Genomic DNA, 72,089 nt, shown 5'->3' with positions numbered 1-72,089 from the left:
ACTTTGACTGAACGCCGGATCCGGTCTTTTTCCCATTGACTTGCATTAATGCCGGATCTGGCGCTGTGTGTTCAATCAAACCGGATCCGGCTTTTGCATGTTAAATCCGAAAAATGTGAAAAAAAGTTTAAGTCCATAAATGGCGGATCTGTTTTTTCCAATGCATTTTTTTATTGTGATCAAAATCCTGATCAGGATTCAAATGTAATCCGTTTTCACACGTTTTCTGGATCCGGCGGCCAGTTCCGGTGTCGGAATTGAACGCCGGATTAAAACAACGCTAGTGTGAAAGTAGCCTAATAAATCACTTGCCCGCTCAGGTCACCTACTCTTCGAAAACATTTCTAGAATCTCTCAGGGCTCATGCACATAAACATGTGCCCGCCGGGCCCATGCTGTGTAGGGCTGCCGTATGCACACCTATTCACTTGAATTGGTTCCTCAATCCTCATCCAACGGTCTGCAACGTAAAAAAGTTGTGCATGCACGACTTTTTTGAGGTGCGGAGGCACAGACAGAAAACCCACGGAAGCACTCTGTAGTGCTTCTGTGGGCTTCCGATCTTTTCCTCCATTCCGCATTGCATACCCATTTAAGTGAATGGGTCCACATCCTTGATACGGTAAGTGCCAGTCGTTGCACAGATGCTGCCTCCCTGTACCAGTCGTTGCACAGATGCTGCCTCCCTGTACCAGTCGTTGCACAGATGCTGCCTCCCTGTACCAGTCGTTGCACAGATGCTGCCTCCCTGTACCAGTCGTTGCACAGATGCTGCCTCCCTGTACCAGTCATTGCACAGATGCTGCCTCTCTGTGCCAGTCAAAGCATGGTTGCTGCCGCCCTGTGCCAGTTATTGCACTGGTTGCCCATAAAGTTCAGGATTCAATGTAAACTGCTCATCCTCACCCCAAGTCTATCCACAGTGCTGTGCCCCCCCCCCCCCCCCCCCTACATCTCTAACCTCTTTTCTGTCCACTATCCTACCCATGATTTCCATTCTGACAATGACTTATGACTAATATCCACCGTAATCCAAACCTCTCACTCCTGTCTACAAAACGTCTCCCAAGCTACCCCAGTTCTTTAGAATGCCCTACTCCAAGCAATTCATAAAATTCACAGTTTAGGCCATCCCATAATCTTGGTCTTCATTTCCCTCCTCCATCATTCTTCTGAACCTGTTCATTGTCAAATATATTCTCATCTTCATGTACTTAAAAGCACTTCAGATACCGGCTGGTGACAGCCTTATATCTACTCCCCTATTCTATTAAGATGGCTGGACCATTGCCCAACTCAAGAACTTGTTACGTCCTCCTGTGTCACCCTCATCTCCTCATAGATTGTAAGCTCTTTCAAGCTGGGCCCTTATTCCTCTTGTTTAGCTATATATTGATTGTACATGAACACCCCCTATTGTAAAGTGCTGCAGAATGTTGGCAAAGATACTGTATAGACATACGTATTCGTTGGAACTTCCCTCAAATTTTTTATTTTTTTTTCGTGAAGAATGTGCTAGGAATGGAGCTCAGCAGGTCCTGGTAGAAGCCATCAGCAACATGGTCTCTACCCAAGTTTCGCTGAAGAAATGCAATCAATATCTCTGATCTTTGTGGAGCCTTCTTGTCTGGAGAGATACATTTCTTGAGCTACTCTCATTTTGAGAATACTTGCATTGTAAAAAGGATGTCCACAGGTGAGAGCACAATTTTGGGGCAGATGATAACACCTAGAATGTAGGAGGCCCCTTCTATTATAGCGTGTCTGCTAGATTCAAGCCATGGGGGACAGGCACAGATGGGGTTCCCTCTGTAATGAGTTATCAAAAGAGCTCCTTGGACACCACACCTTGGATCATTTATGGGGGTGGGGTAATTATGAAGACACAGAATTATTTACTAATTGCAATTTTTTTTCCTTTTTTTGCAGATGAGTAAGCTTCTGTTCAAATGTTCTTCATCAGCCATGTTAAATTAAGCTGAAATTGTATTTTGGTACAATAGACTGATTTTGACACCTGCTCCCCCTCGAAAGCTGTGAGCCTAGATGCCCAGTCTAAGAAGATCTTTGCGCTTGAGAAAAGTGGCATTTCCTGGACCAGGCTATGGATGAGCAATGGAGTAATCCCTGGGATTTCTACTTCCTAGGGGTTCCCATCTGCCCTGTTTTTTACAACTACTTGACTTCCAAATTCAGCTGTATTGTTATGGTGGGACTTCTGATGGATGAAAGTTAGCTAGTGAGTTGGGCTATAGGGCAGTCTTAATCAGATGTGATACTTTGTGGCATCTACCTTTATATGGAAATATTACTAGGCATTTCTAGCATTGTGTGGCACTGATGTAAGAAGTAATGTACTGTAGGGCAGTATTTAGTGACCTAAAATACCGTATGGCACAGTTCAGTGGGGCTGTATAAATAAACATAATCATTTGACACGTGAAGGTGAAAAGAATAGCAGCAAGAAACAATGCTTTTCTTTAATTTTGAGGACAGAGACCTTGCCCAATTTCTGGGCACTTGATATGAGGGTCCTCACCTACTACTGGGGCTTTTCACCACTGACAACAGCATGTCTGATACTCTAGCCCTAATGTAATTGACAATATGGCAAAGACTTCTTCTCATTAGTGGTGGTGTCTTCCTATACTACTCAATAAATTTGCTTATGTCAAGCAACTACCTAAACTTCCTAAAGTCAGGCTCCAAACCTTTCCTTGGTGATGATTGCTACCTGTCTTATTGTAATTTTAACAATTGCATAGGTTTTGGTAACACATGGATGCGTTCTTCTACAATCAGCATCTCTCCTGTTCATGGTCATGGGTGGTGGTGTTGTGGCTTCATGGGACTGAGCTTCTTTCCATACCCTTCACAGGCTTGGGGCAGGGGTGGTGTTTTTGGAAGAAAGTATCCATGGATTTTGACTTAACCTGGGCAACTTTCTTCCTCCAGATGATCAGTTATTGCAAAACCATGAGACACTTCAGTTCTATATATCTAATCCTTGCCATCAGCAATCCATCTCTATGGCTTTTACCAGAAGTACAGGTCTAAGTCCTTCCTGATGATTAGAGATGAGCAAATTTATGTGAAGTTCGATTTGGCTGAGTTTTCCAAATTTTACAACAAAAAAAAAATTTGCTTTTTGGTAAATAACTTAATCACAGTGCATATATATTTTTTTAAAGTAGCAGGTGTAATGACAGGAAGCTGCAATAGCCCCACCCTTATCATTGTACCCATCAGATGCTGCATTCATGCATGGTCGTGGCATCTGAGTGTAAAAACAGTGTGAAATTAACATAAACAAACGAAATCAAACTTAATGCCTCAATTTGCTTGGAATGGACCGGCTGCTGCCATCTTACTTGAAGATCTGGAGCGAAATCTCGCGTGGTGCATGATTACATCATCACGCCAGCCGGCATGGTGCTGTCATACGTCACCACGCATGGGATTTCGGACGAGATCTTCAATCAAGATGGAGGCTGGTGGCCCGTCGTGAGCAAATGGAGGAGGTAAGTATGATTTTTTTAAAACACTATTTCAGGTTAAATCGATTCTCTAGCATGAGGAAATTGGGCTTCGAGGTGAATCTAATTCATCCAGAATTTCGAATCGAATTCCACCTCAAGGGATTTGATTCGCTCATCTCTACTGATGATCAGTGAAGGAAGTGTGGTGGAAAGAAACCCACGCTTTGGGTGCTGAACTGCTTTCTTCTGCTATGGACTGCCTTTGTGTCACACATTCTGAAGACTTCTCCGCTTTGCTTTTTTTTTTTTAACTGCTCACATCAGGGTTTGTGCTATCATGGAGAAGGATGGTAGATTGGTGGTGGTGGTAGTAGTATACACAACTGTGGTCCTGGGTTTGAATCCAACCAAAGCTGTTAGCTGCATGTATTGTGTTACTAGGATTTATTAAGGTGCAGCTTGGAGCTGAGTTGATGATGAGCGCCAAATGGGGGGGCAGTGAGGTATGATGCACTCTGTACAGTGCTATAAAAGAAATGGTGGTCTACCTAATATGATACCAATTAATATTACATTAGAAAAACAGTGCCTTGCAGTATATGTTGGCACACTTGGACAGTACTCTATCTTGAGGAATAAGCTGCTCTCCACACTTTTACAGGGGGATGACTATAAATATTCCTATACTTCATGGTGTGGGGATATTTTCCAAATATTTTCCTATTACGTAGTGATTTCTGAAGTATTGTTGCCGACACAGAGAATCTAGAAAAGGGGATACAGCCCAAGGTTCCTCTGGGTGTAGCTACCAGATGATGAATGACTTATCCAAGTGTGGAGAATAATAAACCCTTCCTGGAAAATGCTGCATGTTGTCAGACCATCCAGGTCCTATCTGTTCCCAGTCCCAGAAGAGACTGACTGCTAAATGCTGCCAATAAGACTTGTCACCCTGCTTTCCACAGTCCCTGAAGAGCATGTAAAGTGAAATTGTGGATGAGAGGACATCTTCTCCCTCACTTCTACTACTCTGCTCACCACAGCCGTTACTCCCATCTGTCCTGTACACCTGCAGGCTCAGTTCAGCCCAGCATGCATGTGTTCTCATTTTGTTTGGGGTAATAAGCTGCTGCTCCATCACAGGTTAGGGCTGGTGAGATGATACTTCCAAAGGGTTCACCTACTGTTTATTGCTGCTGGTAATAGACATTGGCCATTTACCTCCTGTGATGAAGCCTGTACTACGTGTGCCCGTAATAGGGACTGTGTGCTCCTGCTGTTCTTCTTATAGGCAGAGCAGTATATGGTCATAGGGTACTTAGGTTATGTATTTGATGAGCAGGTACTAGGCTAATGGGTCTTCTCTGCTTTCTGTTGCTGGTACATGTCATCATTCACCCCCTCGGACTTGCTAGTACTGAGCTGAGTGGTGGCTCAGTGGTCAAGCACAGGTGTCTTTCAGTTGTGAGGCTCCCCGGTTCAAATCCACCCAATGCTGTTATCTGATGGAGGGTCTGTGTTCTCCTGAAAGATGCAGCTTGGTGGTAAGATATGAAGGAAAGGATTCTTTGTGCGATGCAAATACAATTAAAATTGTGGTCTCCTGGAGTGGAGACCACCATATATATTTTTTAAAAACCTAAGTCCAAAAGTTACTTTTTAATCTTACCTCACATCATATTTATTTTCCTCTCACAACCAACCTTCAAACATATTCCCTTTCCCCATCACACACCAAATTACTACATACATTTCCATCTTATCACCAATTATCAGACAGCACTCACATCCAAAGATCTTTATTGTCCTCTGACAACCAACCTTCAAGCATATTCCCTTTCTCCATCACACACCAAATTACTACATACCATTTCACACACTGCAGATCTCACCCTTGGTCAGATTTGAACCAAAGACCTCACTGCTCTGAGAAACCAGCACCAACCACTAGAGCCACCACACCGCTCAACACAAGAGACCACTCGGAGGTGAGCAATGACATGATCGAGCAATGGGAGGAGGCATTTTTTCATTACGCCCACTGTGTTTTCAAAAATGCTTTTGTGTGTTGGGCAACATGGTGGCTTAGTAGATAGCACTGGGATGCTTGGTTCAAATCCAATTTGTTTTGCTCACCCATTTAATCCAGGGAGAGCACACAAACTGCATGCTAGTGCAGCTCTTGATCAGATTTGAACCAAGGGCCTCACTGCTCTGAGACACCAGCTCCAACTACTGGAGCCACCACACTACTCAACACAAGAGACCACTAGGAGGTGGGCAGTGACATGATCGAGCAATGGGAGGAGGCGTCCAGTTTAAGATATTTCCATCACCCCCATTGTGGTTTCAAAAATGTTGGTGGAGGCCAACAAATACTTAGTATTTATTTTTATATCAATAAACTTCCAAAGTGCAAAACTCCTCTCTTTCCCACACCCATCATCACCACTCACATTCAAACTTCATAGAGATATAGCCCTTGCTTTCCCACAACCACTCTTTCTCAGATTTGAACCAATGACTTCACCACTCTAAGATGGCAGTATGGTGGCTCAGTGGTGAGTGCTGCTAACATAAGAAACCACTCTGAGGTAAATGATGACATGACCCAGCAAGGGGAGGAGGACCAGATTCCATTGTTGTGTAAAAATGCTTTTGCGTGTTGGGCAACATGGTGGCTTAATAGATAGCACTGGGATGCTTGGTTCAAATGCTCTTGATCAGATTTGAACCAAGGCCCTCACTGCTCTGAGAAACCAGCACCAACCACTGGAGCCACCACACTAGTCAACACAAGAAGCCACTAGTAGGTGGACAATGACATGATCAAGCAATGGGAGGAGGCATCCAGTTTGTTAAGATATTTCCATCACTTCCCAATTGTGGTTTCAAAAATGTTGGTGGAGGCTTGCAGTGCTAGGATCCTTGGTTCAAATCCAATTTATTTTTGCTCAATATATTATATAACCATTGCTACCTCTTATGGTCAAGTATAAACCAAAACCAAAACCAAAGGAAATCCCACAAACTCCAGGTAGGTATGGTCTCTAATCAGATTTGAACCAAAGAACCCAGCACTAGCAATACACCAGTGCTAACCACTGAGCCACCATGATTTCACTCACACAGCAGCTCTTTTTTGAGAACACGATGAAGTGAGGCAAATTTCATTGCCAAAACTTTAGTTTTTTTTCCTACCTCACATCCAAACATATTACCTTTTTCCATCACACACCAAATTACTACACATATTTCCATCTTATCACCAATTATCAGACAGCACTCATTCTCCATGCATACCTCACCCTTGCTTGGATTTGAACCAAGGGCCTCACTGCTCTAAGACACCTGCACCAACCACTAGAGCCAACACAAAGCCCAACACAAGAAACCACTAGGAGGTGAGCAATGGGAGGAGGCATATTTTCATCACGCCCACTGAGTTTTCAAAAATGCTTTTGTGTGTTGGGCAACATGGTGGCTTAGTAGATAGTACTGGGATGCTTGGTTCAAATCCAATTTATTTTTGCTCAATATATTATATAACCATTGCTACCTCTTACGGTCAAGTATAAACCAAAACCAAAGGAAATCTCATAAACTCCAGGTAGGTATGGTCTCTAATCAGATTTGAACCAAAGATCCCAGCACTAGCAATACACCAGAGCTAACCACTGAGCCCACCATGATTTCACTCACATGGCAGCTCTGTTTTGAGAACACTATGAAGTGAGACAAATTTCACTGCCAAAACTTTAGTTTTTAAAATTAAGTCCAAACTTTGTTTTCACCTCACACCCTTTATCTCCAAAAAACACATTTCGTTTCTCCCTCTTCAGAGCAAAGTACTACACACAATACCACCACTCAGAATCAATTACCAGATGGCACACACTCTCAACCCTTACTCAGATATGAACCAAGGACCTCACTGCTTTAAGACATCAGCAATAACCACCACACCAAACCGCTATGAGATGTGCAATGACATGACCCAGCAATGGGAGGAGGTTCGAATTCGAATTCGAATTATTTTGAGACGAAATTAGTGAGTGAAGGTGATCTTTGAGCTATGAAAGTAGAAGTAACAGAGGTCTCCCTAAGTGGAGACCAACAAATAGTTAGGGTTTTAAAAGGAAAAATGTCAAAACTACCTTGCTCAGATTTGAACCAAGGAACTTAAAGTTTTAACACAGCAGTACTTTCCACTGCACCACCATGCTATCCCAACACAAGCCAATGCTCTGAGGTGAGTGATGATATAATCCTGCAAGGGGAGGAGGCAAAAATTTGTACTTTGTTAGTATATTTCTATTACCCCCATAGTGTTTTCAAAAATGTTCTTGTGTGTTGGGCATCATATAGGCTCAGTAGATAGCAATGGGATCCCAGATTTGAACCAAGGACCCAACTGCTTTAAAATAGCACAACTAACCACTGGAGCCGCCACTATGACCTTGGAAATGACATGACAAAGCAATGGGAGGGGGTTCAAATTCAAATTATTTTGACACCCAAAGATATAGTGGCAGAGTGCAGTACATTGATAGTGGGGAGTTGAGTGAAAGGGATTAATTCTTTAAATAGTCTAGGTCCTTATAAACTCATTAAAATAGGCAAAATAATTAGCATTCCTCAGATGTTGAACATAAAAAAGCACTTAGCAGGATCAACCATATTAAATCAAACATATTGCTTGGCCGGGTTGACCCTGCTGATTAAAATGATACCTGTCTAGTGAATATATTTTTTTACTGTTTTCTATCTTTTCTCCTGTTCCTTTTACCTCTCCTTCCTGACTCTTCCCTCCCACCATTCTTCCAATATGAATGCCTTCCTTTCCAGTCCTCCACAAAATGATTTTTTTATATCTCAAGATTCAGAATTGTTCTTTGATTTGCAAGGTCAAGTTGTGCTCTCCTTCTTCCCTCTCTAACTGTAAAATGGCTGCTAGTATCTCTCTTCTTCCTATCTATGCAGGTGGTAAACTGTGACGTAGCAAGATGGCCACCACACACCTTACTTATTGACTGATGGTCAGCCTGCTGCTTTATACTACTTGTGATGGAGCTGGAGTTCAGGGAAGCTGAATACTGGCCAGAGTAGGTTCCTGCAAAATATTCCACGGGTGGCCTGACAACTTGATGGATCATTCTGCATATTTGATCACATGACTGCAATGCTACTGTCAACAGTTTCATGGTCATGTAATACTGTCTGAGATAGCCCTCAAAAGTGGCTTGTTGTTGCATGAGAATGTCTCTTCCTCTTTCATCCACATCCTTGCTCCACTACACACCTGGATAATAACTTCTTCTTTTAACCTGTACCACCAGGGAATAAAATATTAACCATTTCATTTTACTTCATCCACTAGGTATTAACCACTTTTACAATCTAGACCCCCAGGAACACTTGGACCACCACACACTAACCTCCACGTTTATTCTAGACTACCAGGAGTGAAACTATTATCCTCCTTCTTCTACCCAAGACCACCATAACTAGTGACAATAACCCCTTCACCATTTTAGACCATGAAGGAAATTTTATTGGCATGAAACATTTCTAAACCTGGATGTGTCCTTTAGTCTGGTGTATCTTAGAGTTTGAAGAGTATAGAGAACGTTCTAATGATTTATAGTGCAAATATAGTAGGACAATGAGACCGCATTTAGACCATGACCTACAGTATGGCGTGGTTTTCAGAAAACTCAATTACTTTATTCTAGTTTAATAAAGTTTAGTTATGATAACTCACGTCAGCAGTTTTGCATGTTTTTTTATATTGGTTGTTATACACTTCTTAACATCCTTATTTCTGATGCTGTAGATGATGGGATTTAACATTGGAGTGACCACAGTATAGAGAACGGATATAGTCTTGTTTGCCTCCAGAGATTCAGATGATCGAGGCTGAAGATAGATGGACATGATGGCTCCATAATACAGGGTGACAACAGTGAGGTGGGAGGCGCAGGTAGAAAAAACAGCATGTCTTTTTTGTGAAGAATGGATTTTCAAAATGGTGGAGATGATATAAACATAGGAAATCAAAGTCAACAGACAACAACACAAAGCAATGATTCCGGCTGCTACATACATGGCTATTTCGTTAAGCCAAGGATCTCTGCAGGACAATCGTATGAAAGGAGGCACTTCACAAAAGAAATGGTTGACATGATGAGTCCTACAGAAGGGAAGTCTCCAGGTGATGGACACTTGTATAAAGGAATTTATGAAACCAATCATCCATGGTATTAAGGCTAAGATGATGCAAAACCTAAAGTTCATAATACTGCTGTAATGCAATGGTCTACAAATGGCTACAAACCTATCATAAGCCATGATGGCAAGTAAGACACACTCTGCTGCCCCAAGTACTAATGAGAAGAACATCTGGAAGACACAACCTCCCACTGAAATACTCTTGTCTGTGGATAGAGTATTTATGAGTATTACAGGAACTACAGTGGAGGAGAAAAAGATGTCAATGAAAGAGAGATTACTGAGGAAGAAGTACATAGGGGTGTGTAATGTTGGGCTGATCCTTACAATAATGAGAAGAAGGCAATTCCCCGATAATGTGATCATGTATATCACCACAAATACAAGGAACCCTATAGCCTGGAGGTGAGGGACAGTTGATAATCCGATCAGGGTGAACCATCTTGGAAGTGTTTGGTTGGAGTTCTCCATAGAAATACCCAGAACCTTGAAGTAAAAACAAAGGTAGATAGTTATATAGAATTATATTAATGAGCCTCACCTATAAAAATTGTATAAACAGCCAATAAGACAGACACAAATTTCCTGCTAGCTTAGTTTAATTTCTAGAGCTGGAAAATTACTTGTAAAAAAGAGATCATGTTGAACGGTATGTTCTAGATCAGGATATAGTCACCTGTAACTAGCAAGGGGATCTGGTCAAGCCAATGTATTTAATTTTTATAAAGGAGTAAGTAGGAACCTTGATAAGGGTCTGCCAGTAGATGTAATATGCCTTTTGATACTGTCCCTGATATGTGGATATTGCACAAGTTAAGATCCACTGGTCTAGATAGTAAAGCTTGTAAATTGGCTAAAATGCCATCTACAAAGTAGTCATGAATGGGTCATACTGGTGTCAGTGGTGTAACCCTGGAGCTCGGTACTGGGACAAAGACTGTTCTATCTGTTTACAAGTGATCTAGAAGTTTCACTTTGCAATACTTTTCCTATATTTGCAGATTACACAAAACTCTGTAGTGTTAATAGAGTACCAAAAGCCCAATCAATGTAGAGTTACCTATATATTCTGATCAAATCGGCAGCAAAGTATATAGCCGCTTTTAACATTCTTCTGGTTACCAGTAGAACAAGGCATGGTTTTTAGCCACACTGCCGTCAAACAAGTGACCAACAGCTTTGTTCTAAAACCATGGTCGCACTCCTCATGCCAGTGGTAGAAATAGCCATGTACAGTCAGGTTCATAAATATTGGGACATCGACGCAATTCTAAAATTTTTGGTTCATTTGAAATGAAATGAACAAGATGTGCTTTAACTGCAGACTGTCAGCTTTAATTTGAGGGTATTTACATCCAAATCAGGTGAACAGTGTAGGAATTGCACTTGTGCCTCCCACTTTTTAAGGGACCAAAAGTAATGGGACAATTGGCTTCTCAGCTGTTCCATGGCCAGGTATGTGTTATTCCCTCATTATCCCAATTACAATGAACAGATAAAAGGTCCAGAGTTCATTTTAAGTGTGCTATTTGCATTTGGAATCTGTTGCTGTCAACTCTCAAGATGAGATCCAAAGAGCTGTCAGTGAAGCAAGCCATCATTAGGCTGAAAAAACAAAACAAACCCATCAGAGAGATAGCAAAAACATTAGGCGTGGCCAAAACAACTGTTTGGAACATTCTTAAAAAGAAGGAACGCACCGGTGAGCTCAGCAACACCAAAAGACCCGGAAGACCACGGAAAACAACTTTGGTGGATGACCAAAGAATTCTTTCCCTGGTGAAGAAAACACCCTTGGCCAGATCAAGAACACTCTCCAGGGGGTAGGTGTATGTGTGTCAAAGTCAACAATCAAGAGAAGACTTCACCAGAGTGAATACAGAGGGTTCACCACAAGATGTAAACCATTGGTGAGCCTCAAAAACAGAAAGGCCAGATTAGAGTTTGCCAAACAACATCTAAAAAAGCCTTCACAGTTCTAGAACAACATCCTATGGACAGATGAGACCAAGATCAACTTGTACCAGAGTGATGGGAAGAGAAGAGTATGGAGAAGGAAAGGAATTGCTCATGATCCTAAGCATACCACCTCATCAGTGAAGCATGGTGGTGGAGGTGCCATGGCGTGGGCATGTATGGCTGTCAATGGAACTGGTTCTCTTGTATTTATTGATGATGTGACTGCTGACAAAAGCAGCAGGATGAATTCTGAAGTGTTTCGGGAAATATTATCTGCTCATATTCAGCCAAATGCTACAGAACTCATTGGACAGCGCTTCACATCGCAGATGGACAATGACCCAAAGCATACTGCAAAAGCAACCAAAGAGTTTAAGGGAAAGAAGTGGAATGTTATGCAATGGCCAAGTCAATCACGTGACCTGAATCCGATTGAGCATGCATTTCACTTGCTGAAGACAAAACTGAAGGGAAAATGCCCCAAGAACAAGCAGGAACTGAAGACAGTTGCAGTAGAGGCCTGGCAGAGCATCACCAGGGATGAAACCCAGCGTCTGGTGATGTCTATGCGTTCCAGACTTCAGGCTGTAATTGACTGCAAAGGATTTGCAACCAAGTATTAAAAAGTGAAAGTTTGATTTATGATTATTATTCTGTCCCATTACTTTTGGTCCCTTAACAAGTGGGAGGCACATATGCAAACTGTTGTAATTCCTGCACCGTTCACCTGATTTGGATGTAAATACCCTCAAATAAAGCTGACAGTCTGTAGTTAAAGCACATCTTGTTTGTTTCATTTCAAATCCATTGTGGTGGTGTATAGAGCCAAAAATGTTAGAATTGTGTCGATGTCCCAATATTTATGGACCTGACTGTATATGCACATTACCCATATATGCATGTTACACACATGCACATTACTCATATATATTCTCATTACACATGTATCACACTCTAAGCACACGCAAAAAAATGTATAATGTGGTCATGTTCATGAGTCCTGCATACGAGCACTAAGCGCCATAGAACAGAACGAGTTCCTAGTCAACCCTACCCACCAACTAGAAGATCATCAGCAGTGGCCCCACGTTCTGCTTCCTTTAGTAATCTCTTGTGCCTGGTGTTTTACTGAGCACCCTGTCCTCTTCAATAATTAGCCACACAATCAAGTTTCCTGATGTAGTGTTGGAAGCCAAGACCAGGAGTGAATTCAAGGAAGAGTAGTATCTGTCCTTAATATTTTCTCTACTCTTATGATCCACTCCTTCAAAAACTGCATCAGGAAACCTGAACACGTGGCCATACCGTCAGGCAGTTACGAAGTTCTCAAAATGCATGTTTGGCTTTTGGTGGCAGTTTTTCTTTTGCTAAAACCATCATTTTTATAATGGGAACCCCCAGAAAAAGCGCAGATATTGACAATGAACAAGCAGTACTTTGGAATGCCTTCACTGAATGGGGACTTTATCAAAGTGACTCTGCTCACCATCTGTCCTACCGTTCCTCTATGGCTATAAGAGGCAAATCTCCATGGGTCCTCATGCCCTTCATGTCACTACCTTCCATCAAATCCCAGCTATCCTTAAATGAGAGCGCACAGCTCTTTGTGGCTGTACAGTTAAACAGGTTTTCCATCATTTACATCTTTCTTTTGTATTTTACGTTTTTTAAAAAAAAATTATATACTGTATGAGCAGAGAACTTTTCAATGATGCTGCAGTTAAAATGTTTAGTATATTCCCCTATTACCCCTTGTCAAAATATGAAAAGGACTTACCTGAGCAGAAAGTGGCTTCCAGAAACTTGGTGACTGTACTTAAATATATTGAAGCATTTGCTCATGGTTTGGCCATTTTTTTAAAAATATGTCATTTAAAAAAATAATTATGAAAAAGAAGGGTCGGAATTGGCACTTTGCAGATAGAAAGATTTAAGACAGTGAATTGATATTTATAAAGATTAGGAACTTTATGTTTATGTGTAGATCATCTGAGCCAAAAAGAAATCCCCAGGTTAGTTAGGAGTCTCTAAAGATTACTGTAAAGTCTTCTTGAAACTTAGGTTGGAAATTAAGAAGGAGAAAACTTTTAATAGGTTCTCCGTAAATGTTGAACTTAAGATTTGTACAACTTTTTTTCAAATTATTAGCATCAGGAAGAGAAGAGTTATGAAATCCATGTAGTTGTAAACTTTTGGTTGTAATAAATAGGTTTACTATTTCATTTTTTTCACAGCAAGGTTGCAGACTTTAAGGGTTTAAAGTTAATAGAGGAGGTTTCCCATTCAGGACACTCACCGATGAGCCATACTGGCTACAGGAAATGTGTCTCTCTCTTTGGAGGACATGTGCTACGTAACAGTCCATTGTTTTCAATAAGAACTGTGTAATGCCATATCCCTCCTGTGGGGGCACTGCAGGGGAACTGCAAGATTTACTTGCAGATTGTAGCTGATTATTTTGGTCCATGAATTGCCTTACATTGAGGCACCATGGTGAACTGTAACATCATGGTAAATGCATGGTTACAGCTGGTGTTTCTTGTTCCGCAGAGTTTTTGGTAACATGTAGGGATGAGCGGACCCGTGGATGTTCGGGTTCGGCCGAACTTCGGGTCAAAGCTCGGGTTCGGGACCCGAATTTGACCCAAACTCGAACCCGAACCCCATTGAAGTCAATTGGGACCTGAACTTTGGTGCATTAAAATGGCTGTAAAATAGTCATAGTAAGGCCTCATGCACACGACCGTATTTTTTCACGGTGCGCAAAACGGGGTTCCGTTGGTCCGTGATCAGTGACCGTTTTTTCGTCCGTGGGTTTTCCTTGATTTTTGGAGGATCCACGGACATGAAAAAAAAGTCGTTTTGGTGTCCGCCTGGCCGTGCGGAGCCAAACGGATCCGTCCTGAATTACAATGCAAGTCAATGGGGACGGATCCGTTTGACGTTGACACAATATGGTGCAATTTCAAACGGATCCGTCCCCCATTGACTTTCAATGTAAAGTCTGGAGTCCCTATTATACCATCGGATCGGAGTTTTCTCCAATCCGATGGTATATTTTAACTTGAAGCGTCCCCATCACCATGGGATCGCCTCTATGTTAGAATATACTGTCGGATATGAGTTAGATCGTGAAACTCATATCCGGCAGTATATTCTAACACAGAGGCGTTCCCATAGTGATGGGGACGCTTCTAGTTAGAATATACTACAAACTGTGTACATGACTGCCCCCTGCTGCCTGGCAGCACCCGATCTCTTACAGGGGGCTGTGATCCGCACAATTAACCCCTCAGGTGCTGCACCTGAGGGGTTAATTGTGCATATCATAGCCCCCTGTAAGAGATCAGGGGCTGCCAGGCAGCAGGGGCAGACCCCCCCTCCCTCCCCAGTTTGAATATCATTGGTGGCCAGTGTGCGGCCCCCCCCCCCCCTCCCTCCCTCTATTGTATTATCATTGGTGGCCAGTGTGCGCCCCCCCCCCGGCCCCCCCTCCCTCTATTGTATCATCATTGGTGGCACAGTGTGCGGCCTCCCCCGGCCCCACCTCCCTCCCTCTATTGTAATATTATTGGTGGCCAGTGTGCGGCCTTCCCTGGCCCCCCTCCATCCCTTTATTGTATCATCATTGGTGGCACAGTGTGCGGCCTCCCCCGGCCCCCCCTCCCTCCCTCTATTGTAATATCATTGGTGGCCAGTGTGCGGCCTCCCCCGGCCCCCCTCCCTCCCTTTATTGTATTATCATTGGTGGCCAGTGTGCGGGCGCCCCCTCCCTCCCTCTATTGTAATATCATTGGTGGCCAGTGTTCGGCCTCCCCTCTCCCCCCCCCCCGATCATTGGTGGCAGCGGAGAGTTCCGATCGGAGTCCCAGTTTAATCGCTGGGGCTCCGATCGGTAACCATGGCAACCAGGACGCTACTGCAGGCCTGGTTGCCATGGTTACTTTGCAATATTACAATATTAGAAGCATCATACTTACCTGCTGCGCTGTCTGTGACCGGCCGGGAGCTCCTCCTACTGGTAAGTGACAGGTCTGTGCGGCGCATTGCTTAATGATCTGTCACTTACCAGTAGGAGGAGCTCCCGGCCGGTCACAGACAGCGCAGCAGGTAAGTATGATGCTTCTAATATTGTAATATCGCTAAGTAACCATGGCAACCAGGCCTGCAGTAGCGTCCTGGTTGCCATGGTTACCGATCGGAGCCCCAGCGATTAAACTGGGACTCCGATCGGAACTCTCCGCTGCCACCAATGATCGGGGGGGGAGGGGAGGCTGCACACTGGCCACCAATGATATTAATACAATAGAGGGGGGGCGGGGGGCGCACACTGGCCACCAATGATAATACAATAGAGGGAGGGAGGGGGGCCGGGGGAGGCCGCACACTGGCCACCAATGATAGTACAATAAAGGGAGGGGGGCCGGGGGGGCCGCACACTGGCCACCAATGAAATTAAAACTGGCGAGGGAGGTGGGTCTTCCCCCTGCTACCTGGCAGCCCCTGATCTCTTATAGGGGGCTATGATATGCACAATTAACCCCTCAGGTGCAGCACCTAAGGGGTTAATTGTGCGGATCACGGCCCCCTGTAAGAGATCGGGTGCTGCCAGGCAGCAGGGGGCAGTCATGTACACAGTTCTTAGTATATTCTAACTAGAAGCGTCCCCATCACTATGGGAACGCCTCTGTGTTAGAATATACTGTCGGATATGAGTTTTCACGAAGTGAAAACTCATCTCTGAAAAAGCTTTTATGCAGACGGATCTTCGGATCCGTCTGTATGAAAGTAACCTACAGCCACGGATCACGGACGCGGATGCCAATCTTGTGTGCATCCGTGTTCTTTCACGGACCCATTGACTTGAATGGGTCCGTGAACCGTTGTCCGTCAAAAAAATAGGACAGGTCATATTTTTTTGACGGACAGGAAACACGGATCACGGATGCGGCTGCAAAACGGTGCATTTTCCGATTTTTCAACGGACCCATTGAAAGTCAATGTGTCCGCAAAAAAAAAATGGAAAACAGCACAACGGCCACGGATGCACACAACGGTCGTGTGCATGAGGCCTAAGGGCTAGAGATCTGCAAAGGGAAGCAAACTGGGGGTAAGAGCAGGACAATTGCTCTGAAAACAAATGTGGATAGGGAAATAAAAAAATAAAAAAAAAAATAATCTTGAACTAGGAGGCAGAGGTCAAAGTGGAGTAGCAGGTTGAGGAGGCGGCAGACATGGCGGTGTAGGTGGAAGCGGTGGTGGAGGAGGAGGAGATAGCCATTATTTATTTTTTATAAATTCGGGAAGGACCCAAAACATTGGGAAATGGAAAAGAGAACGCAAAGAGAAAGTGCGCTGGATTATATCAATGGCTGGGTGCAGCCGGTATACTTGTCTACTCAGCACAAGGTACGGACGATCCATGCCTGGTTCATTTTAATGAACGTGAGATATTCCACATTGGCTGTGGACAGGCGGCTGCGCTTGTCTGTGATAACGCCCCCTGCCGTGCTAAACACACATTCAGATAATACACTGGCCGCAGGGCAGGCCAGCACCTCCAAGATGTAAAGGGCAAGCTCAGGCCAGGTTCTCAATTTGGAGACCCAGAAATTGAAGGGGCAGACCCATCATTCAGCATGCGCAGGCGTGTGCACACATACTGCTCCACCATGTTGCTGAAATTCTGCCTCTTGCTAAGACGTTCCATATCAGCTGGTGGTGCTGGTTGTTGTGGCGTGCTGACAAAGCTTTTCCACATTTCGGCCATGCTAACCCTGCCTTCTGAGGTGCTGGCGGTGCCCCAGCTGCGTTGGTAACTTATTCCTCCTCCTCTGCCTTCGCCTTGTGCTTCCACTAAGACCCCGCTGTCAGGTGGGAATGCCATCAGCAGCGCTTCTACCAGCGTGCGCTTGTACTCGCGCATCTTCTGATCACATTCCAGTGACGGAATTAAGGACGGCACATTGTCCCTGTAACGTGGATCCAGAAGGGTGGCCACCACACACCTTACTTATTGACTGATGGTCAACCTGGGAGCCATGTTTTGTGCCTGTAGGGGACATGCTGCTACTTTATACTACTTGTGATGGAGCTGGAGTTCAGGGAAGCTGAATACTGGCCAGAGTAGGTTCCTGCAAAATATTCCACGGGTGGCCTGACAACTTGATGGATCATTCTGCATATTTGATCACATGACTGCAATGCTACTGTCACCAGTTTCATGGTCATGTAATACTGTCTGAGATAGCCCTCAAAAGTGGCTTGTTGTTGCATGAGAATGTCTCTTCCTCTTTCATCCACATCCTTGCTCCACTACACACCTGGATAATAACTTCTTCTTTTACCCTGTACCACCAGGGAATAAAATATTAACCATTTCATTTTACTTCATCCACTAGGTATTAACCACTTTTACAATCTAGACCCCCAGGAACACTTGGACCACCACACACTAACCTCCACGTTTATTCTAGACTACCAGGAGTGAAACTATTATCCTCCTTCTTCTACCCAAGACCACCATAACTAGTGACAATAACCCCTTCACCATTTTAGACCATGAAGGAAATTTAATTGGCATGAAACATTTCTAAACCTGGATGTGTCCTTTATTCTGGTGTATCTTAGAGTTTGAAGAGTATAGAGAACGTTCTAATAATTTATAGTGCAAATATAGTAGGACAATGAGACCGCATTTAGACCATGACCTACAGTATGGTGTGGTTTTCAGAAAACTCAATTACTTTATTCTAGTTTAATCAAGTTTAGTTATGATAACTCACGTCAGCAGTTTTGCAAGTTTTTTTATATTGGTTGTTATACACTTCTTAACATCCTTATTTCTGATGCTGTAGATGATGGGATTTAACATTGGAGTGACCACAGTATAGAGAACGGATATAGTCTTGTTTGCCTCCAGAGATTGAGATGATCGAGGCTGAAGATAGATGGACATGATGGCTCCATAATACAGGGTGACAACAGTGAGGTGGGAGGCGCAGGTAGAAAAAACAGCATGTCTTTTTTGTGAGGAATGGATTTTCAAAATGGTGGAGATGATATATACATAGGAAATCAAAGTCAACAGACAACAACACAAAACAATGATCCCGGCTGCTACATACATGGCTATTTCGTTAAGCCAAGGATCTCTGCAGGACAATCGTATGAAAGGAGGCACTTCACAAAAGAAATGGTTGACATGATGAGTCCTACAGAAGGGAAGTCTCCAGGTGATGGACACTTGTATAAAGGAATTTATGAAACCAATCATCCATGGTATTAAGGCTAAGATGATGCAAAACCTCATGTTCATAATACTGCTGTAATGCAATGGTCTACAAATGGCTACAAACCTATCATAAGCCATGACGGCAAGTAAGACACACTCTGCTGCCCCAAGTACTAATGAGAAGAACATCTGAAAGACACAACCTCCTACTGAAATACTCTTGTCTGTGGATAGAGTATTTATGAGTATTACAGGAACTACAGTGGAGGAGAAAAAGATGTCAATGAAAGAGAGATTACTGAGGAAGAAGTACATAGGGGTGTGTAACATTGGGCTGATCCTTACAGTAATGAGAAGAAGGCAATTCCCCGATATTGTGATCATGTATATCACCACAAATACAAGGAACCCTATAGCCTGGAGGTGAGGGACAGTTGATAATCCTATCAGGGTGAACCATCTTGGAAGTGTTTGGTTGGAGTTCTCCATAGAAATACCCAGAACCTTGAAGTAAAAACAAAGGTAGATAGTTATATAGAATTATATTAATGAGCCTCACCTATAAAAATTATATAAACAGCCAATAAGACAGACAAAAATTTCCTGCTAGCTTAGTTTAATTTCTAGAGCTGGAAAATTACTTGGAAAAAAGAGATCATGTTGAACGGTATGTTCTAGATCAGGATATAGTCACCTGTAACTAGCAAGGTTTTGTGGAAGGGGATCTGGTCAAGCCAATGTATTTAATTTTTATAAAGGAGTAATCAGGAACCTTGATAAGGGTCTGCCAGTAGATGTAATATGCCTTTTGATACTGTCCCTGATATGTGGATATTGCACAAGTTAAGATCCACTGCTCTAGATAGTAAAGCTTGTAAATTGGCTAAAATGCCACCTACAAAGTAGTCATGAATGGGTCATACTGGTGTCAGTGGTGTACCCCTGGAGCTCGGTACTGGGACAAAGACTGTTCTATCTGTTTATAAGTGATCTAGAAGTTTCACTTTGCAATACTTTCCTATATTTGCAGATTAAACAAAACTCTGTAGTGTTAATAGAGTACCAAAAGCCCAGTCAATGTAGAGTTACCTATATATTCTGATCAAATCGGCAGCAAAGTATAGAGCTGCTTTCAACATTCTTCTGGTTACCAGTGGAACAAGGCATGGTTTTTCGCCACACTGCCGTCAAACAAGTGACCAACAGCTTTGTTCTAAAACCGTGGTCGCACTCCTCATGCCAGTGGTAGAAATAGCCATGTATATGCACATTACCCATATATGCATGTTACACACATGCACATTACTTACATATATTCTCATTACACATGTATCACACTCTACGCACACATTTGCAAAAAATTTGTAATGTGGTCATGTTCATGAGTCCTGCATACGAGCACTAAGCACCATAGAACAGAAAGAGTTCCTAGTCAACCCTAAACACCAACTAGAAGATCATCAGCAGTGGCCCCAAGTTCTGCTTCCTTTAGTAATCTCTTGTGCCTGGTGTTTTACTGAGCACCCTGTCCTCTTCAATAATTAGCCACACAATCAGCTTTCCTGATGTAGTGTTGGAAGCCAAGACCAGGAGTGAATTCAAGGAAGAGTAGTATCTGTCCTTAATATTTTCTCTACTCTTATGATTCACTCCTTCAAAAAATGCATCAGGAAACCTGAACACGTGGCCATACCGTCAGGCAGTTCCGAAGTTCTCAAAATGCATGTTTGGCTTTTGGTGGCAGTTTTTCTTTTGCTAAAACCATCATTTTTATAATGGGAACCCCCAGAAAAAGCACAGAAATTTTCAACGGACTTTATCAAAGTGACTCTGCTCACCATCTGTCCTACCGTTCCTCTATGGCTATGAGAGGCTAATCTCCATGGGTCCTCATGCCCTTCATGTCACTACCTTCCATCAAATCCCAGCTATCCTTAAATGTTAGCGCACAGCTCTTTGTGGCTGCACAGTTAAACAGGTTTTCCATCATTTACATCTTTCTTTTGTTTTTTACGTTTTTTGCATAAAAAATTATATACTGTATGAGCAGATAACTTTTCAATGATGCTGCAGTTGAAATGTTTAGTATATTCCCCTATTACCCCTTGTCAAAAATATGAAAGGACTTACCTCAGCAGAACGTGGCTTCCAGAAACTTGGTGACTGTACTTAAATACATTGAAGCATTTGCTCATGGTTTGGCCAATTTTTAAAAAAGAAAATGAAAAAGAAGGGTCGGAATTGGCACTTTGCAGATAGAAAGATTTAAGACAGTCAATTGATATTTATAAAGATTATGAACTTTATGTTTATGTGTAGATCATCTGAGCCAAAAAGAAATCCCCAGGTTAGTTAGGAGTCTCTAAAGATTACTGTAAAGTCTTCTTGAAACTTAGGTTGAAAATTAAGAAGGAGAAAACTTTTAATAGGTTCTCCGTAAATGTTGAACTTAAGATTTGTACAACTTTTTCTCAAATTATTAGCATCAGGAAGAGAAGAGTTATGAAATCCATGTAGTTGTAAACTTTTGGTTGTAATAAATTAGTTTACTACTGCACACTTTAATGGTTTAAAGTTAATAAAGGAGGTTTCCCATTCAGGACACTCACCGATGAGCCATACTGGCTACAGGAAATGTGTCTCTCTCTTTGGAGGACATGTGCTACGTAACAGTCCATTGTTTTCAATAAGAACTGTGTAATGCCATATCCCTCCTGTGGGGGCACTGCAGGGGAACTGCAAGATTTACTTGCAGATTGTAGCTGATTATTTTGGTCCATGAATTGCCTTACATTGAGGCACCATGGTGAACTGTAACATCATGGTGAATGCATGGTTACAGTTGGTGTTTCTTGTTCCGCAGAGTTTTTGGTAACATGTAGGGATGAGCAGACCCATGGATGTTCGTGTTCGGCCGAACTTCGGGTCAAAGCTCGGGTTCGGGACCCGAATTTGACCCGAATTTGACCCAAACTCGAACCCGAACCCCATTGAAGTCAATTGGGACCTGAACTTTGGTGTATTAAAATGGCTGTAAAATAGTCATAGTAAGGGCTAGAGATCTGCAAAGGGAAGCAAACTGGGAGTAAGAGCAGGACAATTGCCCTGAAAACAAAATGTGGATAGGGAAATAAAAAAAATAATATTCTTGAATTAGGAGGCAGAGGTCAAAGTGGAGTAGGGGGTTGAGGAGGCGGCAGACATGGCGGTGTAGGTGGAAGCAGTGGTGGAGGAGGAGGAGATAGCCAAGACAGTTTTTTTTTTTCCCATTATTTATTTTTTATAAATTCGGGAAGGCCCCAAAACATTGGGAAATGGAAAAGGGAACACAAAGAGAAAGTGCGCTGGATTATAACAATGGCTGGGTGCAGCCGGTATACTTGTCTACTCAGCACAAGGTACGGACGATTCATGCCTGGTTCATTTTAATGAACGTGAGTTGTCCACATTGGCTGTGGACAGGCGGCTGCGCTTGTCTGTGATGACGCCCCCTGCCGTGCTAAACACACATTCAGATAATACACTGGCCGCAGGGCAGGCCAGCACCTCCAAGATGTAAAGGGCAAGCTCAGGCCAGGTTCCCAATTTGGAGACCCAGAAATTGCAGGGGGCAGACCCATCATTCAGCATGCGCAGGCGTGTGCACACATACTGCTCCACCATGTTGCTGAAATGCTGCCTCTTGCTAAGACGTTCCATATCAGCTGGTGGTGCTGGTTGTTGTGGCGTGCTGACAAAGCTTTTCCACATTTCGGCCAAGCTAACCCTGCCTTCTGAGGTGCTGGCGGGGGTCCAGCTGCGTTGGTGACTTATTCCTCCTCCTGTGCCTTCGCCTTGTGCTTCCACTAAGACCCTGCTGTCAGGTGGGAATGCCATCAGCAGCGCTTCTACCAGCGTGCATTTGTACTTGCGCATCTTCTGATCACATTCCAGTGACGGAATTAAGGACGGCACGTTGTCCTTGTAACGTGGATCCAGAAGGGTGGCCACCCAGTAATCAGCACTGGTTAGAATGTGGGCAACTCAGCGGTCGTTGCGCAGGCACTGCAGCATGTAGTCACTTGTGTGCCAGGCTGCCCAGAGGCAACAACAAGCTTTCCTCTGTTGGAGGTGTATCGTCTGTGTCCTCCGTATCCCCCCAGCCGCGCTCCAGTGATGCTCATGAGCTGGTTTGGGTGCCACCCTGCTGTGAACACGGTGCCTTCTCCTCATCATCCTCCTCATTCTCCAGAACTGTGTCCTGGCTGGACAGTTGTGTAACGGGCCTCTGTTGGTGCAGGAACCCACCATCCGAGGCACTTGTGAATTACTGGCCTGATAACTGTGCAAATGACACCTCTTCCTCCTCCTCCTCCTCCTGTGCCACATCCTCTTCTATCATCGCCCGAAACGTTTTTTCAAGGAGACAAGGAAGTCGGATAGGAACGCTAAGGATGGCGTCATCGGCTCTGGCCATATTGGTGAAGTACTTGAAACAGCGCAACACGGCACACACGTCCCGCATGGAGGCCCACTCGTTGGTGGTGAAGTGGTGCTGCTCTGCAGCGTGACTCACCCGTGTGTGCTGCAGCTGGAACTCCACTATCGCCTGCTGCTGTTGGCACAGTCTCTCCAGCATGTGCAAGGTGGAGTTCCACCTTGTGGATACGTTGCATATTAGGCGGTGAGCGGGAAGGCCGAAGTTACGCTGCAGCGCTGACAGGCAAGCAGCAGCAGGGTGAGAACGCCGAAAGCTCGCACAAACGGCCCGCACTTTCTGCAGCAGCTCTGACATATCGGGGTCATTTTGCAGGAACCTCTGCACCACCAAATTCAGCACATGCGCCAGGAAAGGGATGTGCATCAAACCAGCTAGTCCCAGAGCTGCTACGCCCGTTATCGCACACCACCAAGCCGGGCTTGAGGCTCAGTGGCACCAACCACTCATCGGTCTGTTGTTCCATGTGCAATGGGCACCTACCCCTAAGGCCCTCTATGTAATGTGACCCAGGTACAGGAATGCCGAGTGGTATAGTGCGGCCGAAAATGTCCCTTTATATGTGTCATGGTGCTCCTACCTGAATACGGCTGGACCCCAGGCTTTGGCTCCGAAGCAATAAATAGGGGGAATAATTGAGGGATTGGAAGAAAAATTTAGTCCAGACCTTATATAAAGTTGAACAGCAGCTTTACTTGAACAAATGTTCATTCAAGACAATCTTCAAGCTTTATCTTGGTCCCAGCAGGCTTTAGCAATAAACTGGCAGGCAAACTCGACTCTGCTACATCTGTTTCTCTCTGGCTCTGCTGTAATGACAGGCTGACTGTATAACTTCACTTCTTCTGTATGCTGCACTTCTCTTCTGTATGGTCTGTCTCTAGAATAGGCCAGGTCTCTTTCCTTGTGGCTCCTGATGCTCCAAGCTTTGGCCTCCATGGCCAGCAGAGCTGAGGATGCTCTGACTGGCTTGGACATGTCCAGCAGAGACGTGTCCCTGCACGCCTGTCCCCTAGTTTGCCCATTAGAGATAGTAGCAGGGTGCAGAAGTGGTAATGCCACTCTGGGGCGTTACACATGCCCGTCGACAGCTCCTGCGCAGTGTGGGTTTTTTCCCCTAAACAGAGTTTCAAAACAGCCTGCTGTCGTGGCTGTGCTGAAGTTGATGGTGCAGGTGTTACGCTCACCAGATGAGGAGGTGGTAGAGGAGGAAGCGGAGTAGGAGGAGAAGGCAACAGGAGGCAACAAGAAACGTCCTGCAATCCTTGGTGGTGGAAGGACATGCGCCAAACTGCATTTACCCAGTGTATAGTTAGTGAGATATAACGTCCCTGCCATTCTTACTGGTCCACGTATCGGTGGTTATGTGTGCAACGTCCGGCCCCAGCCTGGAGATCCCTTTAGGGTGTTATGACAAACAGGTGTATAAACAGTTTGTCGTGATGCCAGATGCAGTAAAGCAGCAGGAGCCGAAGGCTCCCTTTTAAGATATGTTGTTGGTGGGACACCCAGTGTAGGATTGCCGGAGTGGTGTAGTGCGGCCTACAATGTCTCTGCAGATGTTGGATGCACGTGTCACGATGCTCCTACCTGGAATATCCCTGAGATCCCAGATGTGGCTGTCCCGAAGCAGAGCAAGGGGTAGTTGAACTTGGATGATGAAGGAATGAATTGAGTCCAGACTTGGTTATAAAGTTCAAACACAGCTTTACTTGAATAAACTTGTCTTTAAAACAATTTCTTGTACTTTCCTGATTCCCAGCAGGCATTGGCAAACTTTGTCAGGCTGGTAAACACTCTCGGCCTACTACATCTGTTGCTATCTCTCCCTGCTGTACTTTAGGTTTGCAAGGTAAAACAGGAATCCTTTCTCTTACTTTCTGCTGTATGAATCAGCTGGCTAAAGTCCTCAGCTTTCTCTTTGCTTGTAACTCATCTTTGTCAGATCGCTGGTGTACTCCTAGGAATCTATTCCTGGCTTTAGGCGATGCTCACCCGGCAGGGGCGAGTCTCTCACCAAGCAACTTCCTTTATGCAGGGGATTAGTGATGAGCGAGCATGCTCGGCCGAATACCGGTTTGGCTCGAGCATCGCTATGCTCGGCACATGGCGCCATGCTCGAGTCTCCTCCCCGCACGTTTCCCGGGTTTTAAGCAGCCAATAAAGGTGCAGGTAAGTACTGCCCTCACTGTAATGCCAGAAGCCATGTTGGCTGCTAGCATTACAGTGATTGGCTGGCCAGAACGCGTGACACGTGCTCGGATCATTCATAGTCAGGGAGAGCCGAGCATAGGAAGGGACAGACAGTCTAGGGAGCGAAATTCACAGTTACTATTCGAAGAAAGAATTTCAAAGACCCAAAAGTCCTTTTAAGGACTACTGTGTGTGTCTGACAGCAGCAAGATATTTTTCTTTAATACCTATTCGTGTCTGCATTGCAAATTCCAATAATCTTGGCCTAATATAGTGTCCATATATTGTAGGTTTCTGTGGCATATACTGCCCTGCATCCGAAAACTGTTAGGCCCCTTTCACACGAGCGAGTTTTCCGCGCGGGTGCAATGCGTGAGGTGAACGCATTGCACTCGCACTGAATCCGGACCCATTCATTTCTACGGGGCTGTGCACACGAGCGGTGATTTTCACGCATCACTTGTGCGTTGCGTGAAAATCTCAGCATGTTCTATATTCTGCATCATAGAAGTGAATGGGGCTGCGTGAAAAAATCGCAAGCACGGTTGCTAGGAGACGATCGGGAATATAGAATGCATAGTACAATAGCGCTGGAGGGGTTAAAAAAAACAAATAAATAATATAACTCACCTTAATCCACTTGATCGCGCAGCCGGCTTCTCTTCTATCTTCATCTGTGCTGTGCGCAGAAAAAGGACCTGTGGTGACGTCACTGCGCTCATCACATCGTCGGTCACATGATCCATCACCATGGTAAAAGATCATGTGACGGACCATGGGATGAGCGCAGTGACGTCATCAAAGGTCCTATTCCTGTGCACAGCAAAAAAAGAAGACAGAAGAGAAGCCGGGCTGCGCGATCAAGTGAATTAAGGTGAGTTATATTATTTTTAATTTTTTTTAACCCCTCCAGCCCTATTGTACTATACATTCTGTATTAAGAATGCTATTATTTTCCCTTATAACCATGTTATAAGGGAAAATAATAAAGTCTACACAACACCGATCCCAAGCCCGAACTTCTGTGAAGAAGTTCGGGTTTGGGTACCAAACATGCCTATTTTTCTCACGCGCGTGCAAAACGCCTTACAATATTTTGCACCTGCGCGGAAGAAACGCAAACATGGAACTCAATCGCAGTGAAAACTGACTTGTTTTAGTGTCAAAATCGCACCATTTTCCCTGAACGCACTGTAAGGGATCGCCTCTTATTCGGGGGTCATTCTCACAATGATCTTCATCGACCACAGGGTTAAACATTGCTTTTATTTGGCACCTCCAAAACAAACAATACAAATAAAACACCTGCCCGGCTGGGCTCTAGCTAAACATGAGGACTCCCTACCTCACTGAAAGCCCCGTTCACACACGGGAAGAACAAGCGGCTTTTCCCAGTCTAACAATCCAGCACTTCCAGGCTGTAACAAAGTCCAGTACCTTTTGGGGGATTTTGGCCTAGAAGTCCTCCTGACTCTGGCCTAGTGACCGTAGATTCCAAGACCTCGCGGAGTCCCCCAGAGTTCAGGCTAACACCTAGCCCAGTGGCTGAGCCCACTTGTACAGAGCCTTCCCAGGCCTCTGCTGCACACAGACTCTTCCCCGTCCTAACAGTCTGGGTTGGGCTCTTATCCCAGACTGATTGTTCCACCTGGTGCGGCCTCTGACCTGCTCATTGACAGGGAAGAAATGGAAACTCCTGCCATATCTCTCCCCTAGCAGCCGTGAGGCCTGTGCCTCACAGCACCCTGAACGCACCCGGCCCCAATCCGCAACGCTCGTGTGAAAGGGGCCTTAAAGTACAGAGAGGAGGCGATCACAGGAGAAAACTCCTGAACAGGGAATCCTTCTGGATATTTCAGCTGAGCACCCGTCACCCTGAGGGACTCAATAAAAGATTGGATTTAATCCTGCAATTGTAAGATAATAAATATGTAGAACATGCTCTCCATCTCCGATATTTGGTTGAATAATGTTATGTTTTTAACACAATGTAAACTGCTTTTTTATTTGAAGATTGACACATGTGAATAGCAGCATGGAATTGAGGTCATGTGATAACCCAATTAAGAGCACAGGTGGGAGTCCACTATATCTGCTGCATTCATTTGTATCTTACTATGTTATGAGTAAGGGCTTACATTCCAAGTTGCCCGAAACGCGTAGACTAAGATTGATTTTCCTGGATGTATTTTTATACCGCGTCAATAAAGTATCGATTTTACCTCTGCGAGACTGAGCTGGATTTTGCTTTTCGTTTGGATTTCAAGTTACCCGCATCCAGGTGCGTTTTTTTCCGTGCTCACAGCAGAGAAGGAGCAGGTGAGAGCAGCTTTTTTTCTCAATTGTTATGTGGTTTCTGTGAAACTGGATGCGAGCACTCCTTGCTTTGATACCATACACACATTGCGGTTTTTATACAACTGTCCGACGCTATGGCGCATATATCCTTACGTCCCATGGATGATGATGGCGACAGGATTTTGAAAATGAATGCCATTTTTGATGCACCGGAACAAGTTATCCAGGAAAACTTACACTTGAATGTCTTAATGGTGGGACTTTACAACACTAAAGAAATACATTGATAAACAAATGGTTCCACGGGGCCTTAGATTATATTATACTTGGATACTTTTTTATCGGAATGGGAAGCTATTCTCTCAGATTGTTCCCTCAAGTTTATGGGATTGATTATGCATAATGAAAGCCAGGCTTTGATCGACCTTAGAAAATAAATAAAAACAACACAGGATACCCTCGGCACATATATCAATAATCCGGACTCTATAAAACTGGACAACAAGCTGAAAGAAGATTTGCAAAAAACTGAGGACGATTTGATACACTTCAAACAGATGAAATATAACCGAGATCTACTCGACTACAAATCGATCCAAGTATATACCTGGACGGAGGCTTCTTTTTCAAATTAACCACTTCAGCCCCCAGTGCTTAAACACCCTGAAAGACCAGGCCACTTTTTACACTTCTGACCTACACTACTTTCACCATTTATTGCTCGGTCATGCAACTTACCACCCAAATGAATTTTACCTCCTTTTCTTCTCACTAATAGAGCTTTCATTTGGTGGTATTTCTTTGCTGCTGACATTTTTACTTTTTTTGTTATTAATCGAAATTTAACGATTCTTTTGCAAAAAAATGACATTTTTCACTTTCAGTTGTCAAATTTTGCAAAAAAAACTACATCCATATATAAATTTTGCTCTAAATTTATTGTTCTACATGTCTTTGATAAAAAAAAAATGTTTGGGTAAAAAAAAAATGGTTTGGGTAAAAGTTATAGCGTTTACAAACTATGGTACAAAAATGTGAATTTCCGCTTTTTGAAGCAGCTCTGACTTTCTGAGCACCTGTCATGTTTCCTGAGGTTCTACAATGCCCAGACAGTACAAACACCCCACAAATGACCCCATTTCGGAAAGTACACACCCTAAGGTATTCGCTGATGGGCATAGTGAGTTCATAGAACTTTTTATTTTTTGTCACAAGTTAGCGGAAAATGATGATTTTTTTTTTTTTCTTACAAAGTCTCATATTCCACTAACTTGTGACAAAAAATAAAAAGTTCTATGAACTCACTATGCCCATCAGCGAATACCTTGGGGTCTCTTCTTTCCAAAATGGGGTCACTTGTGGGGTAGTTATACTGCCCTGGCATTCTAGGGGCCCAAATGTGTGGTAAGGAGTTTGAAATCAAATTCTGTAAAAAATGACCTGTGAAATCCGAAAGGTGCTCTTTGGAATATGGGCCCCTTTGCCCACCTAGGCTGCAAAAAAGTGTCACACATCTGGTATCTCCGTACTCAGGAGAAGGTGGGGAATGTGTTTTGGGGTGTCTTTTTACATATACCCATGCTGGGTGAGATAAATATCTTGGTCAAATGCCAACTTTGTATAAAAAAATGGGAAAAGTTGTCTTTTGCCAAGATATTTCTCTCACCCAGCAGGGGTATATGTAAAATGACACCCCAAAACACATTCCCCACCTTCTCCTGAGTACGGAGATACCAGATGTGTGACACTTTTTTGCAGCCTAGGTGGGCAAAGGGGCCCATATTCCAAAGAGCACCTTTCGGATTTCACAGGTCATTTTTTACAGAATTTGATTTCAAACTCCTTACCACACATTTGGGCCCCTAGAATGCCAGGGCAGTATAACTACCCCACAAGTGACCCCATTTTGGAAAGAAGAGACCCCAAGGTATTCGCTGATGGGCATAGTGAGTTCATGGAAGTTTTTATTTTTTGTCACAAGTTAGTGGAATATGAGACTTTGTATGAAAAAAAAAAATAAATCAGCATTTTCCACTAACTTGTGACAAAAAATAAAAAATTCTAGGAACTCGCCATGCCCCTCACGGAATACCTTGGGGTGTCTTCTTTCCAAAATGGGGTCACTTGTGGGGTAGTTATACTGCCCTGGCATTTTCCAGGGGCCCTAATGTGTGGTAAGTAGGTAAATGACCTGTGAAATCCTAAAGGTGCTCTTTGGAATATGGGCCCCTTTGCCCACCTAGGCTGCAAAAAAGTGTCACACATGTGGTATCGCCGTATTCAGGAGAAGTTGGGGAATGTGTTTTGGGGTGTCATTTTACATATACCCTTGCTGGGTGAGAGAAATATCTTGGCAAAAGACAACTTTTCCCATTTTTTTATACAAAGTTGGCATTTGACCAAGATATTTATCTCACCCAGCATGGGTATATGTAAAATGACACCCCAAAACACATTCCCCAACTTCTCCTGAGTACGGCGATACCAGATGTGTGACACTTTTTTGCAGCCTAGATGCGCAAAGGTGCCCAAATTCCTTTTAGGAGGGCATTTTTAGATATTTGGATACCAGACTTCTTCTCACGCTTTGGGGCCCCTAGAATGCCAGGGCAGTATAAATACCCCACATGTGACCCCATTTTGGAAAGAAGACACCCCAAGGTATTCAATGAGGGGCATGGCGAGTTCATAGAAATTTTTTTTTTTTGGCACAAGTTAGCGGAAATTGATATTTTTAATTTTTTTCTCACAAAGTCTCCCGTTCCGCTAACTTGGGACAAAAATTTCAATCTTTCATGGACTCAATATGCCCCTCACGGAATACCTGGGGGTGTCTTCTTTACGAAATGGGGTCACATGTGGGGTATTTATACTGCCCTGGCATTCTAGGGGCCCTAAAGCGTGAGAAGAAGTCTGGAATATAAATGTCTAAAAAATTTTACGCATTTGGTTTCCGTGAGGGGTATGGTGAGTTCATGTGAGATTTTATTTTTTGACACAAGTTAGTGGAATATGAGACTTTGTAAGAAAAAAAAAATAAAATTCCGCTAACTTGGGCCAAAAAAATGTCTGAATGGAGCCTTACAGAGGGTGATCAATGACAGAGGGGTGATCAATGACAGGGGGGTGATCAATGACAGGGGGGGTGATCAATGACAGGGGGTTGATCAATGACAGGGGGGTGATCAGGGAGTCTATATGGGGTGATAACCACAGTCATTGATCACGCCCCTGTAAGGCTTCATTCAGACGTCCGGATGCGTTTTGCGGATCCCATCCATCTATCAGTGGATCCGTAAAAATCATGCGGACGTCTGAATGGAGCTTTACAGGGGGGTAATCAATGACAGGGGGGTAATCAATGACAGGGGGGTGATCAGGGAGTCTATATGGGGTGATCACCACAGTCATTGATCACGCCCCTGTAAGGCTTCATTCAGACGTCCGGATGCGTTTTGCGGATCCGATCCATCTATCAGTGCATCCGTAAAAATCATGCGGACATCTGAATGGAGCTTTACAGGGGGGTAATCAATGACAGGGGGGTGATCAGGGAGTCTATATGGGGTGATCAGGGAGTCTATATGGGGTGATAACCACAGTCATTGATCATGCCCCTGTAAGGCTTCATTCAGACGTCCGGATGCGTTTTGCGGATCGGATCCATCTATCAGTGCATCCGTAAAAATCATGCGGACATCTGAATGGAGCTTTACAGGGGGGTGATCAGGGAGTCTATATGGGGTGATCACCACAGTCATTGATCATGCCCCTGTAAGGCTTCATTCAGACGTCCAGATGCGTTTTGCGGATCGGATCCATCTATCAGTGCATCCGTAAAAATCATGCGGACATCTGAATGGAGCTTTACAGGGGGGCGATCAGGGAGTCTATATGGGGTGATCACCACAGTCATTGATCATGCCCCTGTAAGGCTTCAGTCAGACGTCCGGATGCGTTTTGCGGATCCGATCCATCTATTAGTGGATCCGTAAAAATCATGCGGACGTCTGAATGGAGCTTTACAGGGGGTTGATCAATGACAGGGGTGTAATCAATGACAGGGGGGGTGATCAGGGAGTCTATATGGGGTGATAACCACAGTCATTGATCACGCCCCTGTAAGGCTTCATTCAGACGTCCGGATGCATTTTGCGGATCCGATCCATCTATCAGTGGATCCGTAAAAATCATGCGGACATCTGAATGGAGCTTTACAGGGGGGTGATCAATGACAGGGGGGTAATCAATGACAGGGGGGTGATCAGGGAGTCTATATGGGGTGATCAGGGGTGATCAGGGGCTTAATAAGTGACGGGGGGGGGGGTGTAGTGTAGTGTAGTGGTGCTTGGTGGGACTTTACTGAGCTACCTGTGTCCTCTGGTGGTCGATCGAAACAAATGGGACCACCAGAGGACCAGGTAGCAGGTATATTAGACGCTGTTATCAAAACAGCGTCTAATATACCTGTTAGGGGTTAAAAAAAACACATCTCCAGCCTGCCAGCGAACGATCGCCGCTGGCAGGCTGGAGATCAACTCTCTTACCTTCCGTTCCTGTGAGCGCGCGCGCCTGTGTGCGCGCGTTCACAGGAAATCTCGCCCATCGCGAGATGACGCATATATGCGTGACTCTGCGCAGGGCTGCCACCTCCGGAACGCGATCCTGCGTTAGGCGGTCCGGAGGTGGTTAAATTGGCCTTTGAAGAATGGTGTCATTGGTTAGAACGAGTGATTCATCCCAATATGGTAGTCACTGATCATAAGAATCTGGCTTACCTGCAATCAGCAAAACGTCTGAACCCAAGGCAGGCCAGATGGTCATTGTTTTTTAGCAGATTAAATTTTGTGGTCACTTATCGCCCTGGGGTCAAAACGTCAAGGCGGATGCTTGTTCACATAGCTTTCCTGGGGGGGGGGGATTCGGAGGATCCTGCTCAGATTTTGGCTGATGGGGTGGTTGCATCCGCCCTTTATGCCGAACTTGAGGCGGAGGTGTTGGAAGCTCAGGGTGAGGCACCTGATTCCTATCCTCCAGGGAGGTTGTTTGTTCCTTCTGGGCTTCGGCACAAGGTGTTCAAGGAACATCATGATATTGTCCTTGCGGGACACCCTGGGAGCAGATCCACTGTGGATCTTATTTCCCGGAGATTCTGGTGGCCAGGTTTACGTAAAAGTGTGGAGAGCTATGTGGCAGCCTGTGAGACCTGTGCACGTGCCAAAGTGACTCATACTCAGCCTTCAGGATCTCTTCTTCCTTTGTCCATTCCATCCCATCCCTGGGCGCATTTGAGCATGGACTTCATCACTGATTCGCCTAGTTCCTCTGGGAAGACGGTGATTTTGATGGTGGTGGACCGCTTCAGTAAGATGGCGCACTTTATACCATTATTAGGTTTGCCCAATGCCAAAACTCTTGCTCAAGTGTTTATTGATAACATCGTGAAGTTACACGGCATTCCCTCTGACGTAGTGTCTGACAGGGGGACTCAATTTGTTTGGAGGGCATTTAGTACTCGCCTGGGGGTTTAGTTATCCTTCTCTTCGGCTTTCCACCCTTAGTTGAACAGACCAACTGAGCACACTAACCAGAATCTGGAAACTTATTTGAGGTGATTTGTCACTGAGAATCAGGAAGAGTGGTCTTCATTTTTGTCTTTGGTTGAGTTTGCCTTGAATAACCGTTAGACGGAGTCCACTGATAAGTCACCATTTTTTGGTGCATATGGGTTTCACCCTCAATTTGGTACTTTTTCTGGGACCGAGTCCTCTGGTATACGTGAAGAGGAAAGATTCTCTTTTTCTTTGTCATCTATCTGGCGGAATATTCAAATCAATTTAAAAAAATGGGCAAAAGATATTAACGGATGGCTGACAAGAGACGTATGAATGGTCCGGACCTGTGTGTGGGTGATTTGGTGTGGTTGTCCACTAAGAACATTAAGTTGAAGGTACCCTCTTGAAATTTGGGCCCAAGATTTATTGGTCCTTACAAGATCTCTGCCATTATTAATCCAGTTGCGTTTCGTCTCTAACTTCCGCAGGCTTGGAAGATCCATAATGTGTTTCACAGGTCGTTGTTGAAAAACTATGTGGAACCTGCCACCTTCTCTTGTCATGATAGATGGTAATCTGGAGTTTCAGATCTCCAGAATAAGTAACTCGCGCATTCTTCGTGGTTCTTGTCAGTACCTCGTACATTGGAAGGGTTGCGGTCCAGAAGAAAGAATGTGGGTTCTGGTGACTGATGTCAGTGCTAGTCGCCTTTTGAAGGCCTTTCACAGGGCTCACCCTGATAAGGTTGGTCCTGGGTGCCCGGAGGTCACCCGTAGAAGTTGGGGTACTGTCACTGCCTCCCCTGTGAGATATCTGAGAAGATTGGATAGACTTGCGGCACATGAGTCTATCTGACATGTCTTTCTGTGTTTCCTTTCTGTTTGTTGTTGTTGGCAGGATCCCACCTCTCCACAGGTTCTGCTCGTTATCTGTAAAGAGGCTCTATTTAAGTCCGCCTCTTACTGCTGACTTTTGCAGTTGATATTTCCTTCTGGAGTTCGATGCTGGTTGTTTGTGGATATTCTGCTTCCCTCTCATCTCAAGCTAAGTTCCCCTGTTTCTCCTAGGTGTTGTGTTGTTTCTAGGTCTCAGGAAGATGCTGGTCTCTTCACGGTGGAAGGTACTGGCTGTCTCATTCCCCGCTCCATAAGTTAGGGTTTGCGACAGTGTCAGCAGGGCTTGGGTTCCAGCGTATGAGTTCGTTCACCATCAACACTTGCTCATACTGTCAGCAGTCAGGGAGATGCTCAGAGATTGTTAGGAGGTTACCATTCCGTCTTCCCTAGCTTTAAGGCCTAGTCTGTTTTCCTGTCACTGTTTGTTTATTTGGTGCTCCCCTTATCCCCACTTACCGTGACACGTGCTTGACAGCCGTCAGAAGGTTCACCCAGTTGGCAGTAAAAGTTATGTATCTTCCCTGCTTGTGTTTGCTCGACTACCTGTCTTTGGTCAGATGTATCTTGGCACCAACACTGTGTGCCAGAGATACATTTACTTGCCGCTGAACATGGCCATATAGCTCTGGGATGCCCTTCTGGGAGAAATATTTCCTTCCGGGGACCTTCCATTGAGGTGTGCCAATGGGCACAAATTTTCTAAATGCCTCAGAGTCTAGCAGTTTATATAACAGTAGTTGGCGGGCTAGCAGTTCCGACAAGCCGGCGGTCAACCATTGGGCAAGAGGATTATCCAGCGTCAACAAATTTTTACGTTAGAATATTTGGGCCACGGAAGCCTGCCTTTTGCCAGATGAATGCGATGACGGCACGGTGGAAGGTGGAGTGGAGGACAAATGGGAGGAGAGAGGAGAAGGAGAAGAGGCAGGACGTGGAGCGCCGGGAGTGTGGCTTTGTGGGTTTTGACGGCGTTGCTCCCACTGGGCTCGGTGATGGGAGGCCAGGTGCCTTCTTAAGACGGTAGTCCCTAGGTGAGTGTTGAGCTTACCGCGACTTATGCGTTGACAGCACAGGCTGCAGATAGCAACACTATTGTCAGCAGCTGACACGTTAAAAAAGTCCACACTGCGTAGCCATGTGCCGGCATCCTGGAAGCGCCAGATGTGACCGTGTATGGTGGATGGCTCGCGCCAGATACATTTGCAGTCTGCTTTTTGCCTCCTGTGCACTGCGAGTTCTGCCTGCTTCTCCTCCTTCTACCCCATATCTGATGCTCTGTTTCCCTTTGAACTCCCCTCCTCTTCCTCTCTTGTGGACACCCACGTGACATCCATCGACACGTCATCATCGTCACATTCACCACCACTGACATTAGAGATCTCGGAGTAGGCAGCAACAGCGGGGACCTCCGTCCTTGGGCTTATCTGGGTACTGTCGGACCGCTGAGTGGTGGCCATTGCTACCTCCTCTTCCGATGCCAAGAATGGCTGCGCATCGGGAAGGTCTGGGAATGGATGGAAAAATAATTCCTCTGACTCAAGTGAAGAGGTAATGGTGATGGTATTTTTGGGGATGCACACAGCAGAGAGTGAGGAGGGTGCAGATACAGAGGATATAAATTTTTTTCGAGTTTCACCTGTATATATACATCTGAATTCTTTGAACTCATAAAAAATCCCTTGGAGCTCCAATAAAAACAAAACGCCCATACACATTACATAACACACATAAAACAATAGAAAAAATGTAAGTGGTTCCTCTCCACACACTTAGTACTACTTGTTTCTTGCTGTTAATATGCCTTATTGTTAGTATGCACACACACTTTACTTGCTTTCTCGTATTCCTTTGTTGAACAGTAACATCCGGCTCAGCTAAGCAGCCCCACTATCTGCCTTCATCCAAGTACCCAGCTTTCCTCTAACTTAATATCGTATTCACACACAGCTATTCATAGCCACACCATGAACTGTACTAAGAGAGAGAGAAATATATTATACAGGGTGGGCCATTTATATGGATACACCTTAATAAAATGGGAATGGTTGGTGATATTAACTTCCTGTTTGTGGCACATTAGTATATGTGAGGGGGGAAACTTTTCAAGATGGGTCGTGACCATGGCGGCCATTTTGAAGTCAGACATTTTGAATCCAACTTTCGTTTTTTCAATAGGAAGAGGGTCATTTGACACATCAAACGTATTGGGAATTTCACAAGAAAAACAATGGTGTGCTTGGTTTTAACGTAACTTTATTCTTTCATGAGTTATTTACAAGTTTCTGACCACTTACAAAATGTGTTCAATGTGCTGCCCATTGTGTTGGATTGTCAATGCAACCCTCTTCTCCCACTCTTCACACACTGATAGCAACACCGCAGGAGAAATGCTAGCACAGGCTTCCAGTATCCGTAGTTTCAGGTGCTGCACATCTCGTATCATCTGAAGGCAATCGTCTATGCTGTGAAGATACGAGATGTGCAGCACCTGAAACTACGGATACTGGAAGCCTGTGCTAGCATTTCTCCTGCAGTGTTGCTATCAGTGTGTGAAGAGTGGGAGAAGAGGGTTGCATTGACAATCCAACACAATGGGCAGCACATTGAACACATTTTGTAAGTGGTCAGAAACTTGTAAATAACTCATGAAAGAATAAAGTTGCGTTAAAACCAAGCACACCATTGTTTTTCTTGTGAAATTCCCAATAAGTTTGATGTGTCACATGACCCTCTTCCTATTGAAAAAACTAAAGTTGGATTCAAAATGGCTGACTTCAAAATGGCCGCCATGGTAACCACCCATCTTGAAAAGTTTCCCCCCTCACATATACTAATGTGCCACAAACAGGAAGTTAATATCACCAACCATTCACATTTTATTAAGGTGTATCCATATAAATGGCCCACCCTGTACATTCAATCACCCATTTCTGGAAAATAATGCACCTTCTTCTTATTTTCTCTCCTACAAAGAGAAAGTTATACAGATGCAAATCTTATTATTCAAGACAAAATATAAAAAATTGCATATAACAGAATAACAAAAAGCAATACAATGCCACATGCACTTTATTCATTATATAAGGGACATCTGCTGTACATGTCAGGTGTCAAGTCTTCAAGTTGACGCTGCCTTGAGTCCTTCCATAGCAAAGCTCCTTAATAGCACCTTAGTTATCCTCCCAAAGGCTACAATGGGGAGGACTTAAAAAAAAATAATAATAATTCAAATCACTTTCTTTTCCACATTTTAAAAACAAACAATAATAAAAATAAAAATAGTATCACCGCATCCCAAAATGCACAAACTATTAAAATATAAAGGTGTTTATTCAGTACTGTGACCATGGAATAAATGGTATCAATGAAAAATATACTGTAGATCATCCAACAAAAAAATAAGTTCTTACACAGCCTTGTAGACATAAATATAAAAACAGTTTTTGGGACAGAATATATTGATGCAAAGACAAAATTTTTATTTTTTTTGTTTTGATTTTATAAATCTATTAAAACACAAGAAAAACTGTAAAAAATTTGTATTGGTGTAATCTTACTGACAAGCAGAAAAAGTTAGTTTTACCGCATACGGAATGCAATAAAAAATAAAACCCAAAACTATGGCAGCATTGCAATATTTTTCCATTTCTGCCCCATATAGATTTTTTTTTTTTGCAGCTTCCCACTACACTCTCACTATGCAATATTAAATGGTTTCATTAGAAGGTACAACTTGTCCCACAAAACATAGACCCCTCCAAACCCTCAGATGACTATATAAATGGAAAAATAAAAAGTTATGGATCCTGGAAGGTAGGGAGTAAAAAACAAAATTTAAAATAACCCTGAAAATTGCTGTTAGGAAATTAGTTTATATATCATTTTAGATGAGTCAAAGATTTAGAGATCGAGACTGAAGTATTATTTTTAACTATCCATCATGATCATAATTCAATCAAATGTCGAAGCACTGAATTTCACATTTTGGAAATAAAATTGTGTTTTATTGTGCATTGCTTTTCTGATGGCTTTTTTAATATCCTTGTTCCTAATACTGTAGATGATAGGATTCAACATTGGAGTCACAACTGTGTAGAGGATGGTCACCACTCTGTCCTGCTCTGCAGAAGAAGCAGATCTAGGGTGTAGATGCATAAACATAATGGTACCAAAGTAAAGAGATACAACTAGTATGTGGGAACCACATGTCGAGAACACCTTTTGCAGTTGCTTATTAGTACGGATCTTTAAGACAGTTATGATAATGCATAGGTAGGATAAAAGAATTAACAAAAATGAACCAAGAATAACTATAGCACCGGAGATGTACTCTGCTAACTCATTGAGTCTTATATCTTGGCAAGAAAGTCGAAGGAGTGGAGGCATTTCACAGAAAAAGTGACTAATAAGGTTGGACTTACAGTAGGGGAGTTGAAAAGTTAAAAATGTGAGAATAAATGAGTTTATAAAACTTATAACCCAACATCCAGTGACCAGACCTATGCACAGCCTCCAGTCCATGATTGCTCTGTAATGTAATGGATTACAGATAGCAGTATATCTGTCATATGCCATGACAGCAAGCAGAAGACATTCACTGCCACCAAGAGCCAAATGAAAATACATTTGTGTCACACATCCCACAAAGGAAATACTTCTGTCCTTGGATATTGTGTTTAATAAAATTTTAGGGACTACTGTTGAGGAAAAGCAGATGTCAATTATTGAGAGGTTACTCAAGAAAAAGTACATGGGGGTCTGAAGTCTGCGGTTGAGAGTAACAACAGTTATCAGCAGGACGTTTCCTGATAGGGTTATCACGTACATCATCAAAAACATCAAGAAGAAAACAATCTGAAGTTCAAAAATATCTGACAGCCGCAGAAGAATAAAACTTCTTACCAACGTTTGATTTCCATTGTCCACAGAATTGTCCAACATAATTTTCTTTTTTGGGGGGTGAAATTCAAAATTGTTTTAACTTAAATACATTGATTTACCTTTCCAGTTGATGCATAAAGGGTCAATTACATTGTGAACTCTACTTAAAAAGACCAATGTCTTTATGGCAGTGGAATATTGGCACTGAAATCCTAAAAATCTAGATAAAAAATTTGCAAAACACCAGGTTTACTTAGCCGTACTTAGGCCTTACTTTTATAATGGATTGGGAAAAAAAATACTTGAAAATAAAAAAGTACAAAACATTAAAGAATATGAGAACAGTAAAAAGAACACTTTACGGTACTTCCAAGTTGCCACAGGATAGGAAAATATACTAATATACTGATTGACCTGGTCTTGATGATACTATTGGTAAAGATAAATTCTTGGAAGATTTCTCCACCATTAAGTCTGATAGATAACACTGGTCAGGAGATGTCCACCATTTCTGTAGACATACAGAATGCCATGTCAATGAAGCTGTGGATGTAACTAATTCCGATGGAGGTCTTAAATACTGTTCTATAACTATTTTCTAGCAATAAGCACAATTAAAATGTTCCAATTTGTTTAGCATAAGTGTTGGTGACTTGGGAGCCTAATTAGCCACACATTTTTGTCTTTGGATAGAGGTTATCAAAATAAATTCTTCAGGGCCTTTGTGGTCATGTTTAGAAAACAACCACAATAAAAACTTATTTAAGAAGAACTTTTAACCTAGAGACGGGCAAATCTGTTTGTACAAGACGAACCCAAAGCTTTTCAGGGTCACTACGGACGAATCCAGTTAAACAGCGCACAGCACCATTTTACTGCACCTGTTGGCTGGGAAAAAAACTAACATGACCCTGAGAGAACTTCAGGAGAAGGGCTTGCCCTGATTGGCTCAAAGGCTGACAGACAGCCTGGATGAGCCAATCAGTGCTTCAGCAGACAGGGAGGTGCCCTTGCAGAACAACCAGAACATCATTCTGTGTTGGGCTGTGAATGAGGATGGATGGGTGTAGCAGTGTGACAAAAAAATAATCTTAGTGACAGTGTACAATCAAGCTTCTATTCTAGTGTCAGAGACACTTTAAGGAAAGGCTAGGAAGAAGAATGATTGTGTAGAATGTAACTGTTAATGGGTGTGGACCCACTGGGGCAATTAACAAGTTTGACTTTGGGCTAAACCTAAGGGCATTGTCCTGTCAATTCTCTGGTTTCCACCCTTTAACCCCTGTACAAGGATTGGTCTTCTCTGCAGGGAACCAGCCAGCCCGCTACCTCCTGGAGTAGTCTTGGTGTAGTTGGCTGCTACACCAAGGACAAAGGCAAAAAGTGTAGTCTGAACACAGTCTAAAGTCAGGGCAGGCTGAGTACTTGCGTATTCCAAGTAGCAATTCCAAGTTCGGGGCAGGCAGAGGACGTGCGTAATCCAGTTCACAGTTCCAAGGTCAAGACAGGCGACAAGGAGCAGAATCTAATAGAATAGACAGAAAAGGTTCGGCACACAGTTATACAGACAACAGATCACCTTAGCTGGTTACTAGAGATCATACAACCTCAAAGCTCAGGCGAGGAGGTGGAACCACAACCCAGCTAAATAGGGAGGCTGATAAGCAACTTATCCAGCACCTGGACAGGAGATAAGCATTAACTCTCTCAATGCGGAAGGAAAGTTCACTGGGCACTATTTCCAGTTCACAGAGAGAGGGAGAGAGGAGCGACAGAACAGCAAAACAGTGGCTGGCATGGACCGCCAGCGTGACAGTTTGAGATGAGTGAATCGAAGTTGACAAAGTGGAATTCGATCCGAATTTCAGCAGGAGTGGCAGCAGGAGTCACAGCGAGAGGCCTGAACTCCTGGTGTCATTTAGCAGTCGTGTCTTGACCAGCAACCCAGCGGTGCTTGAATAGTTGACCCGGTCTTCGACTTCATCGCAAGTGACATCAGACACCCCCAGTCAAGAGTCGGTTGGTTCCTCTGACACCATGCTTAGTTGGAAAGGCTCGGGAGCAGGCCCTGTACCCCCAACCAGTCCTCAACATTTCTCTATCATTTTCAGTTCCCTCAGTGCGAGAAATATTATAGGCTCGGCTACACTTTTAAGCGAGGACGAGCTACTAGAGGACAGTCAGCAGCAACTGCCCAGGCAAGATCTGGAGTAGACATCCACCACTTCATCCTGTAGGTGGGCAAGTAGTTATGATGAGAGTCACATGGGAGCTGGTATTGCAAGCGGTGAGGCTCCTGACCCAGAGACCATTGAGGAGGACATCAGAGACGTGCAGACAGTATTCGATGATGATGATGTAGCTGATAGCACTTGGGAGCCGGGTGACGAAGGGGCTTCATCATCATTGGGAGAAGAGGGTGACAGCTTGCCGTTGAAGCAGCGGCAGAGCCAGCAAGTTGCTAACGTGGCCGGGAGTCAGCAGGGTGGCAGCAGTGGGAGGTCGGTAGCCAAACATACCCGGGGTAGACCACCCTCTTCACTGGAACCTACCTGCCCGGAATGTAGTTGTGCACGGGCTCACATAAGCAGCAGCGGTAGCAGTCAGTGCGTAGTGTTGGGGGTAAAATCACCTACTCGGCGGTGTGGCAGTTTTTTTTAAGCCGCCGCCATATGTAGAATCTGTGGGCAGAAGGTGAAGCGTGGCCAGGGTGCCAATGTTGGCAGCACAACCCTGCGTCAACATATGCAGCATCACAATAAAGTGGCCTGGGATAACCGTGGCTCCGATGTGGTGTTCCAGCCTGCCACAGCAACCGCTGCATCAACCAGTGGCATGCACCCGGTTTCAGGCAGTCAAAGCTCCACCACCTCAGCCGAAGGAAGCTGTCTGTACTTCCCATCATCTGCTGGTCCTGATTCTCCTGCTACTGCTCCTCCTCCTCCTACTCCTTATCACTCATTCCGTCAGCAATCGATCACTGAAGCGACTGCCAAGAGACAACAGTATGCATGCACTCATCTAACAACGCAGAAGCTAAATGTGCTCCTGTCCAAGTTGTTGGTGCTGCAGTCCCTCCCATTCCAAGTGGTGGACTCTGCATCTTTCAGAGAACTGATGTCTTGTGCCGAGCCGAGGTGGAGAGTTCCAAGCCGTCATTTCTTTGCCAAAAAGGCAGTACCAGCCCTGCACACACATGTAGAACAGAAGGTGGGCCATTCCTTGAGCCTGTCGGTGTCTGCCAAAGTGCACAGCAGCACTGACGTGTGGAGCTGTAACTACGGTCAGGGACAATACATGTCCTTTATGGCCCACTGGGTGAATGTGGTTCCTGCAAATCCACACCAGCAACTTGGCCAGTTGACGCCTCTTCCGCCTCCACGTTCTCACGCCGTTGGTCCTGCGACAATGTCCGCCTCTGCCTCCTCATCCTCCACCGTTTCCTCAGCCTCCACTTCAGGGACAATTCACAGTGCCCCTCCAGCATACAACATGTGCAGGGCACGGCGGTGTTCTGCACCTCGTTTGCCTGGGTGAACGGAGTCACACAGGGGAGGAACTGCTCCGTGTCCTTCATCAAGAAATAGAATCCTGGCTTTCTCCGTGACAACTCAAAATAGGAACCATGGTGACAGACAACGGGAAGAACATGGTGTCGGTGCTGCGTCAAGGAGGGCTGAGCCATGCACCCTGCATGGCACACGTGTTCAATCTGGTTGTCAAGAAGTTCCTTAAGTCTTCAACCCATCTGCAACACATCCTAAAAACGGCCAGGAAACTTTGCATGCACTTCAGCCACTCGTACACCGCAAAGCACACCCTCCTTGAGCTGTAGCGGCAGAACGGCATCCCCCAACATAGGCTGATATGCGACATTTCCAAGCTGACAAGTTACACTTATTATAAATTGTTACAACTTTGTGAGTTTACATTGGCCATACATATAACTTACATCAATTTAAACAGTATAACTTGGGGACAAACCTATCCAAAATTCACTTGAATAGGTTCAGGGGTTTAAAAGTTAGTATGGGCCATAATCCTGAGGCAAGAGGCGGATAAACAGGCCTCTCCAAAACCCAGTGGCGAGGTTGGTTTCGCCACACATCTCCCCCCCCCCCCCCCAGGGAAGACTAACCAGATACCTGACCTCACGCCGGTCGGTACCTGAGTTAGTCTGGCAGACCACCCACAACCCAATACTGGACCTGTTGCATTTGGTAGCCTGTCTCTGTCCAGTGAGTCCACCAAGGTTATGTTGGAAGCTGGTACTCCCGGTCTCTGTGTTGCTCCCTGGCTTAGAGTCTGGTTGTTGGAGGGGGAGACCGACTGTCTCTACCCCCTGTGCTGTAGGTGCAGAGACCACGGTCCCATCTGCACTGTTGTGGGGCTTACTGTCTCCCCCTGGTGCGTTAAGCTGCCGCTGGGGAGAGGGGGTAACGAGCTCCTCTCCCATACATACTTCCAGCCGCTGGGGAGGGCGACCGACCGTCTCCGCTCCCAATACAGGGTCCTGCTGCTGGGGAAAGGAGACTGGGCTCTCTATTCCCTGCTGGACACTCTGCCGCTGGGGGACAGGACCGACTGTCTCTGCCCCCTGTAACTCCGCCTGCCGCTGGGGAATGGAGACTGGGCTCCCAATTCCCAATAAATCACACGGCCGCTGGGGAATGGAGACTGGGCTCCCAATTCTCGGCACATCACTCGGCCACTGGGGAATGGAGACTGGGCTCCCAATTCCCAAAAAATCATGCTGCTGCTGGGGGGCAGGAACAACTACCTCTGCCCCCTGTAACTCAGCCTGCCGCTGGGGAGGGAGGACGCTGCTCTCCTCTCCCTGCATTTCACACTGCCTTCCCGGCATATCACTCTGCTGCTGGGGGGCAGGAACAACTACTTCTGCCCCCTGTAACTCAGCCTGCAGCTGGGGAGGGAGGACGCTGCTCTCCTCTCCCTGCATTTCACACTGCCTTCCCGGCATATCACTCTGCTGCTGGGGGGCAGGAACAACTACCTCTGCCCCCTGTAACTCAGCCTGCCGCTGGGGAGGGAGGACGCTGCTCTCCTCTCCCTGCACTTCACACTGCCGCTGGGGAATGGAGACTGGGCTCCCAATTCCCTGCTAGACCGGTGGAGAGACCTCGGTCCCATCTCTACCGGCCACCTGGGGTCCTTCCCAGTAACACTCTACAATATCTGCCCAGCTGAATGGGTCTGGATCTGGGTCTGTCACCTTACTGTCCTGCTGAGCCTTCCCAATGGAGTGGAAGAGATCTCGGTAGTCCTGCTCCAGTTCCCACTCCAGGGTTGCTAGGTGAGCCAGTTCTTGCTCTACTTCATGGGGGTCATCCCACTCATGCCTAGCCTCCCTCTCATAGAAAATGTCCTGAAGTCTGGACTGTGCAGGGCTCCCGAAGTCAGGCTCTGCAAAGGACTCCCATAACAAGCCAGGACCATCAAACTCCTCTCCCTCTGGCTTGTCATGTTTGGCTGTCCAGGGTATATACTGTGCCATATACCACCAAAGCGCCTGGTAGGCATCCTCCAGCCATAGCTCCTGCCATACCCGGTGCTCTAGTTCCTTCACCCATTCCTCCAGGGGCTGCTCTCCCAGGAAGGGCATCCGCAGGGCCACTTGCTTCTGCAACCGCTGCTCTTCACTGGGGAGACTCTCACCCCGCTGGTATTGTACCTTATCCAGGGCCTGGTACCAGATGCCTTTCCTTAATGCATCCCGGCCATCCAGGTCCTCCTCGTATAACACTGCTGGTTCCATCCCGGTGCTTTTAGGGTCGCTGTACTGGGACATGCGTTGCCCTTAAATTGTAGAATCCACAGAAATGGTGTCTCCTGTAGCTGTCCTTCTGGCTGTAGGAACGATCCCGCTGCTTGCCACCAATGTAACGGACCGTTTCAGCAGACAAGGGGTTAAAATCCGTTTAGGCGATAAGCCCCTTTCTGAGAGACAGGCACAGCTACTGCAGGATGCACCAAACTCCCGAACTGGATACAAAATAGCACTCCGAACTGGAACCTCACGAATAGCTGCTAGCAGATGAACAGGAATCAGCTTACACTCCTGGCAATCAGTCCTTAACAGCATACAGTGGATCCCCCCAATAACGAGACAAGGCTCCGTGTTGAGGGTCAAGCAGTGGTCTGACTGTACTTCACGTACAGCCTCTTTTATTCATAAACCACAAACATAGTACTGCCCACAGGGGTTTGAAATATAACCAATCAGTAATTTACAACACATACAATGATACAACATATCCCCACAATGCATCATGGTTTCCTCCCCTCTGTCCCGGAGACAACCGAGGTGTAATCCAATTATCTCTCAGGACAAAGAGAAATCACCAATACACATGTGTATACAACAGGACAGACATCACCATTTAAACACACAATGGGACAATGGCACAATAGAAACACACCCAGCATTTTCCTCCCAAGCTGACAAGTTACACTTATTATAAATTGTTACAACTTTGTGAGTTTACATTGGCCATACATATAACTTACATAAATTTAAACAGTATAACTTGGGGACAAACCTATCCAAAATTCACTTGAATAGGTTCAGGGGTTTAAAAGTTAGTATGGGCCATAATCCTGAGGCAAGAGGCGGATAAACAGGCCTCTCCAAAACCCAGTGGCGAGGTTGGTTTCGCCACAGCCATAAAAGATTTCTTGATGATCCAAGCGGACAGGAGTACTCCTCTGTGTAACTTTGTTGTCAGCCAGTGGCAGCTCAAGCGTGACACCTGCCATTTGCTCAGGCCCTTTGAGGATGCCACGTTATTTGTCAGTCGCTAGGACTATGGGATGAACAACGTCATTCCACTGCTTCATGTCCTGGAACAGATGCTGGTAAAACTGGCTGGTCAGGGGACTGGAGACGTGTCGTCTAGATCTCATGGCTACAAGAGCCCTGAGGGGACTGAACTGGACGAGGAGGACATTGGAGCACAAGCAATGTGTAGCAAAATGGGTGGCTTTTACACACAGATGACAGGAGAGGAGGGGCAGGAGAAGCCAGAGGAGCTACAGGGTGATGAGGAAGACGAGGCAGAGGACCCAGACACGCCAAGGCAGTATGCAGTGGAAATGGAGGCAGGGAGTCACTTGCACAAATGGCCCGATACATGCTCACTTGCTTGCATAGTGATAGCTGAATTGTCAGTATTCGGCAGAGTGATGACTTCTGGCTCTCCACCTTGTTGGACCCTCGCTACCGGTCCAAAATGGGGGCCTTTTTTACACCCGCTGAGAGGGAGGACAAACTGAACTATGTAGTCAGTTGGCCGCTGCCTATCTGCGCCATCGTCTATCCTCTCGCAGGTCTGACGGGGGGGGGGGGGGCCCTCTGCTCTCACGTTCCTCTGCCATGGCTGCTGTGGCAGAGTGGGGGGGGGTAGGAGCAGTTCTAGCTCCATCAGCAGCAACTTTTGTCTAAAGTCGCTGATGAGCAGCTTTCTTCACCCGCCTAGTGAAGAAACTACTCACCAGCAGCAGCAGCTAGACCTGGAGCAGGACCTAAACCAGTAGTTAGTGCATACATGGACAGCACCATGCCCTCCCACATTGAAGATCCGCTGCACTACTGGACAGCCAAACTGGATTTGTGGCCACAACTAGCAGAGTTTGCCCTGGAAAAGCTGTTCTGCCCAGCCAGTAGTGTGGCATCAAAGCTGGTGTTTAGTGCGGCAGGGGCCATAGTTACCCCAAGAACTTGCCTGTCCACCCAAAATGTGGAGAAACTGACCTTTGTCAAGATGAATCAGGCATGGATCAGCCAGGATTTCCACCCACCAATGCCTGATGCATCAGACTAGATCATCCATGGTGCCACACCAACACTTTAAAAAAGAGACCGGTTTCTTCTGGGTACCTGCCTCAGCTACTATTCTGATGCTGCCACCCGCCTGATGCCACACATCTGATGCCAAGTGCTCCTTCTTTCACCCACCATCTTCAGCATTGGTATTGCCACCCACCTCCACACTATGTCACCTTGCCACTCTGTGGTCTCCTCATGCTGCTGCCACCTCCATACTATCACCTTGCCACTCTGTGGCTTCCTTATGCTGCTGCCACCTCCACACTATGTCACCTTGCCACTTTGTGGCTCTTTATGCTGCAGCCACCTCCACGCTATGTCACCTTGCCACTCTGTGGCCTCCTGATGCTGCCGCCACCTCCACACTATGTCACCTTGCAACTCTGTGGCCTCCTGATGCTGCTGCTGCCACCTCCATACTCTGTCATTGTGTCACTCTGTGGCCTCCTGATGCTGCTGCCACCTCCACACTGTCATTGTGCCACCCTGTGGCCTCCTCCTAATGCTGCTGCCGCCACCTCCACACTGCCATTGTGCCACCCTTTGGCCTCCTCCTGATACTGCTGCCACCTACACACTCTGTCATTGTGCCACTCTGTTGCCTCCTGATGCTGCTGCCACCCCCACACTGTCATTGTGCCACCCTGTGGCCTCCTCCTGATGCTGCTGCTGCCACCTTTATACTCCGTCATTGTGTCACTCTGTGGCCTCCAGATGCTGCTGCCCCCTCCACACTGTCATTGTGCCACCATGTGGCCTCCTCCTGATGCTGCTGCCGCCACCTCCACACTGTCATTGAACCACTCTGTGGTATCCTCATGCTGCTTCCACCTCACAACTATGTCATAGGGCTGCTTTGTGGACTTCTCATGCTGTTCCCACCCTCTTCACTTCATGACTGGGCCACTATTTTGCCTTTTGGCCTGGCTGACATAATTTATTTGACCCTTCTTCTGATCTGTCAGAAGGAAGGAAAAATAAGACATACAACGGATCCTGTCTATGTAACAGCTGCATGACATGGTCCCAATTTTGCATCAGAATTGGCTTCTGCTTTTGGCTACCATATCATGAGTGGATACAAAACACAGAAGACATGTAAATATTCCATGTATGTGTCATCTCTGTTTTGGATCCACTCCTGTTTTTTTTAGGCTTTAGCAATACTGATGGATTACTGACCAAATTCTGACCGAGTGAAGGAGGATGCTCCACAGACCGGATACTTTTTTGGGGGTTATCATTCTGACGGATCAGAGGAAGGGCAAAATAATCAGTGACGTCAACACTAACTTACTGCTGACACCCTCTCCACTCTGTCGGGGGGGGGGAATTCTACTTGTATAAGCATTTAATTAATTAACAGGTTCTCTAGAAATCTATGTGAAATCAGTGAATTGGTGTAAAAGGAGTGCGCTCTTTTACGCTATAGTAGGATCTTGGGCTTCTGCACGGTTCTTTATACCTAGCGCTAACATTGACCTGTAAGGCTGAGTTCACACTGCCGAAATAAGTGAAGTGTGCAGTGATTCTAAGAGCGAAGCCTGTCATCTGCATGTTATACTGACTCACAGTATTGTTTCACTACCACAGCAGACTCCCTATGCGTGTTACTGCAAGGCACATTGTCGCACACCACTATAAAGGCTCTCTGCAGCCAGGAAATAGCAGTTTTTTTACACGATTCACCATGAATAATTTCAGATCAAACCAAATTTTTTTGGGAAATTCGGCGAGCCCGCCGAATCGAATTTTTGAGAAATTCTCTCATCTCTAATAAAAACCTGTTATATCTTGAGTCTGCTAAACGTCTTACCCTTAGACAAGCTACGTGGTCTTTCTTTTTTACCAGGTTTAATTTTGTTAAAATATTGAAATATTAAAAGAACACCATAACTCTGTACTCGCCGGGCACCCTGGTAATAGGGCAACCTCGGAGCTATTGTCTCGTCATTTTTGGTGGCTGAGGTTTCACCAGGATATAATTGATTTTGTGTCCACCTGCACGACCTGTGCACGTGCTAAAGTCACTCATACTCGGCCAGCAGGGTCTCTGTTGCCACTGATCATTCCCAACAGACCGTGGACACACCCGTCGATAGATTTTGTTATTGATCTACCTGTATCTGCGGGTAAAACTGTCATCCTGGTAGTTGTAGACAGGTTCAGTAAAATGGTGCATTTCATTGCCTTATCCGCGTTGCCAAATGCTAAAACCCTGGCTCATGTTTTTATCAGTGAAATTGTGAAGCTTTACAAGGTCCCTTCCAATGTTGTTTTGGAGCGGGGAACCCAATTTATTTCTAAATTCTGGAGAGCTTTTTGTTTTCGTCTTGGGGTACATTTGTCCTTTTCCTCAGCCTTCCGCCCACGGCCAGACCGAAAGCACCAACCAAAACCTAGAGACTTACCTTAGATGCTTTGTGTATGAAAATCAGGAGACATGGTCCGGTCATCTTACTTACCTTTAGCAGAGTATGCTATAAACAGTTGCCCTCAAGAATCAACTGGTAAGTCACTATTTTTTGGAGCATATAGTTTTCATTCTCAATTTTGCAATTTTCAGTAAGGGCGAGCCTTCTGGGATCCCTGAAGAAGAAAAGTTTACGTCATCCATTTCTTCTGTATGGCAAAAGGTTCAAAGCAATTTGAAAAGATGGGAAGCAGATATAAACGTATGGCTGATACAAAACGTTCGCCAGGTCTGGTCCTAGGGGTGAATAACTATGTGTGGTTGTTGACTAGAAATATAAAGTTAAAGTTTCCCTCTTGGAAATTGGGTCCTAGGTTTATTGGTCCTTATAAAATAGTCACCGTCATTTAACCCCATGGCATTTCGCCTGGTGCTGCCTCAAACTTTGAAAATTCATAATGCATTTCAGAAAAATTGTTGCTTAAAAAGTATGTTGCACCTCCGGAACCATCAACGTTACCGTCTCCTCCAATTATTGTCGATGGCAATTTGGAGTTTCAGGTGGCAAGAATTGTAGATTCTCGTTTCGTCTGTCGCTCCCTTCAATATCTGGTGCACTGGAGGGGTTACGGTCCAGAAGAAAGAATGCCAGAAGGTTAATTAGTTCTTTCAACATTTCTCATCCGTTGAGACCTAGTCCTGAGTGTCCAGTGGCTCCTCCCAGAAAGGGGGGTACTGTCACGATCTATCTCTGACCCTGTTGTGCCTGAGGTTAGAAGGTCGTAGAGGGTAGCTACTCGCTCGGTTTCTCAAGAGATCGCTCTATGACCTAGCGGTGGGAATGGATTCTGGTCCAGGTTTTCCTGCTTAGGTTTGCGATCCTTTTTGTCACATTTAGGAATCTGTAGTTTTTCCTTTCAGCTGTTTTCTGTGAGCCATTCCCAGCTACTATATATTTTCAGTTTCTGCTTCCCTTGTTGCCAGATATAGACTTCTTTCCAGATGTTCTATTCTGAGATCTGGTGGAGTTGGAGTTGCTGTAGAGCTGTTGGAACTGGTACTGTCAGATCTCCGGTCTCTCCTGTGTGTTGTCTCCCTTTGGGGATTGTATGTGGTGTTTGTGTTGTTTGTCCTTTCCCTGTTGTTACCATACGTGTCAGTGGTGAGGACTAGTGCTTCCACTGCCCAACTTACTACCTAGGGCTTATTTCCGGTTAAGCCACGTGATCAGGGGTATGGGTTAGCAGCCCGTCTAGGGACGTCAGGGCAGCCAGGTGCCAGTGCTAGTTAAGTTAGGGGTCACTACTCCTCCCTCTCCCTAGTGGAAGGGTACTCACCTTCCCTCCTCTCTGTGGACAACAGTACTGTGTTATCTAGTGGTTGGAAGTGATGTCTCCGGAGAATTTGTTACAGATTTGGCACAAGACCCAAGAGCTTTAACCCCTTCAGAACACAGCCATTTTTCATCTGAAGAACAAGGCTGTTTTTTTTAAATCTGACATACAGTATGTCACTTTATGTGGCAATAATAACTTAGGAACTATTTTACTTATCCAAGCCATGGTAAACGCGAGTCTTTATATTCCACCTTTATTTATAAAAAATCCAACATTTAGCAATTTGGAAAACGTTACAATTTTCTGAATTTGACAAACAGTAATATCTCATAAAAGAGTTACCAATAAACATTTCCCATATATCTGCTTTATGTTGGCATCATCTTGTAAATGTCTTTTTTTTAGGATGTTAGAAGGCTTAGAATGTTCGAAGCAATTATTCAAATTCTCAAGAAAGTTTCCAAAACCATTTTTTAAGCACCAATTCAGTAACATTCAGTGATTTTGTGGTGCTTATGTAATAGAAACCGCCCATAAGTGACCCCATTTTAAAAACTACACCCCTCAAATTATTCAAAACTGATGTTACAGGCTTTGTTAACCCTTGAGGTGTTCTACAAGAATTAAAGAAAAATGGAGGTGAAATTTCACAATTTCATTATTGTTTGCAGATTTTTTATGTTAATCATTTTTTTATTTCAACACAGCAAGGGCTAACAGTAAAATAAAACTCAATATGTATTACTCTGATTCTGTAGTTTATAGAAATACCCCATCTGTGGTGGTACACTTCTTTAGGGGCACATGGCATTAGTCACAAGGAAAGGAGTGCCATATGGTTTTTGGAGGACAAATTTTGCTAGAATGGTTTTTAAGCGCCATTTTGTATTTGAAGAGACCTTGAGGTAGCCCTACAGAGGAAACCCCTAAAAAGTGACCCCATGATGGAAACTGTTAAGGGATGTACTGAGCTCTTTGATACTATATGTGTTTTACATAATTTTAAAAACATTTGGCTGTAAAAATTTTAAACTTTCATTTCTTTCAATATAATGTTGCTATAGCCCAAAATATTTTTTATTTTCACAAGGGGTAACAGGATAAAAGCACCCCATAATTTGTTATCCATTTTATCCTGAATACGGCAACACCCCATGTGTGGTGGTAAACTGTAGGACTCAGAAGGGAAGGAGTGCCATATGGCTTTTGAAGCACAGATCTTGATGGATTGGTTTATGGGCACCATTGGTTTTTATTTTTTTGCCAATTGTCTTATGTGGGGGTTCATTTTTTGCGGGATGAGGTGACATTTTCATTTGTACTATTTTGGGGTACATATGACTTTTTGATCAATCGATATTATGCATTTTGTGACAAAAAATACAGTTCTGGCACTGTTTTTATTTATTTATTTTTACAGCGTTCACCTGACAGGGTAGATCATGTGATATTTTTATATAGCCATTCGTTCCAGATGCTGTGATACCTAATGTCTATTTTTTATTAAGTTTTACACTGTAAAAGCATTTTTGGAAAAAGAAAAAAACGTTTTTGTGTTGCCATTTTCTGAGAGCCATATTTTTTTAATTTTTTGAGCGATTGTCTTATGTAGGGGCTAATTTTTGTTCAGGATGGTTTGATTGGTACTGATTTAGGGTACATATGACTTTTTGATCGCTTGGTATTACACTTTTTGTGAAGCAAGGTGACCAAAATTACTGTTTTGGCAAGGTTTCAATTTAGTTTCTTTTACAGTGTTCACCTGACGGGGTGGATCATGAGATATTTTTATAGAGCCAGTCAATCTGGATGCGGCGATACCTAATATGTATGTTTTTCTTTTTTATATATATTTTTTATAATTTTATGTGTTTATTATGGGGGGAAAAAAAACTTAATTTTTTTTTTTTTATTATCATTTTTATCAACACTTTTTTTTTTATTGTCCCACTGTGGGACTTTAACTTTTGGGGGTCTGATCCCCTCTACAATGCATTTCAATACATGTGTATTGTAATGCATTGTCTGAGTATTACCAGTGTGATACACTGACAGCCTGGATCTCACTGGCTGGGGTCTTGGTCTAACAGGCTTCTGTAGAAGGCTAGCCCTGATGCCTATGGAAGGCACCGGGCTGCCTTCACAGCCATCAGGTCCCTGTCACTGCAGCACGGGGACCCGATGGCCGAACATGTATGGCAAAGGTCCTCTTTGGGTTAATTTACAGCTGTAGCAATTTGTTATCTTGTCCTCCACTACTGCATGCCATGAAACATCAACACAATTAATATAACACTCCATTCTGATAGTAGGTGCACACAATAGCATGCCACATTAATGGCATAGCTGTGCTAGAAGGTCTATGTCAAATACATAGCATCCTGTTTTGGGCAGAATAATGCATGCTGCATCTGTATGTCTGTGTTTAGGGCTTTATTTCAAAGTGGCTCTAAGGTAGGAGCACAGAAGAGGCAGAGAGATATTACACTGTTCAACCTCTCTTAGTTTCACTGCCATATTAATATTAATTTTGGAAAAATAGGTGTGATTGTAAAACCTCTTTAACTACAGTCTTTCTTACAGTGTCTTTGACATCTTTATTTCGGACACTGTAGATGATGGGGTTTAGCATGGGTGTAACTGCTGAGTAAAGGAGGGAGATAGATTTGTCTATGTCTGGAGACGAACGGGAACGTGGTTTTAAATACAGAATCATAATGGTCCCATAGTAAAAAGTCACCACAATGATGTGGGAGGCACATGTAGAGAGAGCTTTGTACCTTCCATGAGAAGAACTGATCTTCAAGATGGTGGACAGAATATGAATATATGAAATCAGAATCAAGATAAAGGATAGACTAACTATTATGCCTGCTGTAATATACATTGAGACCTCATGGAGCCAAGTATCACTGCAGGATATCTGTAAAAATGGGGGTACCTCACAAAAGAAGTGGTTGACATGGCGGGTATGGCAGAAGGACATCTGGAAGGTGTAGATGACTTGTAAAATGGAGTTGATGAAGCTTGAGATCCATGACACAGCAGCCAGATTGATGCACGTCTTCCGGCTCATGATAGTGTTGTAGTGAAGTGGTTTGCAGATGGCGGCAAATCTATCATAAGCCATGATGGCAAGAATGAAACACTCTGTAGACCCAAAACTCAAATGAAAGTGCATCTGAACAGCACATTCTACAACAGAAATGCTCCTGTCTTCTGCCAATGAGTTCTCTAGGATTTTAGGGACTACAGTGGTAGAGAAGCAGATGTCAATGAAGGAGAGATTAGTAAGAAAAAAATACATAGGAGTCTGGAGCTTTGGATTAATCTTTACCACAATTATCAGTAAGAGGTTTGCTAGCAATGTTATCAAATACATCACCAAGAAGGTAAGAAAAGCAATGACCTTCAAGTATGGAACCGAGGACAAACTGAGGAGAATGAATCTGCTCGAAGAGGATTGGTTGGACAATTCCATCTCAGCAAAAGGAGACCCAGACCTGGACAAGAAGTCAAAATGAACTCTTGTCAACTTATGTCTACCTGCAAGAGCTAAGGAAAAGTGTATTCGAATATTGTACAGTTCTATTATAATTCATATAATCTGTGGTTATCTCTAAGAACAGTACAAAAAACATTGTACTATGTCATCTTTTACTTTACCCATTAGAAATTAAAAATTGTCGACTCTTGATATGTGTGAGGTTAAGACATTGTGATATGTAAAAACTCCTACAGTATATGCTTTAAGCACAAAGTTGGGAACTTATAGTAGAACTTCTAGACTAGAAGCTGGTTATATCTCTCCATGAATCTACCCTTTCTTACTTTACCTGTGGATTAGACCTGTTGATGTCCAGCAATCCAGTGGCCTGGTCTCCAATGCAATAACATTGAAGACAAGGCCACCTGCTTGGGATGTGCTCTTATATACCATTTTATAGACTCTCTAATTGTCCCTTGAGCAATTTACTGAACCATGAAAAAAGATTTTCAAATTAATCCGACAACAGGGATTATTCTTTAATTTGTACATTTGCTTCTGTTCATTGTTTGTAAAAAAAATTTAATATACGCACATACAGCCTTACTGAATGGAGAAAAGAGTGCTTGACTTTAAAGGAACACACTACCGTGGGCTGCACATGGCAAAGGGCTTCAAAGTCCTTCAGATTACTCATGCTCCACCCCTTCTAATCCTTCACTAAGCATACATTCATATATCAGTTTTCCCCTTAAAGTTAAAAAGGTTTTCCCACCTAAACATTAATGACATATCACTAGGATATGCCCCACATGTCAGATAGAAGTGGGTCCCAGATGTGGACTTGCACCTATCTTGAGAACAGGGCCTCAAAGTTAACGAGAGCACACCACGCATGCGAGACGTGCTCTCCTCTCACTGCTATGAGACCTGCTGTCCTGGAGCTTCTGGCTATTTTCGGGGGTCCCAAAAAGGAAAACAAACAGAGCAAGGGAAGCCACCAATTGGTTTACCACTAAAAGATTGCTGGAAATAGCTGAGCCACTATGTTGCTCTCCCTTCACTTTGGAGGCCCGAATGTTGAGATAGGAGAGGCTCCTTGAGGTAGGACCAGCACCTATTTGATATTAGTGGCATATTCTAGTATACCACAAATGTTTAGATGGGAATACCCCATTAATATATTAATCAACTTGCCATCAAATAGCAAAGAGGATAAGTTGGACTACTACCTGTAGCTATGGATCAGGCAAATCATCAAATCACAAGGAATGATTTGCTCATATATATATATTTTTTCAGGCTTAGTCAACAGGAGGTGGGTAGATCCTCATGCTCTGTAAAAGTGCTTAGAATGTATATTGCTTTTTATGCCAGAGAGGGGAGAGCACAATATGGCTCCCTCTCCCCAACACTAAATTGAAATTTTCTAGGTATTTTCCACTTCTGATTTCTAAAAGATGAGTGGAATGAAGTAAGTTATATCATGGCTGAAAAAAACTGAAGGTAATAATGCCCATTCTACTATAGATAAAGAATGCTGGCCAACTAAGGGATACACAAGAAAAAAGAAAAGATGAAGTAATGTAAGAGGAAGATAGGATCTTGGTGCATTCCACAGTGGAATGGACTGTACCACCGCATCCAGAAGGAAGCGCATGCGATGTGCAGTGGGTGGTACGTTAAGAAGATTGAGCATGAAGCCAGAAGATAAGTGGAAAGCTCTGCAAGAATATCAGCAAGGATGTCGGACAGAGAGGTGAATGGATGAAAAAGAAAGGATGAGAAAAAGCAAGAAATGAGTGAAACAAAAATGAATATATAGAATAGAAAAAAGAATAAAAAATATGAAAATAAAAAGATAAAATAAAACAAAAATAAACGAAAATAGAATGGAATAAAATAAAGTGAAAAACAAAAACTACAAGAAAAGGGAAAGAGGATAAAAGAAAAAAAAGAGATGCTAGGAGAAAGTGTGGCAGACGGGCCCAAATAATTTTGTACAAAATGTATTTGCCAAGAATCTCGAATTCACTTAATAAGCATAGCATTAGCATCAGCATACTTTTTTGTACTTTATTTGGTTTGCAGAGTGCTGTTGCATTGAATTTTTTTCTTTGTATAATTTTTTTGCTAGGAGAAAGTAAAGGTATAGAGATAAAGCAGAGAAAAGGGAGTTAATATCATATATCAGGTAGCTTATGAGAGCTAAGATCATGCACCCTGTAGAGCAAAACTGAAGTGAACTAGAGTAGCCCCTCCAAAGAATGAAATACTTCTATCTTCAGATATGGTGATGATTAGGATTTTGAATTATACCACCAGATGTCAAGGCCGAAGATGTTAGATATAGCAAAAATTATGAATGTTCTCACCGATCTGTGATTTTAGACAAGAAGCAGGGTTTCTCCAGTGGATCAAGACTCTAAAACAATAAAGGGCTCTACACATAGAGCAGAAGAGAACTCCATTTGGAGTCTATTTTTATGAGTTGTGTCCACAAAGACCAATTGAATTGCCTCTATTTTTGCTTGCCAATTTTCATTTGTAGGTCATGCCCTGTGTCTCATGTCCATGACTCAATTATTTCCACAGCTTCTATTTTGGTATGCTTGGTCATGTTCCTCACAATTAGGCCTCAGGCACACACACGAACGTATCTTCATTCCGTTCTGGGTTTTTTTGCGGACCGTATACGGAACCATTCATTTCAATGGGTCCGCAAAAAAAAGGAAGGTACTCCGTGTGCATTCCGTTTCCCTATGTCCGTATTTCCGTTCCGACAAAAAAATAGAACATGTCCTATTATAGTCCGCATTACGGACAAGGATAGTACTGTTCTATTAGGGGCCAGCTGTTCTGTTCGAAGTCATCCGTATTTTTTGTGGATCGGTTTTTTGGCGGACAGGCCTTAAAGTAACACTCCAGGCAAAACTGACTGTCTTTGTTATGCATCATTTTAGGTGTTCTTCCATTTATCCCCCCTGCTCAGATCTTTCATAAGGTATCACTTTTGCATGATGTGTTCCCCTGCAATTTTCAGTTTTCGCGTTTTTGTTTTTCCCAGAGCCATAATTTTTTTGTTTTTCCATTCACATAGCTGAGTGAGGGCTTATTTTTATGTGGGATAAGTTCTACTTTCTAATGACACCATTTAATATTGCATATGATGTAGCAGGAGCAGTAAAAAATTCCAAATGGAGTGTAATTTGTTTTTACGGTGTTCTCTATGCAATGACAATGACCTGTTACTGTCTTTCTCCGGGTCAGTATGATTTGTATAGTTTTACTTCAGTTTTAATACATGTGTACAGAGCTATGTCTGGGCTCATTTTTTGCAGATCAATCTGTACTTTTTGATCACATTTTATTAAATTGTTTTGGGAAGGTAAAGTGCCAAAAAAAAGTCTCATTGGCGATTTTTAATTCATGTCTATAATGTTTTTTGGTAGTTGTTTATTTTTAGTTTCTTTTTTTGTTTTTAGATTTTTTTTATATTTTTAAAAACAATTTTTAACTTTTTTTTTTTTAAGTCATCATAGATGACTATAACTAGCAATCATTAGATTGCCAATTATATTCTGCGATGGGTAGGTGTATATATCCATTACAAAATACACCATTCACAGTATTCCAACACAGTGCTGCCACCTGCAGGCCTGTATTGGAATATACCAGTGATAGGTATAGGAGTCTGTTTGAGGCTCTGAGCTATCACTGGCATATTACAGCTTCTTTGATCTTTGGGGAACGCCGTTACAGGCACAGGAGTGTGCGGCTCCGCGTCTTCATGGCTCAGATGCCGTGGTCACATTTGATCATGTCATCTGGGAGGTTAAATGTATGTGATCGGCCTTATGGCTAATCACAGACATTCTTTATGGGCCTCTTCTGTTTGAAACAGTAGAAACCCTAAGGCTATGGCACTCGCGGCACTCGCGAGCGGACGCCATTTTTAAAGTACCGATTTCCTCGGTATATAAGGTCACCAAGGGGTTTTATGGGACTTAGATAATGATAACCTATGCTCATGATACTGTAGGTCTTACAAATGTTCACTGTGCAGCCGCTGGCACCGCCTTATTGAGCTCCTCTCCCACAGCATAAGTGTACCAGAGTGGACAGAGCCTTCTGTTTCCATCCACTGTACAGTTTGCACCAGCTACTGCCTGATCATTGGGGTATTTAGACCTTCACCAATCTGATATTGATGGCCGAACAATGAAGATCCCTTTAAGGTATCTTAACTATTTTCATTAGAGTACCAATAAAATAATACCATCATAACCAGTTACATTAAATTAAATATTGTCTTTCTAATGGTAACATTAGTAATAAAATGGTTTTATAGGTTCTCAAATTCCTGTCTTAAGGTACTTTCACACTAGCGTTTTTCTTTTCCGGCATAGAGTTCCGTCCTAGGGGCTCAATACCGGAAAAGAACTGATCGGTTTTATCCTAATGCATTCTGAATGTTCAGCATGCTGCGGCTTTATCTCCGGCCAAAAAAACGGAACACTTGCCTGAATACTTGCCTGATAGCGCACCTATACCAGTCCTTAAAAATACTTTTGTGGCCCTATTAGCTAGCGTTTGGTGTCCCTAACAGCCTGTCCCTACTCCACACAGCAACCTCTCCCTACACTGGCAAAACATTGAAAGTAAAATGGCGGCCAGATCAGGTTTATTTATAAGGTAGGGGGTACGTCCATGTGCTGAAATGTCTCAATTGGCTGGCCTGTACCACCTGATGGATGTGTCATGGGTCAAAGTTCTTCACAATGTAAAAGAATATGGCGGGCGCGAATATTACCATATTTTCGCATGTTCGGCGAATCGCGAACGGGCAAAGTTCGCCACGAAACAACCGCCGGGTGAACCGCAGGGCCATCTCTATTGAACGCATTGCACCCGCACTGAATCCGGACCTATTCACTCCAATAGGGCTGTGCACATGAGCAGTGATTTTCAGGCATCACTGGTGCGTTGCGTGAAAATCGCGGCAAGCTCTATATTGTGCGTTTTTCACGCAACGCAGGCCCCATAGAAGTGAATCGGGCTGCGTGAAAATCTCAAGCATCCGCAAGCAAGTGTGGATGCGGTGCGATTTCCCCACATGGTTGCTAGGAGACGATTGGGATGGGACCCGATCTATATTATTTTCCCTTATAACATGGTTATAAGGGAAAATATTAGCATTCTTAATACAGAATGCATAGTAAAATAGTGATGGAGGGGTTAAAAAAATAAAAAAAACAATTAATAAACTCACCTTAATCCACTTAAACGCTCAGCTTGGCATGTCTTCTTTCTTTTTTGATGAAAAGGACCTGTGGTGACGTCACTGCGCTCATCACATGGTCCATCACCATGGTGATGGACCATGTGATGAGCGCAGTGATGTCATCAATGGTCCTTTAGCCAGATCCTGAAGAAAATAGAAAGAAGAGGAGAGCCGCTACGCGATCAAGTGGATGGGGTGAGTTAAATTTGTTTATTATTTTTAACCCCTCAATGGGCATTTTACTAAGCATTCTGTATTAAGAATGCTATTATTTTCCCTTATAACTATGCTATAAGGGAAAATAATAAAATCTACACAACACCGATCCCCGAACTTCTGTGAAGAAGGTCCGGTCTTGGAACCAAACATACCAATCTTTCTCACGCGCGTGCAAAACGCATTAAAACCATTTGCACTCGCGCGGATAAATCGTGCATTTTCCCACAACGCACCGCATATTGTCTGGCCCTCACACGAGACGCTCGTGTGAAAGAGGCCTCAGGCCTGCCATAGCAAATTTACATAATAGGTAATTAGTGAATATCCCACAGGCTACAATAGGGGGTGAAGGCGAATAAAAAAAAAATGGAAAAAAACATATTAAAAAAATAAAATTTTATATATATATATAAATCACTCTCCTTTCTTCATTCTAAAAATGTAAATAATAATTTTAAAAAAATTGTATCCAATCAATAGTCCCAAGATGCCCAAACTATTAAAACAGCTTAGTGGGGAAAAAAACAATTTGCCTTTTTTTTGGTCAATTCACCTCCCCTAAAATGGAATAAAAAGTGATACCATTTTGGCCGAATGAATCAATGAAAAATAGGGATCACACCACAAAAAATAAGCCCTCACATAGCATCATAGACATAAATATAAAAAAAGTATTCTGGGCAGAATATGGTAATGCAAAGTTTTCATTTTTTAAAAAGTATTAAAACACAACAACTATAAACAACATCATATTGCTATAATTGTAGTGACCCGCAGAATAAAGTAAACAAATCAGTTTTACCACATAGAGATTGAGAACACTGTAAAAACGAAAAGCACATGATGTCATGCCATGCCCCTTGTGTGGCAGGCGCAGCACTATGAAGTGCCTTTTGTGACAGGTCCCAGAAGGTCTGAAAGATTATCTACGCATTACAGGGAGTGCAGAATTATTAGGCAAGTTGTATTTTTGAGGATTAATTTTATTATTGAACAACAACCATGTTCTCAATGAACCCAAAAAACTCATTAATATCAAAGCTGAATATTTTTGGAAGTAGTTTTTAGTTTGTTTTTAGTTTTAGCTATTTTAGGGGGATATCTGTGTGTGCAGGTGACTATTACTGTGCATAATTATTAGGCAACTTAACAAAAAAAATATATATACCCATTTCAATTATTTATTTTTACCAGTGAAACCAATATAACATCTCAACATTCACAAATATACATTTCTGACATTCAAAAACAAAACAAAAACAAATCAGTGACCAATATAGCCACCTTTCTTTGCAAGGACACTCAAAAGCCTGCCATCCATGGATTCTGTCAGTGTTTTGATCTGTTCACCATCAACATTGCGTGCAGCAGCAACCACAGCCTCCCAGACACTGTTCAGAGAGGTGTACTGTTTTCCCTCCTTGTAAATCTCACATTTGATGATGGACCACAGGTTCTCAATGGGGTTCAGATCAGGTGAACAAGGAGGCCATGTCATTAGATTTTCTTCTTTTATACCCTTTCTTGCCAGCCACGCTGTGGAGTACTTGGACGCGTGTGATGGAGCATTGTCCTGCATGAAAATCATGTTTTTCTTGAAGGATGCAGACTTCTTCCTGTACCACTGCTTGAAGAAGGTGTCTTCCAGAAACTGGCAGTAGGACTGGGAGTTGAGCTTGACTCCATGCTCAACCCGAAAAGGCCCCACAAGCTCATCTTTGATGATACCAGCCCAAACCAGTACTCCACCTCCACCTTGCTGGCGTCTGAGTCGGACTGGAGCTCTCTGCCCTTTACCAATCCGGCCACGGGCCCATCCATCTGGCCCATCAAGACTCACTCTCATTTCATCAGTCCATAAAACCTTAGAAAAATCAGTCTTGAGATATTTCTTGGCCCAGTCTTGACGTTTCAGCTTGTGTGTCTTGTTCAGTGGTGGTCGTCTTTCAGCCTTTCTTACCTTGGCCATGTCTCTGAGTATTGCACACCTTGTGCTTTTGGGCACTCCAGTGATGTTGCAGCTCTGAAATATGGCCAAACTGGTGGCAAGTGGCATCTTGGCAGCTGCACGCTTGACTTTTCTCAGTTCATGGGCAGTTATTTTGCGCCTTGGTTTTTCCACGCGCTTCTTGCGACCCTGTTGACTATTTTGAATGAAATTGATTGTTCGATGATCACGCTTCAGAAGCTTTGCAATTTTAAGAGTGCTGCATCCCTCTGCAAGATATCTCACTATTTTTGACTTTTCTGAGCCTGTCAAGTCCTTCTTTTGACCCATTTTGCCAAAGGAAAGGAAGTTGCCTAATAATTATGCACACCTGATATAGGGTGTTGATGTCATTAGACCACACCCCTTCTCATTACAGAGATGCACATCACCTAATATGCTTAATTGGTAGTAGGCTTTCGAGCCTATACAGCTTGGAGTAAGACAACATGCATAAAGAGGATGATGTGGTCAAAATACTCATTTGCCTAATAATTCTGTACAGGGTGTAGTGATCTGACAGCCTCTTTTGGTTTCACTTTGTCTGTGTGTTGCTGGTATGTCCACTCCTCCTGATCAGGTGTGGATTATGTGACCTTTACCTCGCCCTATTTAGTCAGACTTTTCCCATCACTCCTTGCTTGGGATAGCTTTATTTGGTCTTGGAAGAGCTGGAGTCTGGTTTGTGTTGAAGTCCTGTTCATCCTTCATCCTCTCAAGTTAAGTGTTCCGCTTGTCGTGTTTTTTTTTCCCCCCCCCCCCCCCCAGTTGTTTACTAGGCCTCAGTGAGACGCTAGTTCCTTCACCAGGGAAGGAACAGGTGGTCTCTGCCCTGTCATTATCTTTAGGGCATCTGAGGGTCACCAAAGTTTTCTAGGTTCCCGTGTATGGGTATCTCTACCATCGAGAGGTGCCCATACGGATAGGAGTTAGGGCCAGGAGCAGGGTTTTATAGGTGGTGACACTTTTCCTTCCCTAGCGGTGAGGCCTAGTGTCTTTTCCCTTCCTTCTTGATTGTCTCTTGGTGTTCTCCCCTACTACATCTGTGACAATATCCCAATCCCATACCGCCATTTTTGTTCTGATCTGTGCAGCTATGGATACTATGTCTGCACTGGTCAAACAGATGCAGAATCTGACTTTGGAGGTAGCAGACCTCCATGCAACTGTCTTGTAGATTCAGAGTCCACAGGCTGCTGGTTCCAGTGGTGGGTCCCAGGCCTGTCCTGAACTGAAGGTGGCTCTCCCGGACAGGATTTCCAGAGGTAGTGACAATTTCATCCGGTTCAGGGAGTCATGTAAATGATACTTTAAGCTGTGTCCATACTCTTTTGGGGATGAGTGTCAACGTGTGGGTATGATTATTTCCTTGCTTAAAGAGGGCGCCCAATCTTGGGCTTTTTCTCTGCCGACCGAATCACTGTCCCTCCGGTCGGTAGATGAATTCTTCAGAGCCTTGGGTCTCATCTACGATGGCCCGGATCGGATCTCTCAGGCCGAGACCAAGTTACAGAGTTTGCGGCTAGGAGATCGTTCCGCGGAGACCTATTGCTCTGAATTTAGGAGATGGGCTACCGATACTGAGTGGAACGATCCTGCTCTCTGCAGCCAATTCTGTCAGGGTCTCTCTGAGAGACTGCAGGACGCCTTGGCCTTTCATGAAAATCCTGTGTCATTGGAGGCAGCTATGTCCCTTGCTGTACATCTAGATAGACGCCTGAGGGAGAAATCTAGGGGTCCTCACCTCCAGGACGTACTGTTCAATAAGGGTACTGCTTCCTTTGACACTTATGGTGGAGAGACACTGGTAGTTGCGCCTTGTGATAAGCCTATGCAGTTAGGAGGAGCTACTCGTGGCAAAAGCTTGGGTCATGTGAAAGGAGTCTGCTTTTATTGTGGCAAGAAGGGACATTTTGTGAATATTTGTCCGTACTTGCAGCATCAAGGTGTAAACAAAAAGAAAAAAACTTTTAATCCTCAAATTACTATTGGTGGTGTAGATGGGGAGCAAGAAAACCTACATTTGTCTTTTACTGGTAGTACCCATTTTCTCCTGTTTGCCGAGGTGGCGCTAGAGTCCAAAACTGTGAAAATCGAAGCATTTATCGACAGTGAGGCAGGAGTTAACTTGATTGATGGAGAGTTTGTACGCATTCATGGGTTGACTACTAATGCATTAGAGAAAAGTATTTCTGTCTTTGCAATTGACTCAGCACCTCTCACCCAAAAATGCCTGTCGCAGATAGTGAATGACATTCATTTAAGAGGGGGTGATTTGCATCAGGAATCTATCTCCTGTTATGTATTGGAGGGTCTGCCTGCTCCGTTGGTGTTGGGCTTACCATGGTTAAGCAAACATAACCCTAACATCGACTGGCAAGCGAGACAGGTTCTCGATTGGAGTGATTTTTGCATGGACAACTGTCTTAATGCATCATTCTCTATGGTGACCACTAAAACTCGTTCATTTCAGAATTTTCTGATGTTTTCTCTGAGTGGTAATCAGGAGTTGCCTCCGCACCGGGAGTATGACTGTCCCGTCAATCTTATTCCCGGAGAAAAATTGCCCAAATCTCGGTTATATAATCTTTCAGAACCCGAAAGAAAGGCCATGCGAGAGTATATCACCGAGAGTTTGGCAAAGGGACATATTAGACCATCCAAGTCCCCAGTGGCAGATGGGTTTTTCTTTGTAAAGAAAAAAGATGGTACCCTGAGACCATGCCTGGACTTCCGTGAGCTCAATCGTATTACCGTCCGTGATCCTTACCCCCTTCCTTTGATTCCGGATTTGTTTAGTCAGATTGTTGATGCCAAGGTGTTCTCTAAGTTGGATCTGAGGGGGGCATATAATCTGGTAAGGATCAAGGAGGGGGATGAGTGGAAGACCGCATTTAATACCCCTGAGGGTCATTTTGAAAACCTGGTCATGCCCTTTGGGTTAACCAATGCTCCTGCGGTTTTCTAACACTTTGTCAATGACATCTTTCATCATCTGGTGGGTAGGTTTGTCGTTGTATACCTTGATGACATACTAATTTATTCGCCTGATATGTAGACTCATCAGGATCATGTGAGACAGGTGTTACAGATCCTAAGAGAGAATAAGTTGTATGCTAAGATGGAAAAGTGTGTATTTGCTGTACAGGAAGTGCAATTTCTGGGTTACCTGCTCTCGGGATCCATACGAAAACCTGAGAATGAGAAGGTCCGTGCCGTGTTGGACTGGGATCGACCCGAAAATCAGAAAGCGCTTACGCGGTTTTTGGGGTTTACCAACTACTACCGTAAATTTATCTTGAACTATTCATCGGTGGTTAAACCTTTAACAGACATTACTAGGAAGGGTGCGGATATTTCTCTCGGTCTGATGCGGCATTACAGGCCTTTTCTGCTGTGAAAGATTGTTTTGCTTCGGCCCCTATTCTGATGGAACCGGACGTGACTCAGCCATTTATTGTTAAGGTTGACGCGTCCGAGGTAGGGGTAGGAGCAATCTTGTCGCAAGGTCCTTCACCTAGTAAATGGCGCCCATGTGCATTTTTCTCTAAAAAACTCTCTACTGCTGAAAGGAATTATGATGTGGGGAATAGGGAATTGCTGGCCATTAAGTTGGCGTTTGAGGAATGGCGGCATTGGTTGGAAGGAGCAATTCACCCTATTACGGTAATTACGGATCACAAGAATATGGCCTACCTGGAGTCGGTTAAGCGACTGAACCCAAGGCAGGCCAGATGGTTAAATCTTTTCACCAGATTTAACTTCATCGCCACTTACCGCCCTGGGGTTAAGAACGTCAAGGCGGATGCTTTGTCGCGTAGCTTTCCTGGGGGGTGGGGGCGAGTCTAATGACCCTAGTCCCATTTTATCTGAAGGGGTAGTCATATCCGCTCTTTATCCTGATCTTGAGGCCAGGGTGTTGGAGGCACAGGAGGATGCTCCGGACTCTTGTCCTCCGGGGAAGTTGTTTGTTCCCTCCGAATTACGTCACAAGGTGTTCGAGGAACATCACTGTACGGTGCTTGCTGGGCACCCTGGGAGCAGATCGACTGTCGATCTCATCTCTCGCAGATTTTGGTGGCTGGGGTTGCGTAAGTGTGTTGAGGACTATGTGTCAGCCTGTGGTACCTGTGCACGTGCTAAGGTGACACATACTCGGCCTTCCGGATCTCTGCTTCCATTGCCCATCCCGTCCAGACCTTGGACCCATTTGTCCATGGATTTTATCACGGATTTACCGAATTCTTCGGGAAAAACTGTGATTCTGGTGGTTGTAGATCGTTTTAGTAAAATGGCACACTTTATTGCATTACCTAGTATACCCAATGCTAAAACTCTTGCACAGGTGTTTGTCGACAACATCGTGAAACTACATGGCATTCCCTCTGATGTGGTGTCCGATAGAGGGACTCAGTTTGTTTCCAGATTCTGGAAAGCATTCTGTACTCGTCTGGGTGTACAATTGTCCTTCTCTTCGACTTTTCATCCTCAGTCGAACGGACAGACGGAGCGCACTAATCAGAATCTGGAGACTTACTTGAGATGTTTTGTTTCAGAGAATCAGGAAGAGTGGTCTTTATTTTTGTCGTTAGCTGAGTTTGCCATAAATAACCGTAGACAGGAATTCACTGATAAGTGGCAGTTTTTTGGGGCATATGGGTTCCATCCACAGTTTGGTACATTTTCTGGTGCTCAAAATTCCGGAATTCCTGAGGAGGAATGATTTTCTTCTTCTTTGTCTTCTATTTGGCAGAAAATCCTAAATAACCTGAAAAAGATGGGCAACAGGTATAAGCGTGCGGCTGACAGGAGACGTATGAGTGGTCCGGACCTGAGAGTGGGTGATTCTGTGTGGTTGTCTACAAGAAACATTAAACTTAAGGTACCTTCTTGGAATTTGGGCCCAAGATTTATTGGTCCATATAAGATCACTGCCAGTGTTAACCCTGTAGCCTTCCGTCTTAAACTTCATCAGGCATTGAAAATCCATAACGTATTTCATAAATCGTTGCTAAAGAAATGTGTCAAACCTGTTGAGCCGTCCTCCTTGCCTCCCGCCCCTTTAATGGTGGACGGCAATTTAGAATTTCAGATCAGCAGGATTGTGGACTCCCGAGTTCTCCGGAGATCCCTCCAGTATCTCGTTCATTGGAGAGGGTACGGACCAGAGGAGAGGATGTGGGTTCCCGCGACCGATGTTAATGCTAGTCGTCTGGTGAGAGCATTCCACAGAGCTCATCCTGATAAGGTCGGTCCTGGGTGCCCGGAGGTCACCCGTAGAGGGGGGGGGGGGGGGGGTACTGTCACATCTGTGACAGGTCCCAGAAGGTCTGAAAGATTATCTACGCATTAGTGATCTGACAGCCTCTTTTGGTTTCACTTTGTCTGTGTGTTGCTGGTATGTCCACACCTCCTGTTCAGGTGTGGATCATGTGACCTTTACCTCGCCCTATTTAGTCTGACTTTTCCCATCACTCCTTGCTTGGGATAGCTTCATTTGGTCTTGGAAGAGCTGGAGTGTGGTTCGTGTTGAAGTCCTGTTCATCCTTCATCCTCTGAAGTTAAGTGTTCCGCTTGTCGTGTTTTGTATTCCCCCCACCCCCAGTTGTTTACTAGGCCTCAGTGAGACGCTAGTTCCTTCACCAGGGAAGGAACAGGTGGTCTCTGCCCTGTCATTATCTTTAGGGCATCTGAGGGTCACCAGGGTTTTCTAGGTTCCTGTGTATGGGTATCTCTACCATCGAGAGGTGCCCATATGGATAGGAGTTAGGGCCAGGAGCAGGGTTTTATAGGTGGTGACCCTTTTCCTTCCCTAGCGGTGAGGCCTAGTGTCTTTCCCCTTCCTTCTTGATTGTATTTTGGTGTTCTCCCCTACTACATCCATGACATAACCAGACTGTCTATTAATCTGTAATTCCTCTTGCGCCGTTCTATGGAAACAGTAAATTTAAAGAGCACACCAAATGCTTCAAATAACTTCTTTATTAACTTCAACTTTTCTTCATATATACCACTGCCGCCTCCGCAGCAGATAGTCCATGTACATAACACGTGTTGAAAAAGATATCACAAAATGGCGGTATGAATAAGATGGTGGTTCAACTGTTTAATCTTGTCATTCAACATAAAATGGTGGATATATTTCTCTCTTGAGTATCTGTACTCTCACTTTAAGTTATTTAAGCACTTTATGATCTTTTTGAGAGGTATATCTGAGGTCTAACTAATAGTTCACTTGCAGTAGGCAGTTAGCAGTAACTATTTGCAGATTGGTTGAGTATGATCTGGTATGGTTGTATGCAATTTGTATGGTTGCAATAGTATGGCTCAGTATTTGGTGGAACTGTAAGTAAACACATATATAACTGGTTCAGTATACAGTTCTAATCACAATACTAACAATATGAACATTATATAACTTGTTTTAAATATCTATATTGGCATCTTATTCCCATAAAACTCAGCTCTCAGTGGAGTGAATGTCTCTTCAGCTCCTGTCTTCTGGTGAATAATGATTCCAGCAGCAGGAGCTGGGGGAATTCCCAGACAGGCTGTGTGTGAGGCTGGCTGTGATTGGTGAAAACTCTTGCTGTATGAGAAGCTGGCTGTGATTGGTTTAGACTTCTGCCCAGCAACAACAGATTAACACTATGCTTTCTGTGGTTTCTGCTGTGTCACTGAGTTTACCTTACATTACAAAATGAATCTTAAAGGCATATTATATTTTTCTGCTTCTGTGAACACAAACTATAGCAGTTATATGACATCCAAAACATAATGTCACAGTAAATAGCTCTGCTTTTGTCTTTAACACATAAACATACGAACTGTATAAGGTTATTGGCAGGTTTAGCTGTATACAGATATAAACTATAATAGCAACTTAGGACAGGTCTTAGCTGGCCAGCTACAAACACCACACCAACAACCCTGCTGACTCCCATCCACCCTATAGACTTGCTGGCTCACAGGCAAGCTGCCACCCTCTTCTCCTGATGATGATGAAGCCCCTTCTGCACCCGGCTCTCAAGTGCGATCGGCTTTATCATCATTGAGTAGTGTCTGCACGTCACTGATGTCCTCCTCAACGGTCTCTGGGTCAGGAGCCTGACCGGTTTCAACACTAGCTCCCACACTACTCTCCTCATCACTACTTGCCCAACTAGAGGAGGAAGCGGCGGTTGTCTCCTTTATTAGCTCACCCCCGCTGTATAGTGGAGCTGAGCCCACAGCATGCAATTCTTATGTTGGTGATGGAACAGCAAAGGAAAGAGACAGGTTGAGGACAGGGGAGGGCACAGATCCTGCTCCTGGGCCATTCCAACTAATGGTCGTGTTTGACGAACCCACCAACTGTTGGCTGGGGGTGTCTGAGGTCACTTGGGATGATGTGGATGACCGAGTTAACCAATCAAAAAACACTGGATTGCTGGTCAAGACACGACTGCTAGATGACACCGGGAGCTCAGGCCTCTCGCTGCGACCCCTGCTGCCACAACCCCTTACTCTGCTGTGACCTCTGCCTGTGCCAGAAACATTTAGGCTTCTGCCACTCCTCTGTGCATGGCCTGGCACTTCTCTGCCTGACATACTTTTAGCTGAACTAAATAAGTTAAATGCAAATTAAAACAACCCTAAAAGCGACGAATATATTTTTCTTCTTCTACTGAAATAGGCCACTAAAAGCTTTCACCCAAAAATAATTGCAGAAGAGAACTGAGAATATTTTTTTCTTGTTGTTAATGAAATACGCCCCTATACGCTTTCACCAGGAAAAAATTAAAGAGTGAAGTGTGTATAGAATTTTTGTTCGGTTAAAGAAAAATGCCCCTATCCAATTTCTCCAGGAAAAATTAAGCAGTGAAGTCTGTATAGATTTTTCTTTCTGTTTCTGAAATAGGCCAGCAAACGCTTTCAACAGGTTAAAATTTAGCAGTGAGGTGTGTATATATTTTTCTTGTGGTTAATGAAATACGCTCCTATACAATTTCACCAGGAAAAATTAAGCAGTGAAGTGTGTATAGATTTTTCTTTCTGTTACAAAAAAATGCTCCAATACGCTTTCACCAGGTAAAAATTAAGCAGTGACGTGCGTATAGAGTTTTCGTTCTGTTACTGAAATAGGCCAGTAAACGCTTTCAACAGGTAAAAATTACGCCCCTAAGCGATTTCACCAGGAAAAATTAAGCAGTGAGGTGCGGGAGAGGTGTGTGCATCGGAGCGATCGGAGGAGAGTGCAGGGACACGGGGACAATTTTATTTAGTGGCAGAGCTGTATTGAAAGCTGTTCAGCAGTGTGCATATATATATTTTTTTTTTTTACTGAAATATGCCCATATACGCTTTCACCAGAAAAACCTGCAGTAGTGAAGTGCGTATATATTTTTGTTTTTCCACAGATATAAGCCACTAAAGGCTTTTCAACATAGCACTTGCACCCCAACAACAAATAGCTGGAAGGACATACAGTCTTGTGAAAAAATTAGGACACCCTTTGAAAGCATGTGGTTTTTTGTAACATTTTTAATAAATGGTTATTTCATCTCCGTTTCAACAATACAGAGAGATTAAAGTAATCCAACTAAACAAAGAAAACTGAAGAAAAGTCTTTTCAAGATCTTCTGTAAATGTCATTCTACAAAAATGCCTATTCTAACTGAGGAAAAAGATAGGACACCCTTGCCCCTAATAGCGAGTGTTACCTCCTTTGGCTGAAATAACTGCAGTGAGACGGTTCTTGTAGCCATCTACCAGTCTTCGACATCGGTCTGAGGAAATTTTACCCCACTCCTCAATGCAGAACTTTTTCAGCTGTGAGATGTTTGAGGGGTTTCTTGCACGTACAGCCCTTTTCAAGTCACCCCACAGCATCTCAATGGGATTCAAATCTGGACTTTGACTTGGCCATTCCAGGACTCTCCATTTCTTCTTTTTCAGCCAATCTTTGGTTGATTTACTAGTATGTTTTGGGTCATTGTCATGTTGCATGGTCCAGTTCCGCTTCAGCTTTAATTTTCTAACTGATGGTCTCACATGTTCTTCAAGCACCTTCTGATACACAGTAGAATTCATCGTGGATTCTATGATGGTGAGCTGACCAGGTCCTGCTGCAGCAAAGCAGCCCCAAACCATGACACTTCCACCTCCATGCTTCACAGTTGGTATGAGGTTCTTTTCTTGGAATGCTGTGTTTGGTTTACGCCAAACATGTCCTCTGCTGTTGTGTCCAAATAATTCAATTTTGGACTCATCTGTCCAAAGAACATTATTCCAGAAGTCCTGGTCTTTGTCAACTTTATCGCTGGCAAATGTCAGTCTGGCCTCGATGTTTCTCTTGGAAAGCAAAGGTTTCCTCCTTGCACACCTCCCATGCAAGTTAAACTTGTACAGTCTCTTTCTGATTGTAGAGGCATGTACTTCTACATCAACAGTAGCCAGAGCCTGCTGTAGTTCTCGAGATGACACTTTAGGGTTTTTGGATACCTCTTTTAGCATCTTGCGGTCTGCTCTTGGGGTGAACTTGCTGGGGCGACCAGTCCTGGGCATGTTGGCAGTTGTTTTGAAAGCCCTCCACTTGTAGACTATCTTCCGGACAGTGGAATGGCTGATTTCAAAATCTTTTGAGATCTTTTTAAATCCCTTCCCAGACTCATAGGCTGCTACAATCTTTTTTCTGAAGTCCTCTGACAGCTCTTTTGCTCTCACCATGGTGCTCACTCTCACTTCAACAGTCAGGAGCACACCAAACTAAATGTCTGAGGTTTAAATAGGGCAAGCCTCATTCAACATGCAGAGTAACGATCTACTAATTATGTGCACCTGGTGTGATATACCTGTGTGAGATCTGAGCCAATTAAAGAGGGAATACATGTGAGGGTGTCCTATCTTTTTCCTCAGTTAGAATAGGCATTTTTGTAGAATGACATTTACAGAAGATCTTGAAAAGACTTTTCTTCAGTTTTCTTTGTTTAGTTGGATTACTTTAATCTCTCTGTATTGTTGAAACGGAGATGAAATAACCATTTATTAAAAATGTTACAAAAAACCACATGCTTTCAAAGAGTGTCCTAATTTTTTCACATGACTTGTAGCTGTCTAATGGCTATTTGGATCCCCAAATAATCTTTCCCTGCACTTGTAAATTGCTTTCCTATCACTGTCCCTAGCTCCTTTTGACGTCTCTCCCTGCACTAAGATGCTGTGAAATGATTACTCCCTATCCTTACCTGTTTTTTCTGTCTTTTTTTTCCCACAATAAAGTTTTTCCAATCGCTGTCTCTAGCGCCTTCTCACGTCTGTCCCTGCACTCTGAA

The 72,089-nt window shown here is 44.0% G+C and overlaps 4 protein-coding genes across 4 annotated transcripts; all 4 read right to left on the bottom strand.

Annotated features, from left to right (window-relative positions):
- Nucleotides 1-28: 28 nt before the first annotated feature.
- LOC120982229 (olfactory receptor 1020-like) lies at nt 29-10,181 on the bottom strand (the record flags this gene model as incomplete). The annotated part of the gene is made up of 2 exons (XM_040412240.1): nt 9,284-10,181; nt 29-57 (listed from the first exon to the last, which is right to left on the bottom strand). Coding segments are annotated over exons 1-2 (927 nt in total), but the record flags the coding sequence as incomplete, so codon positions are not given.
- An 8,269-nt stretch (nt 10,182-18,450) lies between these two features.
- Nucleotides 18,451-19,392, bottom strand: LOC120981555 (olfactory receptor 2G3-like). The gene has a single exon (XM_040411092.1). It carries the CDS (start codon nt 19,390-19,392, stop codon nt 18,451-18,453), a length of 942 nt encoding a protein of 313 aa, XP_040267026.1.
- Nucleotides 19,393-38,273: 18,881 nt separating this feature from the next.
- Nucleotides 38,274-39,263, bottom strand: LOC120981554 (olfactory receptor 1020-like). Its single transcript, XM_040411091.1, has one exon. It carries the CDS (start codon nt 39,261-39,263, stop codon nt 38,274-38,276), a length of 990 nt encoding a protein of 329 aa, XP_040267025.1.
- Nucleotides 39,264-53,323: 14,060 nt separating this feature from the next.
- On the bottom strand, nt 53,324-54,280 carry LOC120981553 (olfactory receptor 5G3-like). Its single transcript, XM_040411090.1, has one exon. The coding sequence runs from the start codon at nt 54,278-54,280 to the stop codon at nt 53,324-53,326; it is 957 nt and encodes a 318-aa protein (XP_040267024.1).
- Nucleotides 54,281-72,089: the final 17,809 nt, after the last annotated feature.

The sequence above is a fragment of the Bufo bufo genome, chromosome 11 (assembly GCF_905171765.1).
Source record: "Bufo bufo chromosome 11, aBufBuf1.1, whole genome shotgun sequence".
Taxonomy (NCBI): domain Eukaryota; kingdom Metazoa; phylum Chordata; class Amphibia; order Anura; family Bufonidae; genus Bufo; species Bufo bufo.
Note: the sequence above shows the minus strand (reverse complement) of the source record. Positions and strands in the feature narration are given on the sequence as shown.

Excerpts from the sequence above, each read along its gene's own strand:
- LOC120981555 (XM_040411092.1), bottom strand. The coding sequence starts at position 19,392 with ATGGAGAACTCCAACCAAACACTTCCAAGATGGTTCACCCTGATAGGA.
- LOC120981554 (XM_040411091.1), bottom strand. The coding sequence starts at position 39,263 with ATGTTGGACAATTCTGTGGACAATGGAAATCAAACGTTGGTAAGAAGT.
- LOC120981553 (XM_040411090.1), bottom strand. The coding sequence starts at position 54,280 with ATGGAATTGTCCAACCAATCCTCTTCGAGCAGATTCATTCTCCTCAGT.